This window comes from Castanea sativa, chromosome 9 (genome assembly GCF_040712315.1).
Source record: "Castanea sativa cultivar Marrone di Chiusa Pesio chromosome 9, ASM4071231v1".
Classification (NCBI taxonomy): domain Eukaryota; kingdom Viridiplantae; phylum Streptophyta; class Magnoliopsida; order Fagales; family Fagaceae; genus Castanea; species Castanea sativa.
In genome coordinates, this window is record NC_134021.1 from 22,006,654 (window position 1) to 22,078,742 (window position 72,089).

At 34.3% G+C, this 72,089-nt stretch overlaps 5 protein-coding genes across 5 annotated transcripts; 3 read left to right on the forward strand and 2 right to left on the reverse strand.

Annotated features, from left to right (window-relative positions):
- Nucleotides 1-1,951: 1,951 nt before the first annotated feature.
- On the reverse strand, nt 1,952-4,010 carry LOC142608617 (uncharacterized). Its single transcript, XM_075780311.1, has 3 exons — nt 3,570-4,010; nt 2,569-2,673; nt 1,952-2,465 (listed from the first exon to the last, which is right to left on the reverse strand). Exons 1-3 carry the CDS (start codon nt 3,882-3,884, stop codon nt 2,154-2,156), a joined length of 732 nt encoding a protein of 243 aa, XP_075636426.1. The 5' UTR covers nt 3,885-4,010; the 3' UTR covers nt 1,952-2,153.
- Nucleotides 4,011-14,153: 10,143 nt separating this feature from the next.
- LOC142611147 (RING-H2 finger protein ATL70-like) lies at nt 14,154-15,090 on the forward strand. The gene has a single exon (XM_075783188.1). The coding sequence runs from the start codon at nt 14,353-14,355 to the stop codon at nt 14,851-14,853; it is 501 nt and encodes a 166-aa protein (XP_075639303.1). The 5' UTR covers nt 14,154-14,352; the 3' UTR covers nt 14,854-15,090.
- A 4,645-nt stretch (nt 15,091-19,735) lies between these two features.
- LOC142610432 (uncharacterized) lies at nt 19,736-22,653 on the forward strand. The gene is made up of 4 exons (XM_075782245.1): nt 19,736-20,082; nt 20,628-20,729; nt 21,546-21,706; nt 22,306-22,653. Exons 1-4 carry the CDS (start codon nt 19,983-19,985, stop codon nt 22,411-22,413), a joined length of 471 nt encoding a protein of 156 aa, XP_075638360.1. The 5' UTR covers nt 19,736-19,982; the 3' UTR covers nt 22,414-22,653.
- Nucleotides 22,654-24,002: 1,349 nt separating this feature from the next.
- Nucleotides 24,003-25,269, forward strand: LOC142610430 (uncharacterized protein At5g39865-like). Its single transcript, XM_075782244.1, has one exon. The coding sequence runs from the start codon at nt 24,159-24,161 to the stop codon at nt 25,035-25,037; it is 879 nt and encodes a 292-aa protein (XP_075638359.1). The 5' UTR covers nt 24,003-24,158; the 3' UTR covers nt 25,038-25,269.
- Nucleotides 25,270-46,916: 21,647 nt separating this feature from the next.
- LOC142610747 (uncharacterized) lies at nt 46,917-51,459 on the reverse strand. Its single transcript, XM_075782671.1, has 4 exons — nt 50,735-51,459; nt 49,568-49,732; nt 48,751-49,437; nt 46,917-48,356 (listed from the first exon to the last, which is right to left on the reverse strand). Exons 1-4 carry the CDS (start codon nt 51,107-51,109, stop codon nt 47,244-47,246), a joined length of 2,340 nt encoding a protein of 779 aa, XP_075638786.1. The 5' UTR covers nt 51,110-51,459; the 3' UTR covers nt 46,917-47,243.
- Nucleotides 51,460-72,089: the final 20,630 nt, after the last annotated feature.

Here is a 72,089-nt window from a genome sequence, read left to right on the forward strand (position 1 = left end):
AACGGTGCGTTTGCACCTTTTTTTTTTTTCGGCCAAGTTAAACGGTGCACCTGTTGTTGTTGTTTTTTTTTTTTGTTGAATTTTGGCTGTATCGGCCGATTTCGCCGGTATCGGTGTTGCGCCCGATTTGGGCCGAATTGGCGCGAATCAGCCCGATTTCGCGTGCGTCGGCCTAAATCGACGCGTATCGCGCCGAAAAAATTATATTTTTAATGTCTGACGCGGCACGGACACGGGTGCGGCAGCCCAAACGCCGCACCCGTGCTTCCCAGGCTGTAGTGTTAAAACTTAATTTGTAAGTGCTTCATGATTTGGATATTTATTTTTATTAAAATTATTTTTTTTTGATAAATTCCACTCGCATTCTCTCATTCTTGAACTCACTTCACCCTTTATTTAGAACTTATACAAGAGGAAAAGGTGTTAGTTGTGTTAGGGCTCGTTGATGTCTTCTTTTTTTCTTTTTTCTTTTTTTTTTTTCTTTTTTCAATTGGTAAGATACACACTCAAACCCACGGCTCACCCTTCATCCTTTTATCTATAGCAGGAGTACTAATTGAGTTATAGCTCATTAACTTCTTCTTTTTTTCTTTTTTTTTTTTCTTTTTTTTTTGAGAAACAGCTCATTAACTAATTAATAATAAAATATAATTATAAAAAACAAGAAGAAAAAAATCAGCTTACCTGACCTGACCCAAGGAGAATTTGGGTGGGCGAGGCCGGATAGGATCAAGGAACCGATAATCACCTCGGTGGGAGGCAAAAAATAACCCACCCGTGAGTGGGTGGAGCCAGGCTCAGGGGTTAGGGACGGAGTCCCTGCAAAAAAAACACCCACTTTTTTTTACCTTCCCTACCATTTTGACTTGTTCTGAATCATAATAAATTCATTAGCAATTGTTCATTGCGCTTTTCATTCTCACATTTACCATATACTGTAAAGATTAAATTGCAAACTACATCTCTAAAGTCTGAAGGTTTTGAATTTTACATCTTGAAATTTCAGAATTTAAATTTTACCCTCTGAAGTCCTATTCCGTTTTTTTCAGTAATCCCCCCATCCATATTTATTGTCAAGTGCCGCATAAGCTTGCCACGTGTGTTTAATTCATTCAATAAAATGATGCCACGCCATTTTTATTATGCCATGTCAATTTTAATGTTTTAATTTTTTAGGCTACAAAAACAATGTGACATCATTTTATTGGACAAAGTAAACATGCGTGGTAAGTTTATGTGGCATTTAAAGGAAAATATGAATAAAGGAGCTGTTGATGCAAACAGAATAAAATTTTTGGAGATAAAGTCTAAATTCTAAAACTTCAAGGTATAAAATCTAAACACCCTCAAACTTTTTAGGGACGTAGTTTGCAATTTAGCCTACTATAAAATAATAAACACATACATGGATTAAATATGAAAATTTTATTGGAATACCATAACATAAATTCTACTAATTATGGGTTTTAATCCAATGCTGTAAGCAAATGATATGAAATAAAAATTCTATTACTGGATATACTAATTAGTAATTACCAGTAACAGAAATTCATATTGTTGTTGCAATTTGATTCAGAGTAATGTTCAAGCTAAGTATTTTATGTAGTGTCACTTTGCAATGTTAATCCTCCTCCCCAGAGTCCAGAGTAACGACCAAATATAGGATACCCTACAGGCCTAGTACTTACTCTTTTTTATTATAGGCTACCTACACCTATTTTCAAAAATAAAGAGTCCTACAGCTAGCTAAGCATTTAAATAGAAACTTGCTGCAAATGATTTGCAACTGATCATCAGTTCACCACATTAACTTAGCAATGTGGGGATAAAGTTTGGGAAATGAATCATATTCAGGATGCCATGTCAGTGAAATCCCCCGGACAAGTAGAATTAATTCGTAAGTCACCTAGTAGATCGAGATATAAACTTGGGCACCATGAACAAGGAAGAGTTTATGTGTAATTCTCTTCTCCTTCTATAATCACAAATAATTGTCAAGTACACAAGTCTATACACCATTAACCCTAAAGATTCTTATCAGTTGAGGCAGCAAATCCACACGGTAAAAAAGGGTAAAAATTCGTCTACAATTTAACAGTACAATGAATTACAACATAGCAGCAGGAAAATTCTACAAACCAGCTAAAACGCAGTTAGAAGAAGCTGTTATACTGGCTAGTGAGAGAATCCTTGAGATTTGAGTAAACTCCATAAAGTGAGTACTGACGAAGATTTGCCACTTCATACCAAGAGTTGAGAGCTTGAAGGTGCTTATCTGTGCCAGAGAATGCCAATTGTATACCAAGACTGCAATCTACAGTGCCTCCATTGTTCTTGCAGCTGGATGTTTTGATTGCACAATCCTGATTGTTGAGACAGACAAAGTTTGAGCTTCCAGAACATTTAGTGCAACCATCCCTTTTCCAATAAAAGTTTTGCAGCCTGCCCTTCTGAAACTCGAGTGCCTGCATCACAAAATTTAATTGGTTTTTATTTATTTATACTCAAAGATGATTATGAAGGAAAAAATGAGATCACAAACAGTGAATGAAAGATGGATGTCCTTACAAGGGTAAAGCTGGTTACAATGTATGTACTATTCGCAACAAAAGCAGGAGTGGACCTTGCAGCATATTTCCGACCAGCAAATGCAACCATATACCCATAATTTTCCTGGTTAAGGCCGAAGAATATAGAACGTTACAAGTGACATAAAAACTATTGCATTTATACATCTCAACTCTTCAGGAAAAAGGAGAAGTTTGATTAATCAAATTATACGCAAATACTCAGATTAACCAATCAAGCGGAAGTGTGAGAATATCATTTCCTCCATTTGGGCGTTCAGGCACAAAAAAATCGATCAACAAATTCACTACCTATTTTCAAGTTTTAAGTAGTGCAAACACTTCTTAGTACCACTACAGTGCTCCATTTTGCTATATAGACTGCTTTAACTAGCAAGCAACATAATAAGAATATGAAACCAATGGCAGATATTGAATGCAAGCAATAAAATTACTATCCATTTCAACCCAAAAAACTGATTCCAAAAATATCATATACTGTGGGAGTCACTCTTGAAAACAGCCACATAATGTCTCAAACACCACCCAAGATGCAACTCAGTCTAATCTAACGCAGTAACTAAAGTCGAAAACTTATTATGAGCATCAAGACAAAAGCAATTCTCTCCGCAAGCCCGTTTAAGCTAGAGCTCATTAGTGCAATTTTCTCCACAAGTTAAGCCCGGTTAATGTTCACTCCTCCTGACGGGCTAAGCAGTTTATGTTCATGCCCAGATGAAAAAAAACTAAAGCAATTCTCAGCATTCTATTGAAACAGATTTTCTTCAGCTTGATACAGAAAAATTGCAAACTATGTGCATGCGCAAAATCAATGAGACACCAAACCCTAATTCAACTAAAACCAAATCCACACTCTAATATGGCAGTGTTTGTTCCACAAAATCAAAAGTAAGGAATAATACAAATTGTAATCTTCCATTCCAAGAAAATGCACAATTTAAACCCTAAACTGAAGGCAAACCGTAGAGAGAGAGAGCTAACCGGAGAGGTGGTAGAGTTAACGGTGAGGAGTGAGATCTCGTCGACCTTGGGTCTGAAGAGAGCGAACAGAGAGTTGGAAGAGGAGAGGCGGAGTCTGCTATCGCAGGGAGAGAGCTGTTGTGTTGTGTTGAAGACGAAAGAGGCTTCACCAGCGAAAGCGAACCCCAAGGAGAACCCGTCGGAGCGAGCCACCGTCGTGTCGGAGCACGGCGAGTAGTCGACGTTGTTGTCGCTTGCAGCGTCGACGGAGGCCAGAAACATCAGCATCAGAGTGATGGTCGCAAACGACGTCGTTTGCGTTCGGCGAACCGCCATGGCCGATCGCGAATCGAGTGCTTTTGACTTTTTTTGGAATTTGGAGTTTGGAACTTTGGAAGCAACTACACGTTACAGGTAGGTGTAGGTGTGAGACTCTGATCTAATAATACTAAGAATAAATTCTAATAAAATAAAAACTAGATTTGTTTTTAAAGAATAATACCATAATATTCAAATTTGAAGTGATTTTTAGTTTTATTAATCAAATTGTGTTAAAATTTATTAGAAATTTAAATCAACTTTTTTGTGAGAATATGTACAAGAGAATGTCAATTTTAAAAATATTTTTCTATAGAAATATGGATGTGAAAATACATAAATTTTTTAAAAAAATTGTGAGAATTTACTTGAAGAATAAATTTTTTTTTTTTTTAAATTGAAAGAACAAGTTTTTTAAAAATGAATTTTTATGGGACTAAATTTTGTATGATTTTGAACAAACACCTTGGAAAATAATCAAAACCTAATTATGTTTGCTTCTACTGCCAAATTCTATGATATGCTAAACCAATTTGTATTTTGTCTTGTCAAGAGCGAGTATTATAGCTTAATTGATTGACGTCTTTTAATATTTTTATAACATTTAGCATTCAAATACTCTTTCTCCATTGCAACGATCAAATTATTGAAATATATATATTGGGTTAACTCAAGCTCTAACAATATGTTGGAAGTTTGGAGAAGAGTAGATCCCTAGAGGATAAGGGAAGAGAAAAAGAAGAGAGAGGATGGAGATTGTTACTCATTCTCTTTGTTTAGATGTTTCAAAAAATTAAGTAGGGAAAAATGAAATAGATATTCATCCTCTTTATTTGGACGTATAAAAATTAAGGCGGAAGAGTAAAAGAGAGTGAAGTGATTATATAAATAGAAAAATATGACCCTTTATTTGCTATGTTTAAGGATGTTGATATAAATCGGTATCACAAGGTAAAATAATATATATATATATATATATATATATATATATATATATATATATATATATATATATTATGTTTCTAAGATAAAGAGAACTCTGCCTCTTTACTCTTTTTTTTTTTTTATAGTAATTGCAAAATTTGAATTCCAAATATTTTATTTAAAGATGTGAAAGTTTAGCAGTCGAGCTAACTAAAACCCACTTTACTTCCCCTTCGAATTCCTCCAATTTGGGGAATTTAATAAATAAGGGTTATGAGGAGTAAAATACCTCTCCAAACCTCTCCTCTTTCCCACTTAAAAACATCCAGACAAGGTTCATTAAACGCTACCCTTTCTTTTTCTCCCCTCCATCCAAACAAAGTTGTAAAACCATTTTTTTTTTAATTAAACAAAACCGTAATGTATTTAGAATTAAAATTTAAGAGGTTCAAGATGATAGGATCCCCTCCACTTTTTGATTGATTGAAGGATCTCTCCAATTGAATCCTTCAATTCCCTCCCATTTTTAGTTCGATATACAACACATGGCATTTACTTGATTTTTAAATGCCAGGTCTTACATCTAGATAAAAATTGGAGGGAATTGGACGATTTAATGGGAGGACATCTTATCCCGGTTTAACAATTTCAAGTTTGATTCAATCGCGTGTTTAGATTTGTTATTTATTGATAGTGGATTTGCTTATTTACTGAAAGTTAACAAATATATAGCTGTGTTTAGAAAAAAAAAATATTTAAAAAAAATGTAGATAAGCAAATAAACTAAGAAGTTAAAAGAAAAAATTGATCCAAATTCAATTTTGAGTTTGATTGGAGATCAATCCCTGTGACATTATAATTAAGTTAATAATTAATTAAAATATAATTAGCAATGCAGTCCAAAAAATCATTTTATAAATTGACCAAAATAGACTATTGGATCAAATCTTTAAGCCCATAAGCGATTTTAGTCCTTAAAATTTAAAGTGATAGCTTTTAATCATTTATAAAATCAAAGTAATGTCTTTTGGTACCTAACTTATAAATTTTTAGTCTAGCTACATCATCTTCTTTTAAAGAGATTTATCAGGTGTTGACAGAATGACTAAATGCAATCACTTTAAGTCCGTTGGGTTGAGAAATTTTTAACCCAATCCATTGCATGTGTAGAAAATAACCCAATCCATTGAGTCAAGTTGGGTTGACGTGTTTTGCTTAAATGTTTCATGCTTGTAAATAATTGAACTTTTATTAATTATTTAATTATTTTAAAATAAATAATTACAATTAACATAATATTCCTAAATCATTTTGAAAATTTTCAAATTCATCAAAATCCAATTTTGGAAAATACCAAAATAAATCAAATTAAAATATTAATATAAGAGTAATAAAATAAACTTATATATATTATGGTAGTTCGGTTTGGGTTAAACGAGTTGAAGCTATAAACTTAAACCCAACCTAACTTGGGACTCAAAATAAAATTTCAACCTACAAATACCATCCAAGGTGTCAAGTTAGGTTGTGTCAGTTTCATTAAGTTGGTAGGTTGGAAGCACACCTCAACTTTAAAATATGATTTTTCAAACCCACCTATTTGGTGGTAAATTTGTATTAGTAAATAAAGATGTGATGTTAATATTGGACTAAAATGAGAACCACTCAAAACTTTGCAAACTCAATTATATTATAAAATTCTTTCAAAAAAAATTTATATTATAAAAATTACTTTATGTTGTAGTAAAATTTATAGTAGCTCTAACATTTTTTAACAGTTCTCTTTAAACTTTCCTGTCATGCTTGGCACTTCAGTGTCACAAAATTAAAAATGGAGTCTTCGATGTTCAATCACGATTTTAAAAAAAGCACTACATTCCCAAATAAGAGCAGCTCATCAAATATATATATCAAATTTGATAAATTGTAAGCATCGACCAATGAGGGCCTAGTGGGATGGAATAATGCTGTATGTATCCAATGGATTGAAGCATTTTGGTAATATTAAATTTGGACATACGTTACCATGATCGGATTGAAGCATGTTAATGGCTTTCACCCTCCAACTTATTCCAGCACCATATCTGAATGAAGATAATAAAAGAAAAAGATAATACATACTGCTAATTGAATTATTATGTATTCCAATAAAATGGATGAGTTGTATCTTTTTCACTAACCACCCCCAAGGCCAACTATTTAAAAAAAAAAAAAAAAAAATTTCAACTATGAGTTGTATCTTTGATGACAACTGTATAATGTCATAAGAAGTGGGCCGCCTACATCAGCTCAAGAAATCATTTTTATAAATAAAATAAATAAATAAATAAACTAAAAAAGAACAGATTAGGCAAACCTCTACGTTATGATTTCTTTAGAATATATAGAAGTATTAGCAATAATTTTGAATATTGTACATATTGTGGCAGTTAGGTAGATGGAAACTACTATCTCTATCACAACTTCATATGTCATGGTGTTGGCTCCCAACATAGAATAATTCGACCGCATATAAGAAGATATACGAAGTCATTATATTTAGGTGTCTTCAAGGAAATCATAAGAGAGTAAAGAAGGGACGCAATGTCATTATATTTAGGTGTATTAAAGGAAATCAAGTTCCTTGGGAACAGTAAGTTCTAAGACTCTTGTCGTTTAATAAGTTTAATGTTCTAATCCCATTTATACCAAGAATCAATTGGTATCTTGTTTTATTGTTGAAAAAGTTAAGTCTTTTGTTTGATGATAAAAAACAATCATCACCAATTGGTAAAGAGTCTTATCATTAAATAAGAAATTCATGATTCAAAGCCCACCTACACTAAAAAAAAAAATGGTGTTTTGGTAAGAGCAATTGTTGTCAATTGGTAAAGTATTTTGTCGTCAATCGATGTCTTGGTCAAGGGATTTATGGTTCAAATTCTACCTACATTATAATTGGTGTTTAGGTCAAGGAAATTAATACAGTATTGATAGGGCTGTAAATGAACCAAATCGTTCATAAACAGCTCGGGTGTTTATGAATGGTTTGGTTCATTTGTAGCTCAGGCTTGGCTTGATAAAAAGCTCGTTCTTGATTGTTTGTTTATAAACAAGCCAAAATTAAGCTTTAGTTTTAGACTTGTTTAATAAACAAGCCGAGCCCGAGTAAAAAATATTGTTCATAAACAAGCTTGTGAACACTAAAACTTGATATAAAAGTAACAAAATAAGTTGAATCTAGGCTTATTTATGAGCTTGGTAATAAAATTGATATGAGCTTGACAAGTTAACTCATATCCTTCTATGAATTTAATTCATTATCAGTTGAGACCACTCATCCAAATCAAATAGGCTAGATAATAAACTTGATATGGGCTTGATAATATACTTATGTAGGATCTCAAACTCAAAAGCATGATATTGAGCTTGAGTTTGGGCTTGATATTAAGCTCGAGCTTCGTTTGACTAATGAATCAAGCCAAGCCAAGCCAAGCAGATCAAACTTTTATACTTTATAATGAGCTCAAGCTTGAATTTTATTTGTAACCTCGTATCAAGCTGAAGCCAAGCTTGAACATTCTACTTTTGTTGTCGAGCCGAGCTTAAACATTCACTGCTTGACAAAGCTCGACTCATTTACAGCCCTAAGTATTGATACCAACCACATCGAGGATATATATCATACCGGTCATTAAACCAATACTAGTACTCAAGAAAATATATTGTACTAGGCATTAATCGATACTGGTACTCCTTTAAAACATACATGATAAAATACCGGATTGTACCTGGAGTTTTTATGATGTTTTAGCAATATCGATGTTTTAGACGATATAGTCAAAAATAATAAAAATCAGTGGTAACTCCATGTTTAACTTAGGGTGGTCACAAGACAACCTTGACTTGCAAAAAGAGAATATATATATATATCTGCAAAAAAAAATTATTGGGAAATTTATACTCCGGTTGATAGAATTAACAAGTTTTAAACCCAAGTTGTTAATTAGATTTATTATAAATAAACCTTGTTAAAACAAACAAACATCAATATCATGCACAACGGAATAGTAAATAAGACAAAATATGATGATCCAGGAAAACCAATTAAACAAACTAGTTTCACAATAAAAAACCTGAGGAGAAACTTTCCTGAAAAGCAATGCACTATAATAAAGAAAAGTTTCAGATCTAATACAAAACCTTTGTTCCTGGACTTTACAATCTCCTTAGATGAACTTACAGTAGAAACCTTCTACCGCTTCAGAACCTCTAAATTCTTCAATATATGAACATCACCCTTTTACACGGATCTTAGTACGTGACTAACCAATGATGCATGGCTCCTAGTATATGACTAACTCCAACAAATTGAATATGTGGTTGGCTACAAAGTTCTTCACTTCATCAATAATGAAGATCAAGAAGCACTTGGTTATAAAATCCTAAAGCGCAAAGACGCAGTAGTTTCTTTTAGAGAGAATAAGGCACTCAGTCACTTTTTCATATGTTCTCTATGTGCATACCTACTGTGACGATCTTTAAAATAAGTCTTATATATATTTAGGGTTGTGAGAAAATAAACTCTACACAAATATTTTAGCATGGGCCGAAAATCAAATCTGGAAACTTTGATTTCGTAGATCTCGACAGATTCAGCTTCTGTCGAGCTTTCTTCATTAAGTCTCGATAGATACTGTTTCTGTCAAGGTATCTGTCGAGCTTCAATGAATAACTTTTCTTTACTTGTTTTTTGGTCCAATCTTCATGGCTTTAATACTTGGCTTGAACAACATGTTTCTTGAAATACTAAACTCATCCTAGATCTACCCAATTACAAGTAAAGTGCATTTTGTCAAAGGATTAGTCAATTATAAAAAATATGTCCTTAACAAAATTATATAGTAAACTAACCTATTTTGACCACTCTAGCTAGTAAAAATTTTGAATACCTAGACTTGAAAATCACAAGAATTTGAGTTTAACAAAAATAAGATAATGCATCCACAATATTTGCACAATAATTTCACGATAAATCCTATAAGGTAAGCTGTTACTGATTCTAATTTAGGCTCAATACTAATATCACTTTTTTACTCACTAATAACAGTTTGTCGCATAAAATTTATTGTGAACAATGTTGTGTTGGAAAAACACATGAAATAACAGATTTATATCTCATACAAATACACACAGCGGAATATGAACGGATCTACTTCATTCATGTGAGATAGCATGTAATATCTGAATTTTGAAAACAAAGAATGAAAGAGCGTACTTTGGTGTAGTGAAATTCATAACCAAAGATTAGAAGTACTTAGGAACACTTTTTAATCTTCACTTCAATTCCACTTTACGCCCAAGAAGTGTGGTCTCTTAATTAGTTTCCAATGAAGAATAAGAGAGTGACTTACACTCACATACACACCATTTCATCTCTTAAACAAACTCTGTATGTTTCTCTTCTTACATCCAACTGATCATCTAATTGGGTTTTAGTATGTGGCTTCGAGTGAGAACAAAAGGGAACAAATAAGACTCTAGCTCCAATGGGCCTGAGTTTTTCTGTCAACTCTTGACAAGTCCAAAGTTACCATTAATTATATTTAATACCACTATATAAATATAATTGCACTCTAGGCCTTATTAATAAATTATATTTCAAGACTTTATTATACATACAACCCCTTCATAAAATATTCATAGTAATACAAAGTCATGAATGTAGATTGCCACTTTGAATATTGCTACATTTTAATTCTTGAGTACCCAGTTTAATTCTTTAAGTTATTCATTATATATTTGTGACATCCAATTTCATAAATATATACTTTAGTAACTCCTTACTAAAGTGGTTAGGCCTAACATTTTGAATAACCAAATCCATTAAACTTATCTCAAGGGAATATTTTATATTTTTGTTAAAAGATTATGAATTCTATCTTAAGAATATATGTTCCATCAACATTAAATGTAGGGATGGCAATTTAGATTCGATCCGCGGATATTCAGTCTGGCCCGACCCTAATGGGTCGGATTTTACCCGGTCCAATAAAGAATAGGGTCGGGTATGGGCTTTTTAAAAAAAAAACCCGAAGTGGGTCCGGGCCGGGTTCAAATTTTATAAAAAAAATCTGAAACCCGGCCCGGATAATACCCGGTGAAATTACTAAAACCCCCCCTTATATATATATATATCATTGTAATTTGTAAACCCTAACCTAATTCATTTCTTTTTTCCTCTTCACTCAGCCTCCCCCTCTCTCTCTCTCTGTCTCTCAAGTTCTCAAATCTCTATCTCAGCAACTCTCTTTCTCTCTCTCTCTCTCTCAAGCTCTCACGGCTCTCACAACCTTGCTCAACCTCACGACCCCATGACCTCATTCAACATCACGGCATTAGCTCTGTTCATTCAGCCTCACGCCTTTGGTTTTTTTTTTATTTTTTATTTTTTGGTTTGTTTCATCTTTCATTGTTTTTTTCTTTGTTTGTGTTGTGATTTCTGTATTTGTTTTTGTGTTTGTGTTTGTGTTTTTTATTTTGAAAAGGAAAATCATAAATCTGAAATTTGTGTTTGTGTTTGTGTTAGGGTTTCTGTGTTTGTATTTGTGATTTTGAAAGGGAAAATCTAAAATTTTTGTGTTTGTGTTTGTGTTTTGATTTGTGTTTGTGTTTGTGATTGTGATTTTGGAAGGGGAAATCTGAAAATTTTGTGTTTGTGAAATTTGTGTTTGTGAAATTTGTGTTTATGTTTGTAAAATATGTGTTTATGTTTGTGTTAGGATCTGTATTTGTGTTTGTGATTTTGAAAAGGAAAATATGAAATTTTTGTGTTTATGAAACCTGTGTTTGTATTTGTGTTAGGATTTGTGTTTGTGTTTGTGATTTTGAAAGGAAAATTCATAGATCTAAAACTTGTATTTTTGATATCTGTGTGTTTGTGTTTGTGTTGTGATTTGGGGTTGGGCATGACTAGACAGGGCTCGTGGAGCCCGCGTGGCCTGGCGGGGCAGGTTTGGGGTTGAAAAAAAAACCCGTTTATCAAATGGGGCGGGTTCGGGTAACGGGTTTAGGCCCGCGGGTCGGGTTCGGGCTTAAAGAAACCCAGCCCGAACCCAACTCGTTGCCATTCCTAATTAAATGCGGCTGCCCAACATACTGAGATTTTGATCGTGACTTTAGATCTCACTCCTGATATATCAAAGTAACTTACACCTCATGATCAGGTCCATTATTCTCTCAGGATTAAAAGTTCATGCAAATAGATGTTGTGGGATTTATTATTCATTGGACAGTTGTTAAGAGAATAATAAATCTCACAGCGGTCCAGTTCAATATGTCTTAACTCTTAAAATATATCAATATATCAACTAGAAGTCTCCACTTCTATGATCAAGACAAATCATCTTAATTGATATGTTATAGTCTTTGCAAATGAAATGCCCAATTTCATCACCGACTATGAACTAAAATACTGAGTTTACAAAGAACTTATGATCCATATCTTCTGTGACTAAATCACATAAATCACATATTATACATCTCATGGACCGTATGATAATGTCCAAATATTCATGTTACCATTATTTTAGATAATAATAAAACAGTGGGTTCCAACTAGCTCAACTAGTAAAGTCTCTGATGGTTGAATAAGAGATTTACACTAAAAACTGATTTGTGTCTTGGTCTGATGATAAAGAGCTATCATCAAGAGCGGACGCCATAGGTTGAAACTCTCTCTCTAAAAAAAAAAGATAATAATAAAACAACTTTAGTAATCACAATATTAAATCATACATAATGTTATACATAGTATAATACAATAGGATTTAAAGGCACTAATCCGAACATGTTGTGGACGTAGCATTACTTTAAAAATAATTCTGGCTCTCCAAACATAATTCTTAACCCCAAAAACCAAAAAAAAGACTTAAATAACAACAATAAAAGTTAGCCCAAATAACAACAAAAATAACCCCAAAAAAAAAAGAAAAAGACTAGACCAAACAACAAGAGATGAAAAATAACTCAACAAAAAGCCTATTCAAAAGATGGAAAAAATCTCTAATCATTTAAATTTGTAATTCGTTCAACTCATTACATAAAATTAATTTCTAATTTCATTTTTCCTTAAAAAATACCAAGAAAAAAACTATGGTCGTGAGTTCTTCTTGGCAGTGCCAGTAGTTATGTTATCTTTGGTTTTGCAATCGCAACAATTTTGCTCTCCTTAGCAATTCGGCTCACAATTATAGCAAATATCATCACTCTCTCTCTCTCTCTCTCTCTTCTATTATATTTAATTTAGACTTTCTCTCACTTTATTATTCTTATCTCAACATTTTTAATTTCCATTTTACCTCTTATTAGTCTTTTTTTGCCCTTTTCTCTTTGTTAGTACAAAGAAATTATAATACTTCGTGTATTTGCGATATATTAAAGTAACTATTTATTAAAATTTTGTATAATTTAAATTTCTTAATGACCACTCTAAAAAAATTTCTAAAGCACCACTAATAAAAATATTTTATTTAAGCTAATATATTGGACTAATGTACTTAGACTAATGCTTGGGCATATAAATATGTGGATTTTAAATTAAATGATTATAAACATATAAATAAATATTTACATTATTTATATATATATATATATATATATAGAGAGAGAGAGAGAGAGAGAGAGAGAGAGGTAACAACTAATCAAACTGAAATGACTTCCAATATAAAATTGACTTCTAAGTCTTCGTCTGTGATAAAGATCCGTTATCATAATGCGGATGTCATAGATTTAATTCTATTATATCTATGAGAGAGAGAGGTAACAACTAAATGGTACACCGGTATAAAATAGACTTCCAATATAAAATGACTTCTAAGTCTTAGTCTGATGATAAAGATCCGTTATCATATTGCGAATGTTGTAGATTTAATTCTATTATATCTATATATTAAAAAAGTTCCTTGGAACATGACAGAAGCTTAACTCATTCTAATATATATATATATATATATTTATAATTTCAAAGTCGAAATTTAAATCTTAAATTCTTCATTAAAATATTTAGGAGTTTTGGATTACATAACTCTTAACTCATTCTATTTTAAGTTTAGGACTACATAACTCTTTAACTCAATCTAATAAAATATAATTAAGCCTCTCTAATAAAATAGAATGTGCACTGTAACTTGGAGATGGAGAGAGGATATATAAATACTTTATTCGAAATAAAGACGTTATTCTTATCAAATAACAGGCGTAAACAAAAAAGGTAATGAGAACCGTTGACCTCCAAGAGCTTGCAGACAAATGCTGAAATACCCATAATCTTACTTGCAACCAAATAAGCATAATGAGTCACATGTAATGCCCCATTGGCCTCTCTTTACTTGCAACCAAATAAAACTTCCTTTAATTAAAATTCAACCAATAATCTCTCTCTCTTCCTCTCTCTCTCTCTCATGCATTCGTTGACTTTTTAAACAACCCAAATAACAATTTTTCTAGCTATTGACATGGCTGACCAAATCAATACTCATATACTCCTTTTCCAATCCCTGCAGCTTGTTTCTTCCTCAAGGAGATGAATAGCACAGCAGATTCTGGTGGACTTCTTAACAACATTGGAGGATTTGGCTACGGAATTGGAGTTTCAATTGGAATCCTCTTGCTGATCACAACTATCACCCTGGCTTCCTATTTCTGCACCCGGACTGACCTGCGGACAATGGCCCCAGCAACTCAAAGGACTCTTCCTCAACACCCAATTGAAACTCATGATTATGTTGTCGATGTAGGCCTCGATGAGGCCACCATCCTGAGTTATCCAAAGCTGCTTTACTCGGAGGCCAAGCTCAAGAAGACAGACTCCACCGCGACATGCTGCTCCATTTGTTTAGCAGATTACAAGAGTACTGATATGCTTCGCCTGCTGCCTGATTGTGGGCACCTCTTCCATCTCAAGTGTGTTGATCCATGGTTGCGGTTGAACCCCACTTGTCCAGTCTGTAGAACATCTCCATTGCCAACGCCACTCTCGACACCTCTGGCCGAGGTAGTTCCATTGGCAAGCAGAAGGGATTGAATTGGTGGCTACAATGAGAGGAGATTGTAGAATTGCAATTTTGGTCTATTTACAAATTGCAACATGACAACTCTTTTGGTATATTATGAAAATTCATATATACTTTTTTTGTTTTTGTTTTTGTTTTTTTGTTTTGTTTTGTTTTGTTTTTTTTGTTTGTAGCCTTGGATCTAATTCTATATCATATAGTAATTGAAATTTGTGTAACTAAGTCCAGGAGTTTATGTATATGGTCTGGAAATGAATTTTTTTTTTGTGTTTTACTTGGAGCAGGAATGGCAGTAGTATAAAACTGGCATTCTAAACAGATTTGCAACGCATAGATATATAAACAGGATGCATAGGCCAGCAGTTTGGGCAAGAGCCAAAAATGTAAAATCAAGGGGAAATTGCATTCAGATGCATACATCTAATTATTATTAAAACGTAACCACAATATTATAGAAAGAAGAATGTAAAACGAATTCATAGCTTCAAGTCTAAGATTTTATGATGCTTTGAGACCCCACAACATGTCCCAAAGAATATCTTTCTAGCAAAATTTTGGAATAATTCCTAAACGGCCAAACTATGTTCTTTTGAGGCCTGCCCTTCATATAAAGAATTTCATCAATAATTTCCACCTCCCCCCATTTCAGTAATTTCTGCACATTTTCTTTGATTTGATGACAAGGCCTGGAATATCTTCCCTAATCTATTTACATCATTCACGAAGAGACAATCCATTGTCTTGTTAAGAAGATGGCTACTTCAGATTTTAATAACAGATTCCTCTTCAACTTGAAGAACAGAAGAAGTCTATATAGCTTTGCTAGAGTTCAAAAAATGTTCTTGGACATAATTGATTTGAAGTAATATTGATTTCTTTCAAGCTTTCTCTAAACATGAGTTGAACACATTGAAATAATCCCCTACAAAACAAACGCTAGCTCTTTCAATTTACTTGGTCTAGAAATGAAAATAGCTCCCCCCCACCTAACAAGCCTCCATAGTCAAGCATGATCAACACAAGATCTGAAATAATTCATATGAGAGTAACTTTTTTCTAGCTTGCAGTCATAGGAGAGAGTCAGTCAATTAAGGCTAACAATTCAACAGAAGCATGCCACATTATATTACTCTTACTTCTTTTATAAGAAAATTTTCAATACGTCAAATCTTTAGGCCATTCCCTTAACAAGGGTCAAACATGAAATTCAGTTGGAACCTAAGAAAGAAACACGGATATTTCAAATCAGCAGATGTATCATATCTGACCTAAGTGATACTTCTATGACCTTTTTAATTTTCCTCTCCCTCTCTCTCTCACTCAATTTCCCTTTATTAAAAGTACTCTAATAAAATACTAGAGAAGCATCTGCAAAACGTTTTCAATTATACTTCCACTGCCTACCACTCGCTTTCTCTTTATGAAAAAACTAATAGCTTATTAATTAGTTTTTTTTAAAAAAAAAATTATAATTTGATAATTGGGAAAAGGGAATTGAATCATGATGTCTCCTTAGAAACATTACGAGGTGTCAATTGAGTTACAAAACATATTTTATGTTCTTATAAAAAAAAAAATTATGCTTCTTAACATATGTTGTTTATCTTCTTAACTAAAATTTAGAATAGCAAAAATGTAAAAGCAGCACCATCTTTTCTCTACATCAATTACATAGATTCTTCATCAATTCTTGCCCACAAACAAAAACTTGTTGTTGGAGCATTTTAATATTAAATAATTAAAATGAATAAATGTTATGACATAAATGTAAAGATGTGGGAGTGAATATGGAAGATGAGGAGTTAGTGAAAATATTTAATCCCACATTGAAAAAGAGAGAGACTATATTGTTCTTTTTAATTGTAATAATTAATGGGCTAACATGAATTGTCTCAAATATTAGGCTAGATACGTGCGCAAGGGGATGTTGTAACACCCGCTTTATTAGAATAATGGACCTAATTAATCAGATTAATTTACTTAGTAAGTAATTACCATATCTGTTGGTGAGTAAATGACCCGAATTAATATTCCATTTTTATTATGGAAAATGAAGAGCCATTAACCCACTTAATGGACTATCCGTTTGGGCCTTTTCATTATTCAGAAACTCCTTATCTCATCATTAATTGTGTAACTCCAGCCCATCAGAATAATATCCAAATTACCATATCCGTTGGTGAGTAAATGACCCGAATTAATATTCTATTTTTATTATGAAAAATGAAGAGCCATTAACCCACTTAATGGACTATCCGTTTGGGTTTTTTCATTATTCAGAAACTCCTTATCTCACCATTAATTGTGTAACTCCAGCCCATCAGAATAATATCCAAAAATTAATCTTGTAACACCCACTTTATTAGAATAATGGACCTAATTAATCAGATTAATTTGGGTAGTAATTTCGTGAGGCCCATTGAGCCTATAAATAGACCCATTCAGACACAATTTTTATTATGAAAAATGAAGAGTCATTAACCCACTTAATGGACTATCCGTTTGGGCCTTTCCATTATTCAGAAACTCCTTACCTCCCTATTAATTGTGTAACTCCAGCCCATTAGAATAATATCCAAAAATTAATCTTGTAACACCCACTTTATCAGAATAATGGACCTAATTAATCAGATTAATTTGGGTAGTAATTTTGTGAGGCCCATTGAGCCTATAAATAGACCCATTTAGACACATTCAAGTTACTGCAATATACACTTAAAAAATAGAGAGATTCTTAGCAAGGAAATGTGTTCTTTTTGGTGGAGTTTTGGGCTTGAACACTTTGTGCAGAGGTTGTTCTAGCCATACAACACTTGTTGGGCTGTTGTATCCTGGGGGAGACAAGTTAGAGACGGTCTGCACCGGTTACAAAGTGTAGCCAACTAAGGGTTTGAATCTTCTTAAAGAGAGCAAGTGTCGCACCTCAGTCCAAATAGTGTTGTGTAATTTCTCCCTTTTAATTAATAAAATTTAGAAGTATTATTTAGTTTCTCATTGTGTTATTTCCATCATCATTGTATTTGCACCAACACTTGTTTTACCAAATTTTCTTTGTTAAATCTTCATGAATTTCTTGACTAAATACATTGGAAACTATTATCTCCTTCTACTTTGTTCACCAATTAAGAAAACCATAGTTTTCTTCTTGATTCATCACTTGTAAATTGTAATGCCCCTCCTTCCATTTTAAACAAAAAATCATGTTCAGGCCGTTGGGGTTAGTGGGTTAGGGAAGAATGCAATCTTCATTAGAAAGGCTTAGAGGCATGATAAATTTCTTCCCTTAATATGATATTTGCCCCCACTTGATTGAGTTTGCCAATGGGATACAAGCAATTCATCTCCAGGATACAATCAGACCTATTAGGTTCTACATATAGTGACTTTGGAAAGCCCACAAGATTTCTAATGTTTCTTAAAGAAATCAATCTTACAACAATAATAAGAGTTTAAACAATATATACCAGCCATTAAAGTCCCAAATAAAACTGTTACAAATATTAGAAACTAGTTAGAAACAATCTTTCAACTACGGGTGTGCATCACTCTAGCTCGATATGCCTTGCATATCTTTGATTTTGTTATTTGAATAGAGGATGTTCCACCATAAGTTTTTCCTGTGTTTCCTGGCTGATTTAGCTAACATTCAATAATATAATGCTACTTAGTCTTGTTTCTCATTAAATTAAAAAAAAAAAAAAAAACTAGGGGTGTATATGGGTCGGGTTGAGGAGATTTTTTGACCCAAGATACCATGATGGATTAAAAAAAATCCAACCCAACCCAATCCATCACAGGGGTCCAACTCAACCCACATGGATTGGGTTGGGTTAGGTTGAACCCATGGGGTGGATAGTTTTTTTATTTATTTATTTATTAAATTAAGTAGAAAAAGAATATATCACACCTGCCACCTGGGTTGATAAACAAAATATACATGAACTTGTATTCCAACTCAGTTATAAACAAAATATATCCAATTGAGTTGATAAACAAAATATACATGAACTAATATCCTAACTTTTTTTTTAGAAACCTAGTATCCCAACTCAATTATAAACAAATAAGAGTGGAGTGGGATAATGTGAGGTGGCAGAGAGAGAAATAATATTGTTAGGGTTTGCGAAGTAATTTTTATATAGGAAGAGCTGAATAGGGGGAAAATTAAATAAAAAAATTATTAATTATATAATATATTTTTAAATATATAATTGAAATTTTAAATATATAAGTGAGTCGAGTTGGGTTAGGCGGATTTGTGATTGTTATGATTCGAATTCAACTCGACCCACCAATTTAAATATATGATCATTATGATGGGCAATTAATTTACTAATAGAAATGGACGGTACTGTCAACATGAAAACAAAATTAAACATGAAATATTACAATAAAAACTTTGAAATGTAAATGATAAAAATAAAACAATATCAATCCTTAATGATCAAAAGCATACTTTAGTATTTTAAGTAAATTTCGACCATTAAAAATTAATTAATTTTAAAAAATATATATTTGAAATTAGCTCAATATACATTGAGAATTTCTATAATGTTTAAAAAAAAAAAAAACTTGAGTCAAATTTTTTTTTTGAGAGAGTTTTAACTTATGGTATCTACTTTTGATAGTACTCTTTATTATCAAACCAATATATCAATTAATTTTTGGTGTAGACAGAGATTGAATATCAAATATTTTATTTAACGATTAGAAACTTTACTAATTGAGCTAACCAAACATAACCCTCGGTCAAATTTAGACAAGAAGAGATAAATAAATATATTTATTTAGTTGATAAAATGGGATCAGATAATTGATTACTGAAACAGACGGGGCGACAGTGACACAGAAAATAGGACAAGATATTTCAAACAGATAGGTCCAAACAAACGCACCTAACGTTCACCAAAACCCAACGACCAGTCGTTTATTTCAGGTCTTCTTCTTCTACTTCTTCTTCTTCTCCTCCTATCTACCATATAAACTTCCCAATCTCTCTCTCTCTCACTTTTCCAGTTTTCCCCCAAATTCCCAAAAAAATCTTCTTGACTTAGAATCCCTTAAAATTTGATACTTTAATCTCTCTGTGATATATATATATTTTTTTATCTTTTTGTTTATTTGACGAATTGCAGAATCTATGGAGGCCGTTCAGTGCAAGCTCTTCGCTCTCTTCCTTCTCTCGCTTTCGATGCTCGTATCTTTCTCCCTAGCAACAACCACTGACGTCAAGTACTGCGGTCAGTCTCTCTCTCTCTCTCTCTCTCTCTCTCTCTCTTACATTCTTTTTCCTTTCTCTTTGAGTCTCTGCTGGAAATCTAATTTAAATGAGCACTCTTTATTGTCTGAAACAGAAACGCGGTACTTTGCTTCTGTATTAGGGTTTCGATTATATTCTCAAATAGGTTCTTGATTATTGTTTACTTTTATTGATAAACGGTGTACAATTATTTCCATAAACGAAAAAACATATATATATTATTAACTATGTTGTTTATAGTTTTCGATTGAAAATTGTTAATAACCGATTGTGTTCGTTTATGTAGGTGTACAATTACTGAATATGAGTTAATATTTAATTTGATTTTTATAATTTTCAATTGAATTGTTAATAACCGATTATGCTCGTTTATGTATGTGTACAATTATTGAGAAATTTTAAAATGAGCGTTTGTAAAAATGAGTTATGGGTTTTAAAAACGCTTTTTTAATCTCTCAAAATGCCTAACCTAATGGACCCTGAATATGATTTAATATTTAATTAAATTAAATTTTGATGTTGTAGATAAGAAAGCTGATTATGATGTGAAGGTCAGCGGGGTTGAGATAGTCCCGTATCCCATCGCGAGAGGCAAGACCGCAACCTTTAGCATCTCTGCTTCTACAGGTAATATCGATATATCAATCTCATTGAACTTTGACCTGTCTTCTAGACTCTTTCAATTCTGTGTACTTGTTTGATTAATTATAACTCGCGCGTAGTTTTTACCATATACTTGATGACTTTCTTTATTCATTTGGGACTGAAAATTAGTGTTTTTGGTATACTGGAAGTTATATGGAAGATGTTAAAGTTGCTACTAATTTTACTACAAAAGAGGCTTGCAAACTGATCTTCCTATGAATGCAATGGACCTTAACAACATTATAAAAATGACTTTTTAATTATTTTTTCATCTTGTGTTTTAAAGTTTACACATCAATTTGGACCTGCATATAATATATATGATAACTGATATGGCTGTTTGGTCCGTACAATTATTGCATGAGGGCTAATATGTACTACTTTGCAAGTTGACAGCCATGTGAAAGAAAGAAAGTAAGGGAAAGAAGTTATAAATAAGGGTTTAATATATATATATTTTTATTTCTAGAGGTTTAAAGATCAATTATCTTTTGATGGATATGCAATTGGCAATATCTGGGCTTCTTGGGTGACCCCCCCTCCCCAAACCCCAATTCATGATTGTCTGTTGTGCTTGCATGTGTTTATTTTTTTTAAGTTTCTGTTTATGAGAGAAAGCTAACAGCGCTTTTCCTTGTCATCCTCATCCACCCATTTTATTTGTTTTTTAATTGAAAAATCGCAATCCACAGGGCTAATGACGGTATCACAAAACTAGCCCAACTTGTACAAACCCATGCCCTATGAATAGTTATTGAGATTTTACTTTTGACATGGAGACTCTTATATGTAATACAGGGAAAAATATCTCTGGAGGAAAAATGGTGATTGATGTTTCATACTTTGGATGGCACATTCACAGTGAGACCCATGACCTTTGTGGGGAAACATCTTGCCCTGTTTCGACTGGTGATTTTATTGTTGCTCACTCACAAGAGCTACCTGGATTCACTCCACCAGTAAGTCTTTATTCTATTTAGTTATTTAACCCTTAAATTTTATGTATTTTATACTACCTCTGACTTACAATCTTGGAACAAGACACCAAGTTTAGTTCTTGGTTTCCATCTGGACCAATTCGAAGACCTAGGTCTCTGCCTCATTTGGTGTGTTCAATTATGTCATATTCTGATAGTTGCTTAGTTTATTACCTCAGGAGGGATTCACCCTTGTAAATTCATCTAATAAAACATAGCTAGTGCTAGTGTTACTTGATAATTTAATATCTCCAATTGCCCCGTGGTATCTGTGAAACAACTTGCCCTTAAACGATAGAGATGAAACCCTTTAATGAATTTTCCAGTTCATTAAGTATACGTAATCTTTGAAAACCAATACATAAATGCCTAACGCCTAATCTTTTGTGTCACACTTGATTCACTTTGCAATTACTTAGTTGCAGCCTTATTTCACTTTCTGGCAATAGAATGCTAAGTTAGGAAATAGTAGATTTGGTTGTGATGGAATGCTTGTGTGATGCTCATCTTAAATCATTTGTGATGCTCATCTTAAATCATTTGTGATGCTTTGTATCTCTAACAATGTTTGACCTATGCAGGGCTCATACTCTCTTACAATGAAGATGTATGATGCAGACCAAAATCAATTGACATGCATTGGCTTCGATTTTGACATTGGCTTTGCATCATCTGTGGCTGATAGTTAAAGTGCTTCCAAGAATGATTCTTCATTCAAGTCTCCATAATCAGAGCTTATGAATAGGATGTAAAAATGACTCTTCACTATTGGTTGCTTCCATGTTTGTTTAAACTGTCAGCACTATCTGTTGTATAATTGTGACCATTCCTACTACATGGGAAACTATGGGAAGTTAATCCTACAGCTACTACAAAATGGAATGTATGATTAAGTACATAATAAAAGTTACCTAAAAAAAATTATGCTACTCTGTTGTCACATGAAGATATGCACCGTTTCTGTTTGGTCATTTACTCATTTTGATTCTTGGTATGAGAGTAGCCGTCATTGAATTATCAAGGCCCATTAGGGAACATTGATGAGACAAAATCTGATGGCTGAGCTAATTTGAATGCGATCTATATGAGTTCAACTGTGAAATTTTTCAATGCATCCCACGTATTACACATCTCTCTCAAATAAATGTCGGTCTCATACATGATACCCATATTGTTTAGTCCACATCTATATTAGTGAGAGAGGTAATGCACCAGGTCTACTGAATAATTTCTTGAGGTCTTGTGCTGGAGTAATTATTCAGTATTTTAGGAGCAATGCTTATTTCTTGCGCATAATAATGAGTTTCATTTATTAAATCCATAGTGAGACTTATTATTCATGTAAATGGAGAGAGTATTGAATAGTTTTCCCTTGTTTTTGGATTTTTATTTTATTTTCTTTTTGGGATTGAACACATTTATTGTGTAGGATGATTCTTGACACACCATATGATGGGGTTGATTTGGGCGGGACTCATTCTAAATTGGGTGAGACCCAGCAAGTAGGAGATAAGGTCAAATAGGATAGAATCGACCCTAGAGGCATCCATGTTTAAGAATGTCTAGAAAGGGCTTTGTTTAGAATGTATGTATGGATCCATGTGTCTGCAATGCCATAGCAATCAAATGTTCCAGACATTCATCATATGGGAGCAAGTTAACTGGCCTCCTTCAGGCATGATAGTGTTTGAAGTATGTTGAGCTAAATGCGGTGAGACTTTGGAATCGTTCTTGCTTTTTTGGCGTGATAATTGGATGTAATTGCGGGTAAAAGCCTTAAAGGGTGAAACTTTAGGGTCAGCCCTTGTAAAAAGGTTCCTTTTTGTTTGATTATTTATTTGCCTCAGGTACAAAGAATTCAGTCACTACTATATAGGTTGCCAATTGATAAGAGGAAAGGGAAAGATGCTATATTGCACTCTTTACTATTGAGTCATGACCATTGACACACCTTGTCTCCAGGGATTAGTTGTGGTCCTGGGGTACCCTTTGTTAAAAGCATAAGTAGACCAATGAAACTGTGCCATGTTTTAGGACTAGAGGGCATGGTCACTATTATGGTAATCATGCATGTGCGTTTTAGATATACGTTTATGGATGAGTTGACAAACATACCCCTTCATACAATGATGAAGCCACCAAATGGTTTGATAATGGGGCCATGGATGCTAATGGAGAATGAAGATGGAACCATGGACTGGCCTAACCCCACTCCATGCATTGATCATTCAAAACTTTATAAAGCAAACCCCATCACAGCTTTTCAGTTTCCACTTTCCTTTCACTGGAAACCAAAAGAGACATCTCATCTTCCTACTCTCTTCTAATCTCCTCACTAGTCATTCTCGTACGTCAAAACTTGCCCATACCTTTCTTCAAACTGGGAACCTTCACTGGCATTGTTCTCTGGGAACTATAGTTTAGAATATTAGGCATGAAAGGAATGAGAGGAAAACTCTTTAGGAAATTGAAATCCATCCCAACATTTAGTACCTTGAAACAAGGTCTAGTTCATCAGTTAAGCCCCTCGGAAAAGTTTTCAAATCAACACTGCCAAACTCCACTTCCACTTGTTTACAAAGAGCAAGATCAAAAAAGCAACAACCTCTCAGAGCTAGTGTTTGGCAGTACTGGCGTATGTGAAGGTGACAAACATCCTAAAGATGAAGAAATGGAATATGACTTCAGTGTTGGCAACAAAGATACTATTACATCCCCCATAAAGTCCAAAGATACGGTTCCTGCAATGGAAAATCCAGAGGTTCCAATCTTGTCAGACATCATCATGGAACATGAAGCAACAGAGGACAATGAAGAATACCCATCTCTGTCAGATTTTGAAGAGAATTGTCCACCAGGGGGAAGCGAGTTGGTCATTTTCTACACAACAAGCATGAGAGGTATCAGAAAAACATTTGAAGACTGCAACAGCATACGGTACTTGTTGGAAAGTTTTAAAGTAACGTTCTATGAGAGGGATGTTTCAATGCACTTGGAATATAGGGAAGAATTGTGGAGCATCTTGGGTGGAAGAGTGATCCCTCCGAGGCTTTTCATAAAGGGAAGGTACATTGGGGGAGCTGATGAAGTAGTTGGGTTGCACGAGCAAGGCAAGCTTAGGAGGCTTTTGAAAGGTATACCAGTAGAACTGGCCAATTCCTCATGCAGCGGGTGCGCCAATGTGAGATTCTTGGTGTGCCTCAATTGCAATGGCAGCAGGAAGATTGTTGCAGATGGGGAGAACGATGAATTTTACATTAGATGCCCTGAATGTAATGAAAATGGCTTGGTTAAGTGCCCCATTTGCTGCTGAGAATCTAACTATTGTTGATATATTACTACCTTTCTAGCTCTTCGTGATCTGGTAAATACGATATTTATGTTTTCATGCTAGAGAATTCTTAAGTTGTACAATTGTTACATCTGATTGTTATTGCACTAGATTGCCTAGGTGGAAAAGGGTGCACTGTGATGTTAATTTGAACACTATAAAAAGCAATTTTTTCTTCCTGGAATTAAATTTTACATGAAAGTTATTGCTGGCTGAGAGTAGAAAGTTCAACAATGGCATGTTATTACTATTGTGAAAAACATTCATAAATGTTAGATTAGGTGGAATGGTTATGCAGGCTGTGAGGCAGACTATGTTAATGCGTTATGCACCTTGCTGCAGGAAGTAAAGGAACCACAAATAGTAAAGGAAAGAGCAATTTCAATTTATAGTTGATTAATGAGGAGCTTGATAAGTTCGAACTTCTTTTGTATCAATATAAATTTGGAATAATGATTAGGGAAGAGCACGCACATGGCTATTAATTAAATTATAGACAAAGTCACTGGTAGTGGTTAGTTTCAAGAGGTTATGTACTGATAAAGATGAGCTTATGATAAAGCATTCACACCACGGGGGCTTTGTCCTATTCCTTATTATGTTATTGTCGACATTGCATATATATTCTCTTTTTCTTTCTTTCTTTCTTTCTTTCTTCTTCTTCTTCTTTTTTATTTATTTATTTTTTTTCCCCTCTCTTAACTGTTTTTAAAAATTCTATTCTTTGATGGGCAAGATAATTTTTTTTTGAGAAATAATTACAACATGCTGCAAACCCCTTAGCTCGAACCATTTTCCTCCTAAACCCCCAAGCACTTTGTACATGGGAAGATATCAATTCAGCTACAAGGTCTTTGGCATGAGCAAGATAATAGTAACAGTATAAAAGTGTAGTAACAGTATAAAGGTCGTACTAATACACAAAACTCTCACTTTTAGCGATATTTGGGAGTAGTTAATTGTAACCTTACCCCCAATGTTTATGGAAATTTTTACTCAAATATGTTATAAGAGTACTCTTAACATGAAATGGATACAAATATTTAATTATTTCCACTAATTTAAGATAAGAGTGCGCTTAAATTAGTACAAAGGTACACCATAAACTCTATTTAAAAGTCATGGTAACTTTTAAAGGAGGATTTAACAAGTTATATTACACATAATACACTCTTTCAAGTAATATGGGACAACTATGCATTTTTTTTTTGGAACCAAACACACACACACACACGAGGGAGAGAGAATGAAGATTTTAACACAAAGGCATACCCATGAACTGTTAACATTTGAATGGGGTTCTCAAAAACATAAATATCATATTTACTAGATCACAAGTTATTAACATATGAATGGGGTTTTAAAAGAAATATGGGTAATTGTCACAAATTACTCAAATGAGAAGTGTTACATCTATAACATTTTCACAACACATCGTAGGCGGTAAGTTTTTATTAATTTTAATTCAAATTCATTACTGAAATAACTTTTTTTCCCAACAATAACAGCCAATTACAACCTGCCATTTAGAATTTATTGTGAAAATGTTGTGGACATAGCATTAGTGTACCAGATCTAGATAATTAATATATGAAAATAAATTCATAGAAAGATGCTACGCCCATAACATTTTTACAACATTTTCACAACAAATCATAAGTGATTAGTTGTTATTGGTTCAAATTTGAACCTAACACTAAAATTGTTTTTTTGTCCTAACAATAACAACCAGTAACAATCTACCAGTTAAGATTTGTTATAAAAATGTTGTGAAAATGTTGTGGACATATCACTTCTCAAATTCATATGCCTCATTGACACATAGTAGGTTGTTAATACATTGACATAAATGCAGAGTTTTAATGAGTTGGAAGGGTAAATGAAGAAAGTTCTCTATCATTTTCAAAGAATGCATCACTTGGTAGAACTTCAAATCACTATTGTAAGCGCACACTGTACCTGATCCCAAGAACAGTTATGAGCTCAGGCCCAATGAGCCTTAAACAATATGAATTTGTAGAGTGTGGGCTTGAAACTCAGGTTAGAAGCGTATGAGGATTAAATGACAAACTAAAGATTGCAAATGCTTGGAAACAACAAGGAGTATAGTCAATCAGCCTCCTCGGACATAAGCCACGAGTTGTTCTTATATTATCTCTCTCTTTGTTTCTTTTCTTTTTAGGTTACAAAAAGTCCGTCCCCCTTTCGTCTTAAATTGCTCTATATATATTATTCTTTTGAATGCTTTGTACACGTGTTGCCTCACCTCCCCTTAGACTAGATATTTCTTTTCTCGTGCCTTTGAACAAGAACCAAGTTTCTCTTCCACTCGTTCAGTGTCACTTCCCCATAAATGCGGCCAGTGGTAGGTGCAGGGTTTTTTATGTGGAGGTAGCAGCCTTTATCTTTGACATTTCTTCAACACCGGTGCTTCTGGGGCGTTCTAGGGTTCACCCCTTTTAACCATTGGCCTTAACTGTGTCATCCCCTAACCTTTACTATGAAATCCCGAGTTCTTCGGTGCTCATCCGAGCGTAAGTTCACCCTCGGCTGGATCCTCGGATCCTCGGCGTATGGGCCGACCCATAGTACTAACAACTTCTAAACCCAGGGTCAGGTCGGCCTTCCTTAACACGGCCCAAAAGGCCCACGTTCCCATCAGGATCTTTTTACTCCCCACAACTATCATGCTTTATATATATATATATATATATATATATATATATTTTTTTTTTTTTTTTTTGATTGATGTTCCGTGTAATGCACATGAATTTTGAAATATTTTGTGAAAAAATATTTTATGTAACATGTATAATGTTTGTTATGTGTAATAATATTGGAAGAATGAAGTTAAATTGTATTACATATCATTAGAAGGAGAAAAAAAAAATTCAAATTATTAGGATTGCCATATTCCAAATTTATTGTTTCTTATATAACTCTAAGAAAAATAATTTTATAAATTTATTTTACATAAATAAAGAGCTTTGAATTTAAGCATACAAGAACTTTTTTTTTTTTTTATTGCAAGTGTTATTGAATTCATTTTCTTTTCCTTTTAATGGTTTACATTTCAGCTCTTGCCAAAACAACTTTTTTTGATAATAAACTAAACATGAGGAATAATGTCATATTCCAAATGTTTTTTTTTTTTTCTCTCTGTTTGATAATAAGTATTCCTAAAAAATTGTTTCTTAAATAAATTTTATAAAAATTAAACATATGAATTCTTTTTATATAAATAATTAGTGCACAACTTATAATTAATTAATACATGGAAATAAATGCATATAACCCATTAACTCATGACAATTAATCAATAATTTTACATAAATATACAATTTTGATGAGGTGGAAGGTTGAAATGAAGTGAATTCTTTTTCCTTCTTAAGGAATGCACAACATAATTAAAGACAAAACAATGGTGCTTTGTGTCTTTTGTCTTCGTTGGTAGATGATTGCATCTAAATGTATTAAGAGATAATGATTTTGTGTATTTGTCTTGGTTGATAGTTTGTTAATATCATATAAATGCTTATTTTGAGTTTTTTAAATTTTTTTTTTTTTTTGCTTGAAATTCTAAGTCCACCCGTGGATTTAATAATGTCTCCAGAAATATAAAAATATGTATATATTTAAATTAGTGAAAATAATTAAAATATTTTTTTATTATCTCAAGTAGGTATTTATAATTGGGCTGATAATCTTGGAGGGGAGGGGGACCTGTCTATAAAAATGAGAAGATTATACCTACTAGTAAAAGATTTTTTTTTTTTTTTCTTTAGGTCAGGGGGCCCGGCCCCCTTTGGCCCCCCAAGGCCTGTCCCTAATTAAATTTACTATTATACTTTGCCAAACTTTGTTTTTCTTTTTCTTTTTCTTTTTTATGGGCCCAACTTTGTTTCAATTGTTACTAGAAGCAATTTAAATATTTAATTGAGCAAAAATATCATATTGCGAGAAATTGTTTTTCTTATATAAATCTTAGGAATATAATCATAAAAATTAATTATATAAATACTTAGCGCATCGCCTATTTTATACATGAAAGTAAATGCATTTAACCTTAATACTCTGTTTAATCACATAGCACAAATTTCAGCTATTGCATTGTTTGTGTGTGTGTGTTGTGTGTGTAATAAGAATATATTACTTTAGTGAATTAACGCATATTTAATTATTTCAAATAATTTAAGCATAAAATTATTTTTTATAATTATTAAATTTTCCTTTTCCTTTTATTGGTTTCCATTCAATTGTTGTCAAAACAACTAAATATGAGGAAGCAAATCATATTTAAAATGATTTGCTTTCTCATTTTGATAATAATTATTCCAATAAATTGTTTCATAAATAAATTTTATAACAATATGTGTGTGTGTGCGCGCGCATATATATATATATATTCCTTTTATATACATAATTAGTGCACAACTTATAGGTAATAAATAGATGGAAATAAATGTACTTCCTCATTAACACATAAAAATTAGTCAATAGATTGACATAAATATCAAGTTTGATGACTTTTTTATTTTTTGAGAAGAATCAAGTTTGATGACTTGGAAGATTAAATGAAGATAATTCACTCTCCTTCTCTAGGAATGCACTGCATAATAAAAAATATGAACTAGTTACTTAAGCAAATTGACACATATTTAATTATTTTCACTCATTTAAGTGTAAACTTATTTTTTATGTTATTGATTGTGCGTTTTTAAATTTATTTTTATTTTTTGCCGGACTTTTTTTCAATAGTTACCAAAGGAAACTCTTTTGAAAATACTAAATATTTTTAACACACACATACGGAGAGAGGAGAGAAGATTTTAAAGAAATTTACAGTGATGTATATCCAAAATGACTTAACTTTTGAATATACAGCATATACTTTAAACTTTTTTAACTCACACTCATTTTTCAATGTGGGATTAACCCACTATTTTTTCTTTTGAGAATACTAAATATTTTTAACACACACACGGGAAGAGGGGAGAAGGTTTTAAAGAAACTTACAGTGGTGTATATCAAAAAATGTCTAATTTGAGCAAAATTGTCATATTCCAAAGCAATCGTTTCTTATATAAATATTAGAAGAAAATCATAAAAAGTTAGTTTACATAAATAATTAGTGTGCCACCTATGAATAGTTAATATATGAAATAAATGTATTTAGTCTTATACTCTATAATTTTATATGTGTGTGTAATAAGGGCCCTATATAAATTACAATTAAAAAAAATTTTAAAATGTTTTTTTCTAATTTTTTTTTAATCAAGTGTATATGTGTGTGAAACTCCCTTTTGGAGATTTGAATCCCGACCCTTACCCGGCACACTTCACAAGCACTTATACTTGTGTAGTGACCATCGCGTTAAGGGTGCAGAGTGGTAAAATATATTTAAAATGTTGAGTATTCATGTGTGAGTGGAGTCCCTTTATGGGTCAAACAGTGTCCCTCTATGTGTTATATTAAGTTTTCAATTGGAGTCTACCCATATTATTATCTATTCAACATAAAATATAGATAAGAATTTCTATATTTTTTCAAGTTTTGTCATTCAATTGTCCTTAATTCGAAGACTTGAATGATATGAGTACCTTTCTTCACTTGTTGTTCCCTTTAAAATTTTAGAGAAATGCTAGATCCACTACATTTTCACAACAAAATAAACAAATCATATGTAATAGATTATTACTTACTGTCATTATGGGCAAAAAAGTAATTTCAGTGGTAGATTCAAATTAAAAACCTACAATAACTTACTAACTAAGATTTGTTGTGAAAATATTGTAAATGTAGCATTTCTAAAAAATTTGATGTTGCCTCCAAAATTTTTATAATATCATCAATTTGGTCACTGTTTGTCTTCCTACAAATTACAAAGTACAAGTAAATATTTAAGTTTCTTCTTCTCGTGCAACTTTTGCACAAAAAAGAAGAAGAATATATATATATATATATATATATATATATATATATATATATATATAAATCCATTTTTTTTCTAATTAATCATAGTATAGTTTAATAAATTGCTTCTAAGTTGAATTCTTTAAAAATAAAAATTCCCAAATGAGTAGTGAAAATAATCGTTATTATTATCAAGTTTCAAGGTTTCATTCCCGCAATCCAGTTATATGAGAAAATTGTTTCTCAAAAAAAAAAAAAAAAAGTTATATGAGTAAAATTAATAATTTTCTGCATTATGTAAAACAATGAGCAAAATTCAATCTAGTTATATGAGCAAAATCATCTGTTTTAACGCTTCTTTAAGTTAAAACTCCGTTGAATTGAGGGTGAGGAATTTAGTTTACATGAAAAGAAATTTACAAGCTTTAGTTATTGTGCTCTTCCTTGCCTAATTACTTTTGTACTATTATTTTGAATTATTTCATTGTATTTAACCAATGAAATTTTCTATGTGACAATGTAATCGATGTCAAATTTTGATTCCCACATAAATGATAATTATAAGTTTACAATATAGTATTAGGAAGGAAAGGGCTCTTTTGCTTTGGTAAGAATTCAGAAATAGTCCTCAACGGTGGGCAGCGATGCTCTTCATACTTTTTTAGTATTATTATCCTTTTTAACTTTTTATCTATCGCCATGGTAGTCATTATATTTTGTCAATATATTATGTGTGAGTTCATGGTTCTTTCTCACATTCAAAACTTTATTATTATTATTATTTTTTTTTTTTTTTGAGACGAGAGAACATGAAAATTCATTAAAAAGCTTAATCGGTTAGAAGTACATGATAAAGGTGTGGAGAAACATCCTCTATCTACATAGAAAAATTACTAACATGTCTTGCATGTTTAGTTAGGTTATGAGTTATAGAATTCCCTGACATGCGGGTATGAGAAAAGGTAATACTTTAAAAGGCATCTAGAGATTGCTTTGTCGAAGAAATCAAATGACCAAAAGAGAAAATTAAGGGAATCCTCTTCGCTTCGTAAAGCTGTAATAACCACTCTGAATTTCTCTCGACAATAATAGAGGGTAGATTAAGATCAATAGCAAAACTTGAGTGAACTTGAGTGGGATATTATCCCAAAATAATAATAATAATTGAGTGTGATGCCTTCTTAATCCCACCGTGTGCATGTGTTTGTGTTGGTTAAGTGGCATTTTAAACTGTTGTCAAGCCAGCGATTACGCACCAATAAAGTTTCACTTTCACCTTATAATTTTGCAACACCTCACTTAAAATCAAAATTTATTTTCACAAAAACAATCAAATAACAAATAAAACATCAATAACTATTCGCCAAGAAGTAAATCAAGATCTCAAACCTCCTAACAAGATCCATTAGAACTAAAACGAAATCCACAAATAACAAAACTTCAAAGAGCAGCGTAATAAGAAAAGATTAAAATGTAAATTAATTGCATCCACTATTTTTGGTTAAAATTTATTTCAGTTTTCTTACTTCACATTTGTTCAATTGAATTCTTTAAACTTTAAATTTTAAATTTATTTAAATCAAGCCTTCTGCTCAATTTCATTAAATTTCTATTAAAAAAAAATATTTTTCTCACATGAAAAAAATCTATAAAATTAATAAAAATATTTCATAGATTTTTATGTGAGAATATTTTTTTCAATTTTTTTATTAGTTAATTGCATACTTAACGGCACTTTAATAACGAAATTCTTGAATTGCATAAATTTGAAACTTAGATTCAATTGAACAAAATTAAAGTTAGAGAACTGAAATGAATTTTTGTTAAATTTAAAGGGTGTAATTTGCATTTTAGCCTAATAATAATAAATTATTGACCACTAGTCATATTGCACATTCTCATAGGAAAGGCAACCGCTGTACACATTATTTTGTTGCAGATTATATTAAGGCCAATGCTAGGGATATAATAAACACTCGATTGTTTTGTACTTGATATTTAAATAACTTGATGCACTATTATATATATATATGTATATATATAAGAAAAAGGAAAAGAGAGAGAGACAGAGAGAGAGAACTACTACAAATTATAGCTGTTCTATTTACAATTTTGGATAAAATAACGAGATTGTTTGCTCAATTTTAATTTTAAAGCTTAAAGAGGCTTTAAAAGAAAAGCATATAGAAATAATTAATTGGGTTGGGTCACTTGGCTGACATAACAAATGGTCGATACGTATTGCTTATGAAGGCTGCATAAGATATACGTAGTGTAAATTAGTAAATTTGGGGTACTGAACACTATGTGAAGGTTGTGTGATTTGGCCCAAAAGCATAGATGTAGGCTTGTTTTGCTCAACAGTTTGTGTTCCTTTTTGCATTTGTTAAAAAAGCCCAAGCTAGTCCATCTTGGGCTTTTGAAATTTACTTTGTCTAAAGAAAACATTGGAGGCGAGTCCTTTAAAAAAGTTTAATAACATTTGTTAAACACACACACAAATGGAAAGCGAATGGGCCTAAATCAGTCCACGTCTGTATAGTTTACATATATGATATATCTGAGGAAGTTAACAATTTATTGGGTGCATGCAATGAAAGAGAAACACTTGGTTTTCAGGTGTAAAACTCTGACAAATAAATCTATGAACATCCTCCAGAAATTTGTGAAATGCTTGAATTGAATAAATTCAAAACTTAGAGGACTTAATTGAACAAAAGTAAGAGAATTGAAATAAATTTCATTGGAATTTAGAGAGTTCAACTTGAATTTTAGCCAAGAGAAAACATTAATATCTGGGGAAAGTTTTTCTTTTTTAAGGTGTAAATTTTCTTTAAAAAAAAAACTCATTGTTTATCCTTAAGACACATTAAACCATAGACTAAACAAGAAACTTTCCAATCTTTCATAATTGTAAGTTTGTAACCAAAATAATAAAAAACCCAAAGTCTCTGTTTGTGTCGGTAATGCTAATAGAGTTCCAGTTTTATTTTTGTTCCACTATTAAGACTTAAAAGAGAACTACGGTACGTTTGGTAGACTGTAACGATAATTACATAGGAATATGAATAGTTATTACAAAAGACATTATAATGTAATGCTTATTACTATTCATTTGTTTGGTGACAACACAACCTAAAGACAAAGGAATGAAAGTATTTTAAATCAAACTTAAGATATATTTCAGGAAATATCTTACTCATTAAATTATATTTCCTAAAAAATAATATTTTTTAAATTTGAGAAAGAGATTAGTTATTTTTTATGATATTTCATTTTCATAATTGTTATGTGCATATGGAAAGTTTGTTTGTTTAGAAATATATTAATTTTAAAAATTAATACATCTACGAAGGAATAACTATTCCATCCCTTTTACAAATGAATAGTTATTCCTCATTTGAAGAGTAGCTATTCATAAGGAATGACAATTCTTTGTAATAAAAACACAACAAAACTATTGAATAGCTAAACTATAAAAATAACTATTATATTACAATGCTTATTATAGTCTACCAAACATGCCCTAGAAGTGTGATGGTGAGAATGAGGATTAGTCTGCGCTTTTTTTGTACGTTTAAAGTTTAGGGTTTAAATGTGTTCCAAGGATAAATATAAGAGGTTTTTTTTTTTTTTTCTTGGCCGCCTTTCACCCATTTATTATGATAATCCTAAACCATTCTTAGAGCATCCACAACTGAAAATCTCATCCCATCCTATTTTACCATCCTGAAAAGCTACTTTATCACTTATACCATACCATTTTTTAGTACACCCAACGTTCCAAAACTCTATTTTTTCCCCATTTTATTTAAATATTCTTTTTTAATCATTTTTTACTATTTCTCTTTTTCTCTTCCTTTTCCTCTCTTTCTCCCTCAACCTCTAGCACCGGTCTCAACCTCTAGCAAACCCATACCCAGCAAAATCACAACAAGCAAATCACAACAAAAAATCACCCAAATCAAACAAGCACCAGAAATCCACCTGCCACCCCAGCAAAATCACAATTTAAAATCACAACAAATCTAAAAATCCATACCAAAATCACAACAAAAAATCACCACCAGCCACCCCAACAAATCACAACAACAATCCCAAAACAAAAATTTGAAGAAAAACTCACCATCAACAATCCATACCGATCTTTAAAGTGATGGGACTTGCCACTGCCACCGAACCCTAACAAACCACCAATCACCACCACCACGCCACACGCCCACCGGAAAAATCCACTCTATCAAAACCCCATCGGAACGAAACCCACGCAATCAAAACCCAATCTCCATATACGCTGATCAAAACTCCGATCTCCACAGAACCCACACCGATCAAAACTCCATCAGAACCCACCCGATCTCCTTTCGCCAATCAAAACTCCATCTGAACCCACCCAAAATCAAAACCCATCTCGCCACACCGATCTCCACGCATGACTAGCCAAAACCCACACGGCCCACGATGAACTCCATGCAAAATGGCCCAAGCAGCTCTGGTGGCAAGTCTTGAACGAGAGAGGGAGTGAGTAGAGTCACATGGAGAGAGAACTAAAGTGACAGTGCTGAAAGAGAGTGAAGAAAGAGTGCTGAATAAAAAACAATATTTATTTTTAGAATTGAGCTACAATACCATCTTAAATGTAAGATGGTACTGTAGCACAATTGTAAATTTTTTTACAATTTGACAAGTTCGGCTGGAGCTCATTTTTAATACCTTAATGCTAAAACATGCTTAAATATGGCATTTAGAAGTCCAGCTGCAGATGCTCTTAGTTTCTTACACACCAAAGAGAGTCCCTAATGCTAGCTAATCCTCAAAAATTCAAAATTTGAAATAAAGAAAAGAAAATAACTAGGTGACAGCTCATTAAATAACCAGTAATCTCATATAGCTAGATTAAGCATATTTAAAAGAACAAATATATTAATTTCTATATAAATTTTATAAAAATAACCATATTAATTCCTTTTATATTAATGATTAATGCACCATTAATAGATAATTAATACATGAATATAAATGTATTTACTACATTAATGCATGATAATTAATTAATAAATTGACATAAAAACAAAGTTTTGGTGAGGTTGGAGACTAAATGAAGAGAATTCTCTTTTATTATCAAGGAATGCTGGAAAATTATTGAATAATCTGAGAATACCATAAATGTGTACTCCTCCCTCTCACATGAATTGTAAGTCTCACCATAAATTTAATTAGTGGAACCTACAGTTATGTGAAAGGGAGGAGTACATATTTATAGTACTCCGAGAGTACTTAATAATTATCAAGAAATGCATTACATGTCAAAACCATAGATTACCATAGCTAAGGTTTCTTTTATATACATACTAGCCAATGTCTCGCACGATGCACAGTGCATTTTCAAACAATTTGTGAGAATTATCTTATAGCCCGCCTATAGTACTTATTATGTGTTACAATATTTGAGGAATTAATTTCAATTATATTATATGTGATTAGAAAGAGAGGAAATGCATTTTTTTTTTCTTTTAATATAGTTTGGTAATTTGATGAAGGGGAATTTGAATCCTAAATGTCTTCATTTAAAATATTAGAAAGTGCTAGTTGAGTTACGACCTACAAGGCTCTTCGCAAAGGATATGCAAACTATTAGAATTAATATAATCAATGAAAATAAATTGTTTCTTGCATAAATTATATATAAAAAATAAATATACAATTTGATTTTATATAAATAATTAGTGCACAATTTATAGATAATTAATACTTGGAAATAAATTTATTACCCATTCACACATGGCAAGTAACATATTACATTGACATAAATGCAAAGTTTCAAAGGGGTGAACACTTGAAAAGAGAGAGAGAGAGAGAGAGAGAGAGAATTTTCTTTCCTTATCAAAGAATGCATTATTTGGTAGAACTGATAACTACTATGCCTGATATTTCTATCTTTATATATACTAGTAGTATGTCCATGCAATGTACGAATGAAATAAAAATTTTATGTAAAAGAAAAAAAATTATAATTATTATTGAAACTATCATACTCCTAATAATTACTGAGCAACTTGAAATTCTAAATTAACTATCGTTGTACATACATATATTGAGTCACTTATAGTATTTAATATGCAAGTTCTATAATCTTAAAATAATAAAAACTATGATAGATGATTGAAATAAATAAAATAAATATTAGTTTTTATTTTAAATTTTTTGAAATTTTAGTTAAGAGTAGAATTTTAAATTTCCTAAAACTTGACATTTTTTTTTTAAATTTATGTTATAGAGTATTAACCTAAATTAAATTATTACCACCCATAAGATAAATAGAATTTTAGTTGGGTACAATTATTAATTTTTTTGAAACTTATGCAATAGAATTTTAGCTAAATTAAATTATATTAACAATTAATAAGATAAACTAATTTAATAATTAATGAAAGTAAAGTGACTCGTATTAGAGAGAAGATAGCCACTTGGCTCAACTACAATAATTAATTAAACTATCTGTTAGGACTGTGAAGTTGTATGTGTGCAAGGGGTGCTAATGAAAAGTGTTTGTGGTGCTAATGAGGCAAACCTACGTAGCTGATGAGGTGTGCTTGTGCCAGTGTTGCCAGAGTGTACAATGTGACTGTGCTATAGATAATGTTGTATTTGCTTAGCTAGCATTGTATACTTGTATTTTAGCATAGATATACTTGTATTACTTGTATTGGTGATATATCTACATCAGCCTTGTGTAGCATTAGAGTTACTTAAAATAGTTATTTAGTTAGTTAGAGTGTGTTGGATGGTTTAGCTGGCAAGGTGGATACACAGCTAGTTAGGAGCAGTTAGGAAGTTGGTTATTGAGAGTATTAGACTAGGGAGATGAGTGTGGAAAGGCAATGAACTTGATCGATGTTTCTTGCCAGAATTTCTCTCTTAATCTCTCTACTCTCTCTGCTCTTACTCTTTTCCTGTTCTTGGAGGTTTGTTGTCCTTGAAATCAACTATCAAATTTCCCAATTCCTAGCATTTGGTATTAGAGCAAGGCTTTCCTCGGTCATGGTTGAGACACGTTCAACCACTGTTGCAACTCAAGAAGCTCTTGATTCACTCAGGATTGCATATGATCATCATGCTAAAGAAATTCAAGAAATGTGAACTATTCAAGAAGTGCATACACGTACTTTGAACGAGATGAATCAATAATTAGCTATTCTTGTATAGAGGCGTAGTGATTCTGATCAAGGGGGATTGCCTCAATCTCTAACAAATGGGGAATCCAGATATGCCAATTCTTCAACATTGACTTTGTCTCATCTTGTGAGGTTGGAATTTCCAAAGTTCTCTGGTGAAGATCCTACAAGTTGGGTTTACAAAGCCAACCAATATTTCAAGTATTATAATATACCGGTTGTGGAGAAGTTGATGCTACCCTCGTTTCACATGAAGGATGAGGCTCTGATATGGTTCCTGGATAGTGAGGAAGCAGGACATTTTGTTGATTGGGAGTCATTGATTCAAGCCTTGCACATTAGATTTTGTGCCACGGCCTATGATGATCCTATGGAAACACTCACTAGGCTGAGGGAAACTACTTCAGTGTCTTTGTACAAAGCCCAGTTTGAGGTTTTGTCTAATAAGATCAAAGGGTTGTCTGTTGCTCACAAGTTAAGTTGCTTCCTTAGTGGATTGAGAGATGAGATAAGGCTGCCAGTGAGGATGCTCAACCCCAAGTCATTGCTGATCATACACGTGGAAATGGAGTTGAATTTGCACATGACCCTTTGTCACTTCCTAGTGGCCCAATTACAAGACTTAGGGCTAAACGTTTCAAGGAAGCACTAAATGGGCTAGTCCAAGAGAATTGGGCTGATTCTGAAAAGACCAAGGTGTGCTCAGATAATAATCAAGGCTTAGTCCATGTCATCAAGGCACTTGAAGAGGCAAATTAATCTAGTCATTTAGCTTGTTTGACTGCCTTTAAAAGTCCAAGAATCCAAAAAAACGTGGGAGCTTGTTTTACTTAATTTTTGTGCTGTTTTCAAAGCTGTAATTATGACTTGCCTATTCTTAGAGGGTTGTTCTAGGTATATAGATGGGTAGTACGAATTTTAAAAATCAATTTTGGTTTTCAGAAAAACTATTCTCCTTGTGAGGTCTTGTGTTCCTCTTGGTTCTTAAAAGAACTCTTGAACTTATCAAGTTAATCTTGTGGCGTTCAAACAACCAAACTTATCACCTTGATTCTTGAGAGTTTCTTAGGAATTTTTGGTGTGGCGTTTTCAATCCAACGTAGTCTTGGTGTTTCATCTGATTAGATGACCGGTCAAGGCTCAACAAATCTTGTCTAACGATCTTGGGGTTCCAAACCATCATTGTTATCGGGTTTCATCACAATTGTTGGTGAAGTTCATATCAGTTAGTATGGTTAAGGACTTGAAATAGTTTGTAAATGAATATGATGTTGTTTGCCAAAAGCTTAAGAGCGATACTTGTTTTCTTGCCGGTTTGTTACAATTTCTTACCGTTGCCAAATAGACCTTAGCTTGATATTAGTATGGATTTTGTGGAAGGTTTGCCTAAGTCTCAACAGATGTCAGTGGTGTTTGTTGTGGTGGACAAGCTCACCAAATATGTTCACTTCATTCCCTTGGCTCACCCTTACACTGCTGTTAAGGTGACCCAATTATTCATTCAGTTTGTCTTTAAATTACATGGTATGCCTTCTACCATTGTAAGTGACAAGGACCCAATGTTCACCTCTAAATTTTGGTCTAAATTGTTGAAGTTGCCAGGGACTAATTTGGCTATGTCATCCTCTTATCACCTTCAGATTGATGGCCAGACTGAAGTGGTGAACAAGAGTTTAGGACACTATTTGAGGGCTTTTATTGCTGACAAACCACACGCTTGGGTGGGTTGGCTTCCTTTAGCTGAGTTGGTTCAATACTAACTTTCATTCTGCTCTTAAGCTCACCCCATTTAAGGCTCTTTATGGATATCCTCCTCCAAAGATTGTGGATTATGTCCCAGGTACTACAAGAGTGGTAGCTGAGGATTCATTTTTGAAGGATAGGCAACAACTTTTATCCTTGCTCAAGTACAATTTAATTACTACTTAGGAAAGAATGAAGTGGTTTGCTGATAAGAAGAGAGTGGACAGGTCCTTTGTTGTGGGTGATTGGGTTTATCTCAGACTTCAGCCTTACAAACAGACTTATGTTCAGTCCAGGAAGTTTGGGAAGCTAGCTCCTCATTTCTATAGGCCTTTTCAGGTTTTGCAGAAGGTTAGAGAGGTCTCTTATAAGCTTGACTTGCCTGTAGGGTCCTAAATCCATCCTGTGTTTCATGTTTCCTGCTTCCTGCCTTAAGGCTAAATTGGGTGCTCATGTGGTTCCTAGACCTTCCTTGCCTGCTATGACTATGGATCAGATTCTTGCTCCTGCACCTGTGGCTATTTTGGACACTAGGTCTCATTAATTGAGAAGCAGGCTTATCACTTAGGTGCTAGTTCAATGGCAAGGTGAGAGCAAGGATGATGCCACTTGGGAGAGTTTGTTTGAATTGCAGCAGAAGTTCCCACACCTTGTGGGCAAGGTGCTTTGAAGGGGAGGGAATTGTTAGGAGTGTGAAGTTGTACGTGTGCGTGAGGTGCTAATGAGGAGTGTGGGTGGTGTTGATGAGGCATGCGTGTGATGATGCATGGTGAGGTGCTAAAGGGTGAATGTGGGTTGCTAATAAGGCATGCCTGCGTAGCTGATGAGGTGTGGTTCTGCCAGTGTTGCTAGAGTGTACAATGTGACTATGCTATAGATAATGTTGTATTTGCTTCGTTGGCATTGTATACTTGTATTTTAGCATAGATATACTTGCATTACTTCTATTGGTGATATATTTACATCAACCTTATGTGGCATTAGAGTTAGTTAGAGTGTGTTGGATGGCTTAGCTGGCAAGGTGGATACGCTGGTTAGGAGCAGTTAGGAAGTTGGTTATTGAGGGTATTAGAATAGGGAGATGAGTGTGGAAAGGGAATGAACTTGATTGATGTTTCTTGCTAGAATTTCTCTCTTAATCTCTCTACTCTCTTTGCTCTTACTCTTTCCCTGTTCTTGGAGGTCTGTTGTCCTCGAAATCAATTATCAAATTTCCTAATTCCTAGCACTATCATAGCAATTAATAAGATAAATATAATTTTATTTGGAGTAGAATTTTAATTTCTTGAAAATTAAGCAATAGAGAATTAACTAAATTAAACCATCTTAACAATTGTTGATGGCCTTTGTTGTGAATATCCTACTAGCCCACACAAAGCAAAGCTAGAATTCTTTATGTGCTCCTTATCTTTACTAATAGCATTTTTATTTTCATACATGGCTCAAGGCCATATATTTTTAATTGGGGAATTGAAGTGTAGTTTGGATACTAAAGAGTGCGCCTATTTAGGCTTATTCATGAACCTAAACTTGTGTTTTACAAAGTGAGTTTGGAACACTTGTAAAAGCTGAAAGTCCATGAGCAAGCTCATGTGCTAGCAAAAATAATAATAATAATAATAATAATAATTTGACCTACTATATTTGCCACAAAATTTGATGTAGTTAACCAAATCTAAAGCAAATAGGTTGGTAGATTCCAGCTAACTCAACTGGTAAAGTCTCTGATGGTTGAATAAGAGATCTAGGGTTCAATCACCGCCTACGCCAAAAACTGATTGGTGTTTTGGTCATCAAAAAAGCTATCATCAGGAGCGGACACTATAGGTTGAGACTCTCTCTCAAAAAACAAAAAAAAAAACAAATAGGTTGATTGCATTTTATATGTTCACACCTCATCCCACAAAATTAGCAAGTTCCTTGGGGGATTTTCAAAGAATTATTCGAATTTATCTAATTTGGACTGCTTTATTTGCCACAAAATTTGAAGTAGTTAACCTAAGCTAAAACAAATAGGTTGACTGCATTTAATTTGTTCTCACCACATCCCACAAATTTAGCAAATTCCTTGGGGGATTTTCCCTTCAGCAAGATCTAAAAATGAGAGATTGGTCAAAGAATTATTCAAATTTATCATTAAAGTAGCTAATTTTATTGTCCAACTAATAGCAAAACTCAAGATTGCCATCTTTCTAAAACCCAAAAAATCAAAAGCCTTAGTTCTAATGAGGAGAAGGATAATAAGTACCTTTCTAACCCATTATAAATCCCAAAGCCTAAAATTAAAAAGATTTTACTTCCCATCATCAACTTTACCTAATTCTCTACCATATTCACTACTCTGACTTATAGTAAATACAATAGCCTGGAAATACAATACTAGTGTTTGTGTGAGTGGAAGCATGAGTAATGTCTACTCCATGGTTTTATAAACTGAAACGGTCAAAGAACTGGGAAATTGTTTGGTTCCTGATTTTTCCTAGTTCTTGACTAGTTTTGACCATCTTTTACTGGTTTTGACCAAACTGGTTCTAGGTCTGACTCTCAATTCGATTTTTAAAACAATGGTCTACTCTCTCTCCTTCATTACCTCCCTCATTCTCCTCACTTTGTTATGTATAATTAAAGACTATTATTTGTATTATTTGTTCAATACTTGATAGATATTCCATTTGTCTTCAATATGAGCTTAAGCCCTTGCATGATCTTTATTTGCTATGCACTGCTAGCTTCTATTTAATACTAGAAGAGTGAGTTATGGACTTAATTTCCTCTTATTTTGAACCTAGCTTGATAGGCCTAATTTATTAGCATTTCCAAAAGTCAACCTTAAAAAACAATTAACTAGAGCATAAATTCTTGTGCTTCTCTTTTCCAAAAAAAAAAAAAAAAGGTTGTACTTCATTTGGTGTGGCATAATAGCATTGCGAATAAGGAGAGTTTTTTCCTCCAATTCTTGCTTAGACTCTCCAGAAACTTGGCTATGCCATTTTTTCCTAGGCCCATGGCAGATATGTAGCACATAGCCTTCTTATAAAACTAGCATATGAGAGTATAAGTGTATAGGACTAGGATTGTAACACATGTTTGTATCCCAATGTGTCCAGTGCACTAATGCACTGGACACAAGCGGTATCCTAAGTTTATAACACATAATGCTTAACTTGGCATTATAAAGAAGATTAAGCTTGTTTGGGGGAGGGTGGAATCTAATTATGCAATTAGCTATGAACATTTACCAGAAATGAATAAAATATAAATTTGCATGCTTATGTTGTAAAAGATGTAAATGTATAGTCATAGAACAAAGTTAAATTGCTAAAAGGAAAATTGCTGGACCAATTTAGCCCAGGATCGAACTTGCTCCATCTGTTTCAATGAGAAGAAGGCTGTTTACCATTTAATTTACATGTCACCAAGCATGAGACGGGGGTTTAGGTTTAGATCCTGATTAGGTTCATACTTCATAGCCATATCTATAGCCAAGGGACCACAAACATGATGCAAGTCTCCCAGAAAATCAAGATACACTGCATTTTTTTTATGCATTAATATATATATATATATATATATATATATATAGGTATTGCCATGTTGGAAGTCTTGATAAGATACCATATGTCTTGATTCTTGTTGAGCGTCACTGATATGAGTCTACCCTAAACGCTATATTTACTAGAAAAGTGAAGAGAGATAAATTATTAGATTTTCTAGGTGAAGTCCTCTCCTTTCGGTAGGCCCTACTCACAGGTCTCACAAAGGAGGGTTATTATGTCACTCATGCAAAGTCCACCTTCCCTCTCACATGAGAGTTGAGTTATAAGTATGAGAGATTCACAAGCAGGATTTTAAGACACCCTCACATGAAATAATTTAAACTTTATCTAGTAAACCTAATAATTTTTATTTCAAATGAAACTCACAACTTTCTTGTGTGTGTGTGTGCGCGCGCATGCGCGAGCCCCGGCTCAAATGACTCTAGATCCTTTGAAGTTGGGCTCCCAATCTATTTGTTTTGAGTGTGCAATGATTTTCCTATTATCATTAGATCCAGCCCAACAGCCCAGATGTAAGAGCTTTTGACCCCACTTGGATCTTATCCCCTTTAGTGTGTTTCCCGTGGAGTCTCGGGTTAAGTGTGGAGCTCCTGTCTTTCCAACTATTTCTTTCTCTTCCCTCTCGTGTATCTTTCTCTCTCCCTTTCCCTGATTTTCCAACCCCCTTTTCATAGTCCCTTCCACCTTTTATAGCCTTACCTTAATGAGTTTGCCATCATGAGTGGTGGTTTTTCCCAAAATGGGGGCCCCCATTCTGACATAGATTCCTGATCAAATGGGACCCACTACACATTTCTAAATTAATCATGTTGGAACTTGTGTTAACCTCCAAATCTATGCTCAACAAGCGGATATCCCCAAGGCACTATATGGCATTCTCGGTGAAGCCTCGGATCAGTTTGAACTATACCATTCTCAAACCCCCCCATCACTTGGTTGGTATGATCTGAGAGAGTTTGACTTATGTGGGCCTTAGCCTTGGGCCTGTACTTGACTTATGTGGGCCTTGGCCTTGGGCTTGCACCTGATTTATGGCTTGTACAATATATATAAACACACACAAATCTGTTTAGATGAGTATATTCTATTTATTTATTTTATTTTAAAATTAAGTTTTCTAAAGGTACATTAGCAATGAGTTTATAGTTAAAATAAATTAAGATTTTTAATTAAAACAAACAAACAAACACAAACAAGATAGACAGGACCTTGGACTTGGGATCTTCTCAACCCTTCCTTCAATCTTGCGCTTAGGCACAAACTAGCCCAAGAACATACCTAATGGCTGAGCTGAGCATCAACCTCTTGGGAGATCAACAAGTTTGTAACAAGTTGAAGCTAATATTAGTGTGCGTTTGAATTAGTTTTTGCACAAATGTTTTTGGTTTATTTGCGATTTATTTGCTGAAATTTGACAAAAAATACAATTGTATTTAACTATTTTTATTTTTTATGAACTGAAAATTTTATTCAACAAAAAGAAAATTACAAGGAAACAAAAGAGGCAGCCTCCCTTTCTACATAACTATACACGCTCGGGGGTCAACAACCTAGACCAAAATAACCAAACCATATCAACCTTGATTCCTAGACCACTTAAGCTAATTCATGAGAACATTGAAAAGCAATATTAGCCTTACGATAAATCCAACTAAAAGAAACTGAACCCAAGGAAAAACATGCCACATTGAATGCCTCTACAAAATGATTTTAGTCTCCAAGGAATACTGGCCCTAGTGGCTGAGATGGGATCTATACATGTCTTAAAATCACTTCCTATAACCATAGGTAAAGCGTCATAAAACAAGTTGTACGATTGACTCCCATAAAATTTCCTCCCCCTTGGATTGAACATGGCTGATGGTATTCACTTTCTTCGAATGAGCAAATACCAACTTCTCTCTCTCCAATCTTTAGTTGCCACTACAATAAGTTTTGTATTTTTATTATTTATATTTAACAAAATAATATTTTAATAAATTGCCCATAAACAAATAGGGAAATTTTTTTTTCTAATGCAAATCTACTCTCTCTTTCTTTTTTTTTTTTTTTCCTTTTTTTCTGGACAATCAACAGTATAACTTCACCCCTCCCTACCTTGGAACCACTCAAACTTGGGTTCATGAACCCCTCAGGCCTTCAAGGCTTGGGACAGTACCAACTCACCTAACATGGGCGGTGGTAATGCAAACCTACTCTTAAGGCTTCTTAATACTTTATTTGATCATTATCATTATTGCTGAAACAATAGTTTAGACTTCAAAGTTGGCCTGCCAAAACTCAAAAGCCTATCCCATAATTGAAGGGCTGTGGGCTTTTTTTCTTCGATTTTGGGTTTTCTGACAGGTCATAGGAGGAATCAAGTTATGACTACTCAAGGATTTTATGCCAACAACATTGTACTGTGTTTCCAAAAAGAAACATTCATGGTTAAAATTCTCTATTTTTGTTTTTGTCTAGTTATCAAGATTGAGATCCTACACGGTTACTCATAACCATGGCTTTTGTGACTATCGAAAAATAAAATAAAACAAAGAAAAAGTAATCATCCTGTCAATGTCTATAAAGGGGTACATTGACAAGGCATAAGCTTCGGATTCGCTCACATGCGTTACTAAAAAACCCAAGATAATCTGGCTGGAAGTTACGATCTCTCCTTTTATTTGGGTCCCATGGGATATAGTCTTCTGCAGATTAAACGGTTTATCTGAACAATGAACAGAAATAGTCAAAAACCTCAACCTACCTTTAAATCTGTCATCATCACCAACCACCATGTCTGTTATTATACTGATTCGATTAAGATTTCAACCAAACTTTGGTTATTTACTAATTAGGTGTATTACACACACACACACACACACAAAAGTCTGTACATTTGATTCTCAAAAAAAAAAAAAAAAGTCCGTACATTTTACTATGTCCATTCTAGACAAACGATATAAAATTTGAACTATGATATTAACTTGTACCTACGAGTTGCTCGTGGGAATAATTCACAAGGACAATTATTATTGATAAATATAGAGAGAATAGAATATTCTAAACGTGCATTGTTGGGGTCAGGGTCTTTATAGAGAAATCTCTCACCCTAGGCATTGAATTTTTTTATAGTGTGGCTTTATGGGAATCGAATGCATACTTTAGGCTTAAAATTTACCACCCAAAAGAGTGGCCAAACTACAGAATCTTTCCACGTCTTTACATACGCCAAGCTTGGAAAGTTCTTCTTTACAGCATAGAGGATACAGCAAAGTTTGGAATGGAATATTTGGTTCAATATAAATGATTGTCAGAAATTTAGAATCCTAAGTATTAGCCACATAGAATCTCACTGTCAAATCCCAGTAAGGTAATGGCCAACTGTAAGATTATATATGGGAAATTGGAATTGGAAAAGAGAAACAGTTGGATTATGCCTATTAGTTAATGTAACAGTCTGCAAAAGCTAAACATCTTTCAAAAAGGAGAATTTTTAGAAATTTGCATGAAAAGGTTAGATTCACATGCAAAGTCCAGTTTGACTCAGTTGGAAAAGAAATTACAGTCGTGTACAGAAAACCCTTTTTCGAAGAAGGAGAACAAGGGACTCACATGCCACAACAAAAAACAGACTGCCATTTCCAGTGCAACTTCAAAGAGACAAGTCACAAACCCCATCTCTCATATCATATACCACTCAAAAAGATCGAACGGGCTCCCTATTTGTTAAACTAATACACATCAAAAGACACCCCATTATCGAAAAAGAAAAAAACTAGTTAGAGTAATCACACTTCCTACAATTTACAGTAAGTCTCTATGTAGCAGCCTCTGCTAATGTAACATCGACATTTTGTGTTGTAGCTGCAGTCATTTCAGCTATTGGAATTTCGGGTAGTGGTTGTAAGAACTGTGTGTACTGGAATTCAATCTGTAAGCGTTGATGAAGAGGGGTTGACGCCATCAGACCTTTCTTTATATCCACCTGCAATTCCCTTATTGGAATTGCAGCCAAGAAGCTCTTTATGTACTCTTTGCAAGACTCCTTCCCCCGACATACAACCTCCTCTTCCTCGCTCCTTAAGGATTCCTCATGCTTGGTTACTACTGTCCCTGCTACAGAACCCTCTACCTTCAGGTTGGCCAGCTGAGCCTGCCGGTTCTTGGGTTCTGCTGCTGTAACAATCTGCTGATCACTGGCTGTTTCATCTGATGATTGTCCAGCATTTGGCATTTTATAAATTGCGGTATCTCTGTCAAATTTCAAGATATAAGCCTGATTGCATCCCTCATAGAGCCGCTCCCCTAACGTGTCAATGATGTAATAAGCTTCAGGCTCAACCTTGAGGATGAAAAAATGGTCATTCCAACTGACAATATACACTTGAGGTTCACCATTGCTTGGACATTCTGAACCAGTGCGGCTAATCTCATCCCAAATGTTGTCAAAAGACATGGCACCATGCAGAAAGTCAAATCTTCCCTCATCCATCCCCTCTGGATGGAAAAACCCAATAATGGATTTCCCAGGCACCACTGAAAGAGGGCGTATCTTGGCTTGAAGGACTGTTTCAAGATCAAAGTGCTTGTCAGGGAATCGCTCCTTATATGTTTCATTCTCACAAAGGCTCCTCCACTCTAAAGACCCTTCTCTGATTAGACTATCAAATTGGGACTTTATGGGCATGAGATCACGATTGTTCTGAAACCAATCGGCAATGACAGCAACAAGAGCTGTACATGCACTCTCGCCTGCTGCCCGCTCACTCCGCTGATCAATGGAAGCAAAGAAAACTTGGGTCTCAAGCTTCATATGTCCATCACGACTGGTTACTTCTTTCTGCTCCCAACTGCCTATGGCAAAATTGTCATCCCCAAAATCAGAAACTGAGGATCGATTTGCAGAGGAATCCTCCTCTGTCTTGTGCCACTGCCAAGATGATTGCCATTATTGAAATTAGATTTCAGAATGGTTGTAGAAGAAAACAAATGTATAGAATATTAAATATGAACCTTACAGCATAAGTTTCATGTCTTCAAACAGAGTAACAATTTTGATTTGAGATCAATGAGATATTAAACTGCTTTTTGGTCAAGTTTCAGATCAGCTTTTATCAGCAATAATTTAGAATAAGAGGTTGACATAGTAATTTTCATAAGCAAACGGATGTGGTATCATTGTTAATATACTCTATCTTTCAAAATAATCATTGAGGCTTTCCCTTATTTTCTCTTTATACTAGACTGGAAATCAAAGAATGCACAGACATCATGAGCTTCTTTCCTAAACCAGGAAAAATATGCAATTAAGAGTATATTCTTACCCCAAGAGAGAGAGATTCATCGGAACTAAGCTGCCTACGATCAAAATCAATGTCGTCACCACCTTCTTCTCCATATGCCTTCTTCAATAATGGCTCTCCTTTGGCTTTGGGAGACCTGAAGTTCAGCTTCCTCTTCTTCCAAGGTAGTATGCTGCGCCTTGAACTTTGCGATAGAGATGGCTCAGGCACAGATGCAGTTGAATCCTCAATGTTTGAGCACCCAACATCTGATTTGCGATTGCTGTAGTAAACCCAATCCTCATCTCCACTGTTGATCCTCATATTGGAATAAAATGATCCTCCAGCATAATTAGCAGATGCCAGTGTGCCATAACTGAAAGACTTCCGGACGGTAGATTCCACCTTGACCTCATCTGATTCTCCATCCTCAAAATCATCAAGTGAGTCTGAGTCAAATGGGTAATTATACTCGCCATCCTCACTCCTGGCAGAGCATCTACCCTCACTGCCCTCTTCTTCACGGCAGGCCTTTTTCACTCTCCTTGCTGACACATACTCAGTAAAAATTTTAACCTTTCTAAGACCAGCTTTAATTGCAGAAAGCTCATCCCTTTCTGTTGAGACAGTTTCTCCCAACTGGGTTGGTGATTGAACAGGCACGATTGATCTCTGCTCTGGCTCCATGGCTTCTTGAGCAGTTCTCAGTTCCAATAAGCTTATTGATATCTGTATGAACAACAAAAGGTTACCTTCAGAAGATATGAAAACACTGGACAGCAAAATGATAAAAAGGAGAAAGTTTCTATAAACAGATAACAAATTAGAAACTATTGAAAAGTGATGGGAAGGCACATACACAGAGTGAAGGAGTAGGCTCAGCACCAGCACCGCCAGAAAGTGTGAGAGGGATTTCTAACTCACACTCTTTTTGATCAGCTGCAGAAGCATATTCAGCAAGATTCAATGAAGCCGTTCCAACAACAGGAGCCTTGTTCTTTGGTCCTTGACCTTGATTCAAGCCCTGGATCACAAAAATGCACTAAAGTCATGAAAAGTTCATTCACAACTCTCTGAAGTAAATAAAAAAGAAAAAAAAAAAGAGAGAAAGATAACACAATTAGATTGAGAAACTGCTACAGCCTTCTATCCACAAGACTTAATATCATTCTAACAAGAAATGATTTCCAGAATTGTAATAATAACATCTTCACTTACAACAACATAATTCTAAGAAAAATCAACCAAATATCATAGGTCTCACACAGTGAAAATACTAAACAATCTGCTCCAAATCACAACAAAGTTACAAAAGGAGCATATCTTTTGGTATCTGAGATAGTCAGCATGAACCAGAAAGTCAGGAACACAACACAACCACCGGTCAAGTACCCTCCAAAATAAATCTGATCCCTCATACCTTTACCAACTCAGTTACAGAATTGATATCACACAAAATCCACTAATCAGTTCCACAGAGAGGAATTGATGAACGTAGAAACATTCATTCTTTCAAGTCAACTCCCAACAGTAATTCAAAAGAGAAGAAGTAATAAAAAAAAATTAAAAAAAAAAAAGCCGCACGTGCCAATATTCATCCATCAAAATTCATATCATGCTTCATTTAATTTTCAAATTTTTATACAAACATGAAAAATTTGAAGATCGATTCAGTAATTCACTTATATTTTCAAAGATAAACACCTTAAAGCATTCAAACACCCAAAAAAAAAACCTCGCAATAACAAAATGAAATCAATCTCCTAAAAAATGCTACAAGATTTTCAAGATTCGTACCCAAAAGCCAAGAAAATCAAACAAACAAAACCCCAACACAAAATTAATCACAAAAAATCAATTCTCCCCAATCTCAATCAAACCCAGAAAAATCCCACAACCCCTTAAATGTCACCACTAATTTACAAAAACCCACCAAAGACCCACAAAAGAAAACGAAAAAAATATTGAGGTTTTTAGAGAGAGAGAGAGAGAGAGAGAGAGAGAGAAGAAAAACTTAAAAACTCACATTGAAAACAGAGAAAGAGATCTCCCAAGGGTGAAACACATTGTCCTTATACGCAGAGAGATTACAAAGGCTTTGAAACTCTTCGTCCCACTCAACGACACCGTTTTCTTGGTGCTGCTCACCTTCCACCTCTACCTCCACCGCTCTTGTATAGTTTCTCTTCACGGCTGTCCTTCTCAGCGAGCTCAGAGCCAATTTGGGACCCTTCCACTTAATCTCGACCGTCAATCTCGCCACCTCACTTCCTCCTCCTCCTTTCTCTGCACCCGCCCGCACCAGATCGCAACCCTCCAATCTCCGCACCACCAGCCTCACCTCGTACTTCTTCGTCACCAGAGGCGGCCATGGCCGCCACCTCATCATCTTCACCACCATTATTTCTCAAAACCAAAAACAACCCACTGGTTTTTTTAAGGAAAAAAACAACGGTAACACAAAATTTGAGAGAATCCCAGGAAGATTTTTTTTTTTTTTTTTTTTTTTTGGGTGTTCAAAAATGTTCCACTTCGGATCTTGGAAAAACAGCTCGAGGGATTCAAAGGGTTTATAAATTGTTATGGGGAAAAAATTTACAAACTTCAACGGATAAATATGAGAGCTATGGAAAGAGAGTGGGAGAATATGGAGGAGAATATGCCGTTAATGTTGCAATGAGAGAGTGAGAGAGAGAGAGTTAGAGAGAGAAAGGAAAGAGAGGGTCTTTATCGATGGTGAAACAAACAACACACTGTGGCTTCGTAGATGGGTTTGGTTTGGTTTTTTAGGTTGGGACTTGGGGACACTTGACTTGGGGTTAACCACACTTGTTAACTATGGTTAAAGTCACTGACCACCTGTGGTTAAAGCTGGAAAAAAATATATAAAAAAATAAAAACAACAAAAAAACAATTTAGGAGTAACGGCGTATCAACGAGGTAGTTGACTTCCGTTGTTCTTTTTTAGGTTTGGTCTTGACTCTCTCTCTCTCAGCCATTTTTAAAAAAAAAATTATTTCTAAAAAAGGAGGATGAGTTGGAGTGATTTTATCTGAGGTACTTTCAACTGACCTTGAAATAAATTCGTAACAAGAAATGATGTGTATGGCATTTATGGTGTGTCCATTTGTGTCAAGGGACATCTATAAACTGTTGAAGATATCATCGAATACTATCTTATGTGGAAATTGCGAATACTATATATAAATATAATTAACTATAAAGGCAATAAGAGAGATTTTAAGATAAAAAAAATGGTTTCACTTTCTCATCTTTTTTAACCACGGATCACCTCTATTGGTAAGTGAATTATTATGAGTGGATAGGATTCAACTTTGTTTCCTTTCAGCATAAAACTAATCCAATTCTGTTATATTAGTTTTGAGATTTTAGGTTTATTTGGTTAGGTATTTTGGAAACTTGAAATAGAACTTTTAAAACTCAAAACTTTTTATAACCACAATTATTCATAACTTTTTTTTTAATTTTATAAATGCTCATTTTAAACTTAAAACACTGTTTTTCAACAATTTATACAAACCGAAAAATATTTTCTAAAAAATGACATTTTTTTGAAAAACATTTCTTAAAAAATATAACTTGTGTGTCTTTCGTATTATGGAATGTGACATTATATTTAGTGAACCACAATATATCGATTGAGATTGTATACTACATACCCGTGCAGAGCAAATGGATGGCATGAGGAGTGAATTTCTGTTATGAGGTGACAAATTTTGGGCATGGCATAAACATCTAAAGAATTAAAGGTGCACATATGACGGTTTAGAATTAAGGAGAAGCTCTTATAGCGATTTACCTACAATAAGAGGAGTGGGCAATCGATTGATTAGTTAGACAGTAATGAAGGTACAATTCACCCACAAATTTGAGTGGCGGGTAAGCATGGATGCAAGGGAAACGAGCCACCTCTAGGATCTTGCAGTGATTGCATTGGGTAAAATCATTTTGTTGGGGTTAAATACATTGATTAATAATGCCATGTTCACTTAATTTTTTTTTTTTTTTTTTTTAAAAGAAGAAGAAGAAGAAGAAGTGTATAGAATCTATAGATATGAACTCAAGGCATTGTCAATTCAAAGCATTTCGATAGATTGTTTAAATTAAAGTTTGGCTCTTGGCATATAAATGTCTCTTAAGTATTGGGTTTGAAATTTTTGCTTCATATAATAAAGCCATGAACATTGAGAAATGAGAGTAATCATCAATAATGGTAAAAAAAAATATTGCGCACCAAATAAAGAAACAACTAGAAAAATAACCCTGAATGACAACATGAATTCATTCAAATAATTCACTACACCAATTATTCTCATTAGAAAAAGGCAATGAGTATGCTTAGCAAGCAGGTAGATAGGATAAAAATAAATCTGAACAATTTATAAATAAATAAATAAATGAATATATATATATATATATATATATATATAGATAGCTTCTTTTTTTTCTTTTTTCTTTTTTTTTTTCTTTTTTTCATTTTTCTCATTTGGGTTTTCAAAAGGGTAGCCTTGTTTTTTATTTTTCTCATCTAGTTTTCGTTGTTTTCATTTACCTGCCGAAACAACCGGATTGTGCCGGTACAGCCGGTTTTCGCCGGTACGACCGGTAATTTTTTCGGTACGAAACAGGGGTGTAACTGTACCGGTTCACCAGCTTATATGGTATATATCGGCTGTACTGGCCGGTACGGTACGGTATCACCCACACTGCAATGCGGTGGTATTTATTATGGGATGAAAAGTAAAGACCATCATGCTATCTTAAAAAAAAAAAAAAAAAAAAAAAAAAAAAAACAACAACAACAACAACAACAACAACAACCTGGTTCTTAGAAAGCTCCCAAAAAAATAGAGCAAAAATCAAAAGGAAAAGAAATGATAATACAATTAAAAGAATGTGTGAGTTTCATAACAGATAGAGCAAAAGTGAATTTTGGAACATACAAGATTTTTCTAAGTTGTATTTTATTTTTATTCGAACGAGTGACAATTCTATTGTTAGGAATAGATGAAAATTGTCTAAGTGATTAATGGATGAGGAATTATGATCAGAAGCACCAGTATCTATAATCTAAAGTAAAAAATTGGAAGTACTTGTGAGATTGGCAATAGATTGAATGAGGTTCGGGCTAAGATCAGAGATAAATTGTTGATATTGTTCCATTATGAGTGTTAAGATCAGAGATAAGTTGATGATATAGTTCCGTTTTGTGTGTTGAGGTGCCTCATCCTTAGGTACAACATCAGCAATGGCATCCCTTGTGGTGGTGTCTACACTCCTTGCTTTGGTGGGTAACCATGGAAGCTTATAGCAATTTAATTTGGTATGTTCTATTTTATGGTAGTTATCGTAGTGAGGCTGAGGCTTTTTCTTGTTGTCAATGATGGGTGAATGGCCCTTAATTTAGGTCTTACACAATCAATTACTATAAGCACTACTAAATCAACCTAACAAGGGCTTGCAACTTTGACTTCCAGGGAGGGAAATAGAAATAGATTCATGGCAAGCATTTGGTTGCGAAGAGCACTATATTGGGAATTGATAAACATGTTGTTGATACTCTTGAAGTGCCTTCAAAGACCCATAAGTATACTCAAGTATGGTGTTGTAAGAATCAAATTCATCCCACAAAACTTTTGACTTGGTAGAATATATTGCGATAGAGACTAATTCTTGGAGTTTATTGCGTATGGAACGCTTGATTTGAAACACACAAGCAACATTGCCATGAGAAAAACAAGAACAAAGTTTCTCTCCAAACTAGTTTGGAGAGAAACCCTTTAAACTTATCATATATCTTTTTTTTAGGTGTGAATTTTGAAAATCTAACCGTTGAATTTCATGTTTCTTATGTTCTTAACATGCATATCAAATTTCGTTTAAATCGGATTTTATTTACTATTTGATCAATGAACTTATTTTTTATACACAATTTTAGATTACAAAAACTTGAAATTTTAACATTTGTTTGATGATATAGTAATTGATTTTTGATTTTCTTGAAATTTTGCAAGCATGAATAATATAATCAGAACATGCAATCCAACGGTTAGATTTTCAAATTTCATACTCAATATAAAAATATTTGATAAGTTTGAAGGGTTTTTCTCCAAACTAGTTTGGAGAGAAACTTTTTCCGAAAAATAATTGTGAAAATCATTCCAAACTTCCTCAGTTGTATAAGTGTAAACCAAATGACATCAAGTTGATGGTGAAAATGGGCATTTGCCCTCTCCAAAACTTTTCAGCAAAATGTCTTATATTTGAAACTATTTAGGAAAATGCCTCTTTTTTGAAACTCGATTTTCTAAAAATTGAGTTTCAATTTAAAACTCGATTTTTGGACAATCGAGTTATAGCGAACTTAAATTTTTTTTTTAAAAAATTTGGAATTCAAGTTTCATGTGAAGTACTCGAGTTTATAGAACTCGAGTTCCTTGAAAAAATTCAAGAGGAACTCAAGTTCCACAAAAAAAAAAAAAAAAAAAATCTAAATCCACGTTCGCTATAACTCAATGTTCAAAAAATCGAATTTTACATTTGAAACTCGATTTTTAGAAAATTGAGTTTCAAAATAGGGGTATTTTCCTAATTAGTTTGAGATATGGAGTATTTTGCTAAAAAATTTGTGAGAAATGGGTAAAAGCACATTTTGGCATCAACTTGATTAATTATCGATAGCAAGATATTGAGATATGGGTGCTTTGATACAATTTAGACATGTGGCAAGTAGTGATTGAATTATTTTTCACTAAATTCAAGTAGTGGACCTATGTGTAAATAATGTAATTTAATCACACTTTAATAAGTTTGCAAGTTGGATTAAAGTGTTCGAGATAACGTTAGAAATATTCTTATTAGTAATTATTGTTGTTGTTGTTATTATTATTATTATTGCTTGAGATAAGAAATACATATTCTGGCATTTGTTTCCATATAAATTGCTCTCCTTTCAAAAATTCCAAAATTTTCAAATGGATATTAAAAATCGTACTAATTGAGGTGTTGCCGTAGGCCAGTAGATTCTCATTATCCTCTTAGCTTCGCACTATCTCAAAGAGGGTATTTATAAGCCTATTAATATCATCCATTACTTTAAAGTTATGGGCTGAAATTAAAGTAGTTCCAAGTTTTCATGATTCTAAAATTTTACGTCTAAGTAATCTGACAACCAACCTAATGAGTAATGAAAGTACTTATTTTTAGAATCGTATTATCTTGTTTCTGATTCGTCTAACTTTAATTTTAGTCCCCACTTTCCACCAAATTCAGACTATAGGCTACGCCCTAACCTACCCTTAAAAGAAGAGTTAGAAAAAGACGTTAATAACTTGATACACAGATATCCCAAGTCACATGACTCACATAATTGCATTTTTTTTTTAAATGTAATAATAAAAATAAATCCTTAATATCAATTTGGAATTATTTGCCACTAGAAATCAATTTCATTGTCCATTGACTCCATTCCCTTGTTCACACTTATTCTTCAAACGCGTCTTACCAATTTCCTTGCTCATTGCACAACTGCATATTTATTGGAATAAATTCTATATTTTTATTAACACTTTACTACAATTATCTTTATTTATTATACAACTATATATATATATATATATATATATATATATATATATATATATATATATATATATATAAAATAGTGACAAACAGTCAATTACAATTTATTATATAAAAAAATCGTGACAAAATATGTAATATTAAAATTATTTTATTAATTACATGCCAATAATAAAACTAGCTTTTCTTATTCCCCCATGCAATAGTGATATGTCATCTTCTGAATTTGTAGTTTAGTAATTATGGATTTTTAGTTTGGGCACGGTGCTATATTAGTCAACACATATAAGTCAACGTTGAGATTATATATCCCAACACCAATTTTGTTTGATTATTTCTTCATTTCAATTTCTTATACAGTAAGTGATTATTTGACAGGGTGTGCGCCACATGGGCATTGCGCATGTGGATATTTTGCTTCGAAGAGTGGGTAGGGATCAATCAATCAAACCCCTTTTTCGGCTTTCTTTTGGTGAACAAGAATGAGAGGCATACCCACGAGTTTTCATTTTTTCTTCGTTCATATGGGACAGTTCGCCTTTACAGCCTGGCTTTTCAACTGTGAGGTTTTTAGAGCCTTTCGAGTTGGGAAATATAATTATCTCATTCTTGTTGCAAGCAACTTGAAAGGAATCCTAACCTCATATTGAAAATTGCTGATTACTTAATATGATGACCCAAACTCATGCATAAATAATTAAATACATTTGTTAAGCAAAAAAAAAAAAAAAATTTAAAATGCATTTGAGTTTTTCTATTACCATAAACAAATTCATAATTTTTATTACAATTTTCTTATATGATAAACTACGACAGACTGTTTATAATTTTCATAATTTGTTTTTTCAACTTTTCAACAATTTTTCACAAAATTTATAATTTGTTTTTTCAACTTTTCAACAATTTTTCTTGTGAAAAATTGTGAAAAAATGTTACAAAAATTGTGTATTTATTTATGACACTAGATTTTTTGAAATAGATTCTAAAAAAAAAAAAAAAAAAAGTCATGCATAATATGTGGATTTAGTATTTTGTTACGTATGTATTAAAGAGTAGAAGCAAATAGTTCTCATTCATTTAAAAATAAAAAATAAGAAAATACTAGAAGCACACCGTATACATACTGAACATGTGAGAGTGGTCACGAGTTTCAGATAGTGACATACAAGAGTTGAATTCTTGATCCACACTACTCCGAATGCTCTTTGTTCATACTTCATACTCAATTATTGTTTATTTGAATGAGTTTGTTTTAATTGATTTATTGAACTTAAAAAAATAAATTGAATAAAAGTACAATTCTACTGACAAAAATATAGATGTATATGAATTAAATAAGAAAAATAAGCTAAAAATGGGAATTATCGACTTTTTTTTATTTGTTTACAAATTGATAGTTAAGAAAGAAAGAATTTAAATCACAAACGTCTCTATTAAAAACACAAAAAAATGTTAACTAAATTACAAGACTTTTAAAAGGAATTGTGGACTTGAATACAAGATTATACCAGATCAAATGGAATGGGTGGAATGGGAATTGCTGACTTGCTTGCGTGATTAACAATTTACACTAAAAGAGTATATATTTGAGTCTCAGATGCGTCTGTTAACCTTCGTTCTGTTTGGGCCACATAATAATCCTACCAAAAATGAAATGCAGAATGAATACTATCGATCCACATGCCTCTGGCCTATAAAACATGGTCTTGTTCTTTTCATTAATTGTGTCATTAGGCACAAGTCTGAATCAATCAGGTACCCAATATGGTTGTTGGGATTTGACGCACTCAATCCCCCATTGTTATATATTTTTGTTAATTTTCTATCACAAAGTGAAAGCTGAAGTTTTAATACTATATGAAATGAAAGTATCAGTAGCCAATAGCCATGCCTCACGCTTTTAATAGAAAAGGACAAAGTTTCATTTTTCCTTTTTTTTTTTTTTTTTTCTTATGTGGTGGAGACAAATTTATTGTGTTCACAGTAGAAATTGATCGATTAATAATATATAAAAATAGATTTCAGGGTTTGAGGTGTAAGAAATTAAAATAATATCACGTAATTATCGAAGAAAAATAAGCCAGATTTAATTATTTTAGAGAGACCATCAGTTTGTGAGAGTCACTGTCCTAGCTGAGAGTACATTGCGTATCATATTGTTTTTGTTGAAAACTTGATTCTCGAAGCAGTCCTCGCCACTTCAAATTATACTTTTTTTTTTATGAACTCCACTTCAAATTATACATATGAACAAATTGCAACAAATTGTATAGTAATCATTGTTATTATTAAATATTAATTTGCCACCTTCAAAACAATTTGTCCATGAATTACGATGGAATATTCCCATCAGTACTGTTTATGAAATATAACTTTTCTTATTTTTTTTCTTTCTTTTCTTGTTCTTTTTCAGAATGTAGAGTAATTAATATAACACAATAACCCTTTTCTTACCTAAACTTTCTCAGTCGACAAAATCTCACAATATAAAAATTTTAAATTTGAGTGTTGGCTAAAAAAACAAGACAAAGTTTATTGATATAGTTGGCACTGACCGAGTAACAAACCAAATGAACTTGTTACAAGACTTTACCATTAAGGAAGTTCACATACACATAGCCCTTGGTTTCGATTAGTATGCATGGACACTTCATTTGTGGTGTCGTACTCATGTTATATCTGTGTCGTACTTGTGTTGTAACGGTATTCTATTTGCCGTATCATGTTATAATTTTTTTTTAAATTGTTCACGTCGCTATTTCGTACTCGTACCCATATTCATGTATGTGTCTAGGCATCCTAGGGTTTCAATAGTATACTTTCTTTGTTTTTTTAAAAAAGTATTGGCATGCACTTGGTGAGGATGTTGTTAAAGTATCCTTTATCTTAAAATTTTGGACGTATGCTTAAGAAAGTTAACAATACCGCATACTGAATTGGTCCCCAATCTGAAGGGGAAAAAAAACAACCTAGAGAGAATTCCTAACAATCGGCACATTAGCCTATGTAAAGTTCTCGACAAAGGTTATTCATAGTCTGAGTTGGCCATTTGAAACAGATCCTCTCTCAAGTTATATTTGATGTCCATAATGCATTTGTGTCAAGCTCCGGCTGATCACTAATTACGTTATTTGAAAAAAGAGACATGCATGAGTGGTACAATTGGGGCTATAACTAAATATGAACAAGGTGTATGATAGGATGGAATGAGTTTTCTTCTATGTAAAATTACGGACAAACTTGGCAGAAATAAGAGATTGGCAAATTTAATCATGGAACATGTTTGAATAGTCTTGTAGGCAGTCATTTTGGATGAGGAGCCACAAGGATGCTTCTTCCCTATTAGGCCTGGGTTCACACAAGATGACTCCCTCAAATTATACCAATTTTAAGGCTTTTATCTTGAGATACATGATAATAAATTAATTTTTTTTTCAAGAAAGATCATCATCAAGTATAACCTTGGTAAGGGCATTCTTATTAAGCATGCTATATGCTAAAAAATGCTTTTTTTTAGCATTTATGAACAAAAAATGTGCTCCATCAAAAATAATATATGCCAAATCTTTTGCAATACTACTACAGTGCGGTCTCATTTTTGAGACCGCACTGTAGCACTATGCTATAATTTTTTATTAATTTCTTTCTCTCTCTCTCTCTTGTGCTTATCTGCTTCCAAGTCTCTTCACTCTCCTCTCACTTCTCTGTCACTCTCTCTCGAGCTCTCTATCCCTCTCTCCTTCTGGTGTCTCTCTCTCAGGCAAGCCATCCATAGCTTGTTGTCATCATCATTGCACATGCTCTCTCCTCGTCATCATCATTGCCGTTATCTCCATCCCCACTGTCCGATCCAATTACCCTCCGATCTCTGCGCTATCTCCATACCCACATGCCGCTGCTGATCTCGTGATCTTCGTCCACTTCTTTCCTTTTCATTGTCTCTCTCATACTCTCCGTCCACTCCTTCTTACTCTTTCTTTCATTTTCTCTCCACCTCTCTGTTTCCCTTTCTCTCTGCATCTTGAGTTCGTGGGTCTTGGGTGTGGCCGGGTGTGATGCTGGGTGTGGTTGGGCTGTGGTGGTTTTTTGTGGATCGTGGGTCTTTACGGTGGTTCATGGTGGGTCTCTGTAGTGATTTGGTGAGTGGGTTTTGCAATTTGATATCGGTGAGTTTTAATTTCAGTGGTTTTGATTGATTTTGGTCAGTTCTTGATTGCGGTGGCTGGGTTTGTGGGTTGATCGAGATGGTTTTGGGTGCTGGGTGTGGGTTGATCAGGGTGGTTTTGGGTCTTTGTTGTGATGTTGTGATTCTTTGATTTGGATTATTCTTTGATTTTGTGGCTTTGGATGTGAAGGTTTTTTTTTTTTTTTTTTTGCTGTTGTTTGTGGTTGCGGCGATAGTGGGTGGATGTGGTGGTTGTGATATGGGTGGGTGGATATGGTGGCTGGCGGCACTGGGTTGTGGAAGAGAGACACAGAGGAGAGAGAGACAGAGAAAGAGAGAGGATGAATAAAAAAGAATAAAAAATGATAAAGAAATAATATTTAAATGAAGTGTTAAAAAAAATTAGAAGTTTTGATGGAAGGAAGGTTGTAAAGTGGTGTGGTATGTGTTATAAATTTGGGTTTTGAGATGGTAAATACTAAATTTTTTAGAATGCTTAATGAGAATGCTCTAAGAGGTAATAATCAGTTACACAGTTTCTAAACTATTGAATTTAAGTAAATCTAACGGTTAAAAAAATGCATTCATTAATGCTGATATTCTAATAAGTATCTCATTTATTATTCTTATTTATAACATTTCATACCCATCTCTAATTCCAAAAATAGGTATATTTTTCTCTCTGCTCTCTCTTTCTCATTAACTACACATTTCTCTCTCTTCCGTTGCTCTTCCACCTCCATTTTCATAAGATTCCACCTCCATATTTAGGCACTGTGGACTCCAATTAATTTGGATTTGGTGTTTGACATGTTTCAGGGCAACTTTTGTTGGGCTTGTGTATGGTTATGCCACAATTATGTCTTATAGCCTTATTGTGCCAATGGCTTCTCACGCAATAAACAATCTGGTTGGAGGGATTTTATGGCAATACGCTTCATTCTCAAAATCATCAAAGAAGTTATAAGACAATAACAATCTGCCTCATTTTTAGTTGTTAGAAGAAAAAAAATTATGTTCTTCAAAATTGGTTAATGGTGCATCCTTGCCTAGCTAGTTTGGTGTAAATATGTGGCATGCATGAATTTGTCACCCACTTGTGCTATAAATGCTTGTATTTAAACCATTGAATTTAAGTAGATCCAACGGTCAAAAAAAGACCCTTATTAATGCTAATATTCTAATTGATCTCATTTATTATCCTTTATTTAATACATTTCATATCTATCTCTAAACCCAAAAAAAAGTCTACGTCTCTCTCTCCTCCATAATCATGTTTTTCTCTGCTCTCTTTTTCTCCTCCATTGCTTTTCTCCAACTCAATTCCATTGCCTTTCTCTTATGGTGTGTTTGTTTAGAGGTGAAATAGGGAGGATGAAAATTTTTGGAGAAAGAATACGAAGAAAAACTTTTTTAGAGTGTGTTTGGTTGGGTGTAGAAGAAGGAAAATAAATGATGTGGGTCCAAACATTTTCTCTCTTAGCCCATCAAAAAGTTTTCTCTCCAAAGTGGAAAGAAAACTGAAAGGGAGAAACTCATAAAATGAGCTTCCAAAAATACCCTTAAAATTCACCTTCAAGTCTCCAATGTATTGGCTTTTCATTTTTTCTTCCCTTGTTACTGACTTGTTGACTTCTTTCTTTTTTCCTTGATTTTTTTTCTTTGTTACTGACATGATGGTTTTCATTTTTTTTTTCCTTCTTTTCTTTTGTCTGAACATAGCTTCTTTTCTTTTCTTCTTTTTATTTTCTTTGACTTTTTCTGGATGTGTAGCTTTCTTTCTTTTCTTTTTTTCTTTTTTTTGCTCATATGTTTATTTTCTCATTAATTTTGGTTGGTTTTTTTTTTTTGTTCTCTTTTTTTTTTGAAAACGTTTTGTTATGCTTTTTTTTTTTTATACTTTAATTAGTGTCTATCTATACATAATTTTTTTTAAAGTGTAATGTGTTACCTTTTGTTTTATTTAATAGGGACATGATGGTCAATTTATACAAACTTTATTTTCAACAAAACAAAAAAGTTTTCCATTCATCCACTTTTCCACTTCCACCCTCCCAACCAAACATAAATGAGGGAAACTAAAATTTTTTCTATCCTCCAACTTTTCTATCCTCTTTGCATTTTTTATCTTCCCACTTTTCCATCCTCCCAACCAAATAGACCCTTAATTTCAATCTCACCACCATGCTCCTTGCCTCATCAATATGAACACTCTAGATCTTGTCTCAAGAAATAAAATCTCAGTAATAATGGCAACATAGTTCTTTCAACAATATTCTAGATATTTTTGTTGGTGTTTTTTTGTGAGCAGTACACATGTTTTTATACTTTAATAGTTAGATTCATTATTTTTCGACTGCAAAAATGATTATTACTAAAGCCAAAAAAAAAAAAAAATTGTGACATTATGAATGTAGAAAGAACTAAAGTAATGATCATTACTAAGATTTTATTTTTCTTTTTAGAAATAAGTATCCAATGTATTAAATAAGAGATAATAAATGAGATCAATTAGTTAGCATTAATGAAAGTTTATTTTTTACCGTTGGATCTACTTAAATCCAATGGTTTAAAAAATGGGTAACTCTTTAGAATTACACTAGGTGTAACTTGAGTCCATCTATATATATCATGTATGTGTGGCGTGCGCACGTGCAATATTTGTCTTGATTCATGTCTATTGTCTAGTATGCTAACTCCACCACCTAAATATGAAATCCTAGTATCACTCGTGATAGTAACAAAAAAATTATTTTTATTATTAATAAGTGGCATGATTGGCTTTAAATTTGTAATTGTGAATCACCTTTTTAATTGAAAAATATCTTATTCATGTTACATTCATAAGAGAATTTCCAAGATAAACCATACAAAAACTATACTAATAGTCTAATATAATATTATAACTTTTATTTATTTATAAAATCTAATATAAAACTTAAGCTACCAACATGGTTACATAGGTAAAGCACCGGACGTCATTTTTTTTTTTTTTTTTTTTTTTTTTATGGTAAAATATATGCAAATCATTCATCAGAAACAGAATTACAACAGAGAGTGGAGCTACAAGAGTAGTTACAAGCCACCGTCCTCAAGAATAAGATGCTCTACAAAGCTTGGGATGACACCTTTCCAAACTTGAGAGACACTTGACATCCTAGCTGCTTTTGCAAGATCATGGGCAACTCTGTTGACATCCCGTTTCAGATGCTGGAATAAACACCAGGAAAAAGAGGAAGAAAATCCCTAATGTTCTGAATGATGTGCCCGAACTCACCACCCACATTACCTTTGTTAACTACTTGTATAATGTAGAGGGCATCGGATTCAAGAATAACGTTGGAGAGTCCCATCTCTGATGCTAGCAGCACACCTTCTTGTAAAGCCAAAGCTTCTGTAGTCTCAGCTGGGAAAGGTGATGAAAGGACCCTGCTAGAGGCTGCAATAGAAGAGCCCTAGCTGTCTCGGATTATCACACCAATGCTAGATGGCCTGCCATCATCCGAGGTTGTGCCATCAACATTAATTTTAATGAAACTCGCAGGGGGGGCTCTCCATTTGGTCAAGGAAGGGACTAGGGGCAAGTTAGAATATGAGCATGCTTCCTTATAATCACCAAGAATTCTATTAGCCATTTCCCAAATTTGTCTTGGATGGGCACTTGAATCTTCATGAAGTGCTTGATTGCGATTTCACCAAATGGACCAAGCGACTGCAAAGAAGTGTTCCAAAGCAAAGGAGGAGTCTTTTTCAGCAATGTCTAGTGCAATATCCACTAGTTCTTGGGTACAAGGGTTAAATCAATTGAACAATTATGCCAATGAGCCCAAGTCAAATTGGCATGATCACAATGGAGAAGCGTGTGGGTTGTGGTTTCCATGGCCTTGTCACATAGAAGGCAGAAACTCGAGCAATAGATACCTCTGTGGTTTAAGTTAAACATGGTAGGAAGGCCGTTGAAACGTCCTGATAACTCCACCACCTAAATATGAAATCCTAGTATCACTCTTGATAGTAACAATAAAATTATTTATATTATTAATAAGTGGCATGATTGGCTTTAAATTTGTAATTGTTAATCGCCTTTTTAATTGAAAAATATCTTATTCATGTTACATTCATAAGAGAATTTCCAAGATAAACCATACAAAAACTATACTAATAGTCTAATCTAATATTATACCTTTTTTTGATAAAATCTAATATAAACCTTAACAGTACCAACATGTTTACAAAGGTAAAGCACCGGACGTCATCTTAAAATAAATGGAAAGATCTTATCAAATAAATGGAAAGAGAGGGACCAAAAAAAAAAAAAGTGGCCACAATTAAAATTAATAAATGAAAGTAAAACAGTGGGGCTAAAAAAACATACAATAGTGATTGATAATCACACATGAAAATGAAACGGCTTGTCTACAATCAACCAATAGAAAGACGAAATCTCTCAAACAATTAAACAATTCTATTGGACAAGACAGCGATTGCCCTGCACAGCACTACATACGAAACCGGCTTTTTTTCGCCACGACGTAACATTTCATCTCTTTATTTCGGTAATTTTTTTAATTAAAAAAATACTATTAATTTCCTTTTGTCCACGAGTGTATTTATTTAAATAATGTCATGTCATATATGAATACTCTCACTAATTAATAAACTAATTTTATATTTTTTTTAAAGATATATTTGTTCAATTAAGGGATAATATTTGATAACTGTTTAATTTAGGTAAAACTTTAGTGTAGTACATCAATTTTGGAATTTTAAATCAACTAAAGTATCATATGTGAAGCAACAAACCTAAACATCTATTGCCAAGGCATGCCCAAAAAATAGATAACTTTGATAATTATTTAATTTAGATAGAAAAAAATTCATCGCTGAGTCAGCTATTACTAATGATAAAAAAAATTTATTTTCTTCTTAATAAAGTTAATTACAAGTTTTTCATGAAAAAGAATTCAACAAATTTAAATTCTATTCAAACTAAAAGTTTATTATAAAAAAGTTTCAAACTTAAATCCTACCCAATAGCCCACATTCTTTTTTCTTTTCTTTTTTTTTTTTTAAAAAAAAAAACTCATGTTTTGACTAAGGAATAAGATTTAATAAGTAAATAATTATATATATTTTTATTAAGATATATTTCCTTAATTAAGGAATAATATTTAACAACTGTTAAATTTAGGCAAAATTTATCATTTATATTTCAATAAATTTAAATTCTATTCAAACTAAAAGTCTATTATACAAAATTTCTAAACTTAAATCTCACACAACAACCCATGTTTTCTTTCTAAAAATAAAGCAACCAATGTTTTGACTAAGGGATAAGATTTAATAAGTAAATTAATTTTATGTTTTTTGTTAGGATATATTTCCTCAATTAAGGGATATACTTAACAACCATTTAATTCAGTTAAAACTTTATCATTTAAACTCAACAAATTTAAATTTTATTCAAATTAAAAGTCTATTATAAAAAATTTGTAAACTTAAATCATGCACAACAACCCATGTTTTCTTTATTAAAAAAAATAAAAAAAAAAACTCATGTTTTGTCTAAGGGGTAAGATTTAATAATAATTTAAATCAAATTTAACTTCTATTTAAACTAAGAAGTCTATTATCAAAAAATTTCAAACTTAAATCTCACACAACCAACGTTTTTGTTTTTGTTTTTTTCCTCAGATTGCATGATTTAACAATAATTTAAAACTGATGATGCCAAGAAAATCAGTAGGTTGGATGCTTCGGACTTGAAGGGACTACTGGTTCTTTCTACGGCCTGAAAAAGAAAGAAAAGCGTATCAAAGGCGACCGGGGCTGCCGGCCAAAAATCCTCCGATGGTAAAGTTAGTTTTTCCTCTAAGTAATCTGAGTTCCAACTTTTTTGGAATAATAAAATGAACATACCTTGGCCTTGTCTGAAGCAGCCTTTATATAGTGCTCTTATAGACGGTTATTGAGATGGGAACCTCCCCTGGATTCGAGGCTGAAACGTAACTGCCATAACCGTCCAGGAGTTACATTTCTATTTCACAACGGATACATGACCGTTATGCGTGGGATAAGGGATTGTCACATTTTATTCGGAGATTCTCCCAAGTATGGTACCCTCGTCTTGAATTTCCTTCGTCGTGTGCACCCGTCGATTCCAAATGTAAAATCCTAGTCCATGGATCTTCATGTGGACGAGTCTTCTCGAGTAGGCCGTGCGCACCCCACCTCGACGAGGGATGTAACTTCGCTCACCCTCCGGACGTCCTTGTTCGTTACCCTCGTCCCGAGGATAACTTCGGACGGCCGCCGAGGTGATATCCGTCCATGGACGGCCGGGGTTGGGTGGTTTGTGTTTTCATCCCGCCACCGCCTGCCCCTCGTCCGGAGTTATGCGATTGTATCAATAGATTTTAAAACGCACCACGTGTCACACATCCATAGGAGGTTAGTCAACCGCGTTTACTCCTCCGAGGCATGCGCCATGTGTCACCTTATGATTAGGTCCGTCGTCGCGGTTACCGAGACTTTTATGCTTATAAATAGTGGTTTCTCCCTCATGCCCCTCTCACTTTTTCAAATTTTCCGCTTTGACACTCCGTCCGTCGCTTCGTCTAAGAGTATCCTCGTCCTTAGTGTCCCTCGTCTAGAACCGGTAATCTTTCTATACTCACTTTAGTTTTCCTTGTTAAGTGTTAGGACGTTTTCAATGGCCTCCTCGCTCGTCTAGCGACAAGGTGGTCGTGGCCATACGAGTATCATGACGGCTCTAGTTATGACACCTCTAGTAACGTCGGTAGTAGTAGTGGTCACACAACCGAATATACATCTGGTGTTCCCCGGAGTCCTCATAGAAACTCTTCAAGAGAGTATTAGGACGAGGACAGCCCCTCCGGGGCCGACACCTCGACGAGCTCCCCACCGTCCTCTCCTTTAGACGAACAAGAAACCGTATATAGTTGTGCTCTGAGGTTCCTTCGAGGACGGACGAGAGAAGGTTAGATTCCCTTAGGACTTGGTTTCAGATTCCCGATGATCTAAACCCTAGGCTAGTCGTCCGAGGTGAGTGGTGTTGCCGGCCTCGTTTTGGAATAGGTGTTTATGAAGCCTATTTGTTGTGGGGCTTAGACTTCCTTTAAATGCCTTTGCTAGGGAATTACTAACTAGGGCCGGGCTTGGGAGTGTGTCAACTTAACCCCAACGCATGGAGACTAGTTATCTCCATGCAAGTCTTATGGATGGAGGTGTTTGACGGGGACCGTCCTATCACCGTGGACGAGTTCCTGTACTGCTATAAACCCTCCGAGATAAATCAATCTCGAGGCTTCCATCGCTCACGCCCGGGGCAATGACCGTAGATCGATTAAGTCTTTGCCCTCGTCGACGTAAACCGGAAGACGGAGTTTTTCTTCGTCTCTCGGTTTTCGGGCGAGCATCCCGTTGAGATGGGTAGAGAGTCTTATTTGCTCCTTATACTGGAGACATAGGGAACCTTCGTCCATAAGGTTTGTCACGTTATTATTTTTTTTTTGTTTCTTTTATATTATACTTTTTGTTTGGACGATGGTCTGACCTTATTTTCTTTCTTCCCTTTCCAGCCGTTGGACGACCCTCTTTGAGCAAGTTCCATCGTGACCGCGTCCCACGGGGCCCGTCTACATCCCGAACGAGACTTCCACTCGTTAGTGACCCTTAAGCGTCTACACAAGTGGGGACTCGCCCCGAACCGTCCGTCGACGCCTTAGCACACGAGCTAACCACCCGTAGACGTGAGTGTTGCACTTTAAGACATGTCTTTTCCATTTTTGTTTTATTATTATTTATATGTCTTTTCTAAATTTTTTTTTTTTTTTTTTTTTTTTTTTTTTTTTTTTTTTGGAATGGCAACCATGAAGGGAAACAAGGGGAAGGAAGTCGTCGACGAGGCAGCTAGATCTGAGCCTCAACCCCAACCTCGTCTTGTTTCTGGCGAGAAAAGGAAGAGCTTGTCCAAGCATGTGGACTTGACTAGCCTGCCAAGTCGTCGGGGGAAGAAAGCTAAGTCTCGGGTCGTCCGGGCTCGAGACCGCGGGCCCCGAGCCTACCTCCCAACCGCCCGTCCTGGTCCTTGATGTTGACTTGTCCACGCCCCTAAGCGCCACTCCGTCCAAGTCCCCTGCTATTAACTCGTCCCAGCCCCCTCAAGGGATTTCTACTAACTTATTGGGGAACGAGGATCTGGCTTGGGAACGTTTTCAAGAAGCTGTGAAAGGCGAGGACGTGGCTACGTGCTACAACATGTCCTTGAAAGATTTCGAGCATTCTGGCGTCCACGATCTCTTCAAGGTGATTATCAAAGCCTCGTCTTGATTTGCCCATGTTTGCCTAACATTGTTTCTATCATCTAAACTTCCTTTTCTTTTATGTAGGCTATGTCCAAGTTCATAGCCTGCGTCCAGCAAAGCCACCGAGTTAGACAGACGAGGATCCTTCTAGAGAAAAGAATAGAAGAGATCAAAAACGACTGTAGGACGTGGGCAGAGGTGGCGAACAAGGCCAAGGACGAGGTTGAGGAGTTCAAGGTTTTGGTGGGGGAGCTGAAGTCTGACACTGCCAAGAAGGACGAGCGTCTTGAACTTCTTCAAAAGGAAAATGATGAGCTGAGCCAACTTCTGAAGAAAGCTAAAGACGAGGCGGTGGAGGAGTTCAAGGCGTCCAAGGAGTTTACTGACCTGATGGACACGAACTATGCAGCGGGGTTTGAGGACTTTAGGATGGACGCTATGGACAGCTTTCCTGAAGTTGACTTTAGCGTCATCAAACTCAACCTTGCCGTCGCTACAAGTTCTCTCGTCCACACAGTTCGAGCCGATGTCAATGTTGAGGACGACGCTTCCACGGACCAGGACGACCCTAATGCTGATGCCCCTTCCCCTTGAAGAAGTTATTGTTGTTTAGTTTTCTTCTTTTCTCTTATATTTTATTAAAATGTATCTGAGAACCTGAAATGTTATTCAAGTACAATGTCCTCGTCTAGAGTATTCTAGACGAGTTTATGAACAATGTCTTTTACTGTTTACTTTATAAGGGTTTTTGGACGGTGGCCGTCTACCCTTTTCAAGTTAAAGAATATCTTTTTTGTTTGTTATAATTTATGTCATTGTCCTTTAAACTATGCTCTAAGTGTTGAGTGACCGTCTACAGTCTTTCTATGGACGACCCACTTAGGACTGATGACGACTGCATTACTTTGGCCCGTCCCTTAGGCAATTTTTATTCGCTTTCTCATAAGCAGTTTATAATGTTATGTCTTCTCGTCTTGACGAGTGTTCGTCTCTGGAATGTTATATCTTAAGTCTTACTTTTCCTTCTTAGACGAGTGGGCATTGGCCTTTCTCTCTTGCTTTATCCTTTTTAAAGGAAAGCATTGGACGAGAAGGCCTTGGCATTTTTTTTCTTTGCCTTATCCTTATTTAAAGGAAAGTTTTGGACGAGAAGGCCTTAGCATTTTTTTTTCTTTGCCTTATCCTTATTTAAAGGAAATCTTTGGACGAGAAGGCCTTAGCATTTTTTTTTTTCTTTGCCTTATCCTTATTTAAAGGAAAGTTTTGGACGAGAAGGCCTTAGCATTTTTTTTTCTTTGCCTTATCCTTATTTAAAGGAAATCTTTGGACGAGAAGGCCTTCGTCCCGAGATTTTATTTGTCTAAGGCTTTTGCCTCGTCCGTGGATATTATCAAGGAAACTGGAATTCAAGTACATAAGAAATCCAAACCATATTATTACATGAACATTGTTCACAAACTTGGCACGCGCTTATAAGCTAGTGCCTTATTAAGATATCAAGTACATAGCATCATCTTTCATAAGCTAGTCTGTAAGTAGTGCGTGTTTAAGAACTAGTGCACTTTTATTCATAACACACCATAATAGTAGTAAAAGCACAAGTAAATAGAAGCAAACAAGCAAATCACAACCTGAAATTTTGCCACCGACTTCCTCGTCCCCGCTCATCACCGATAGTACCTTCGCGGATGTTCCACGTTCCAAGGATGCCCTAACTTCCGCCCGTCCGGGGCTTCCGGGTAGTAGGACCCCGCCTTTGCGGTTAATTACCCCGTAGTCCTTCCCAATTGGGTCCCGTTTTCCATGTCGGATTCCCTGGTCGCCAAGGAGACCTCTTTTGAGGACAAGGTCCCCCATACCGAACCGTCGGGCTTCACCATGGCGTCATGCCGTCCGACCATGAGATTTTTGTACCTTGCCGTCCTTTGTTCCGCATCCATTCTTACCTCATCGATAAGATCGAGGTCGAGGCGAAGTTGTTCCCCGTTGTCTTTCTCCCGGTACTCCATCACTTCGGTGACCTAGCCACGTGGACCTCCGCCGGTATGACAGCCACTCCCATAGGCTAGTTTGAACGGGGTTTCTCCCGTTGGAGTTCGTGCGGTCGTCCTATAGGCCCAAAGAACACCCGGTAGCTCGTCCGGCCATATCCCTTTTGCTCCCTCAAGCCGAGTCTTGATGATTTTCAGCAGGATCGGTTTGCTACTTCTCGCTTGCCCATTTGCACGTGGATGGGAGGGTGAAGAGTAGTGATTCTTGATGCCAAAATGATTGCGTGTCCCCGAAGGGTGCGTTGTCAAATTGACGCCCGTTGTCGATACTAATACCCCGGGTACTCCGAACCCGCATAGGATGTTCTTCCATACGAAATTTTTCACGTTCGTCGAGTGATTGCCGCAAAGAGGCTCGGCTTCTACCCACTTGGTAAAGTAATCTATTCCTACCACCAAAAACTTCATTTGCCGACTCCTATGGGAAAAGGATTCCTAGATATCCAGTCCCAACGTGCGAAGTGGCCATGGGCCGTCATTGGGGTCCGATACTCGGACGAGCCGTCGTCCGGGCACATTGCTATAACGCCGGCATTGATCACATACCTTGACATAGGCTTTAGCGTCCGCCGCATTGTTGGCCAATAGTGGCCGGCACCGGACGACCTTATGGACAAGGGATCTTGCCCCCGAATGATTTCCACACGATCCTTCATGAACTTCCCTCGTAACATAGTTTGACTCGTCGAGCCAAGCATCTTAAGTAGGGTTGAGAAAAGCCTCGCTTGTACAACACCTCATTTATGATGACGTACTTGGCCGACTCCGACCCTTAACTTTCTCGCTTCATCCTTGTCTTCCGGAAGCCTCCCTTTTTGAGATAGATTATTATTGGACTCATCCAATTTTCTTCTTCTCCTATCTCGCCGTATGTCGGGGATGTCTATGCTCGGCATGTACCGGACGTCGTCAAACTCGTTCATGACTCCTGCCGAGGCGGCTTTTGCCAAGGCGTCCGCTTCCGCCGTTCTCCTCCCCGGGAAGTTGAATAAAACTTATAGTTGAAAATTTCCGGGCAAGGCGTTTCACTTTGTTAAGGTACTTCTTCATTCGATCTTCTTTGACATCACACATCCCATTTACTTGGTTAATGACCACTGAGAGTCTCCTCTCGATTGCTAACGACTCCGCCCCTAAGGACTTGGCCAATTCCGGCCCCTTGAGTAGAGCCTCGTACTCGGCCTTCGTCATGTTGGTAGTCGGATACCTACGGACGGACCGCATACTCCGGCTTGT

Coding starts and splice junctions, on each gene's coding strand:
- LOC142610430 (XM_075782244.1), top strand. CDS start 24,159: ATGAAAGGAATGAGAGGAAAACTCTTTAGGAAATTGAAATCCATCCCA.
- LOC142610747 (XM_075782671.1), bottom strand. CDS start 51,109: ATGGTGGTGAAGATGATGAGGTGGCGGCCATGGCCGCCTCTGGTGACG. Junction 49,733..50,734: donor TCTCTTTCTCTGTTTTCAAT/GTGAGTTTTTAA, acceptor TTTGTGATCCAG/GGCTTGAATCAAGGTCAAGG. Junction 49,438..49,567: donor AGCCTACTCCTTCACTCTGT/GTATGTGCCTTC, acceptor TTGTTCATACAG/ATATCAATAAGCTTATTGGA.
- LOC142610432 (XM_075782245.1), top strand. CDS start 19,983: ATGGAGGCCGTTCAGTGCAAGCTCTTCGCTCTCTTCCTTCTCTCGCTT. Junction 20,083..20,627: donor CACTGACGTCAAGTACTGCG/GTCAGTCTCTCT, acceptor TTGATGTTGTAG/ATAAGAAAGCTGATTATGAT. Junction 21,707..22,305: donor TACCTGGATTCACTCCACCA/GTAAGTCTTTAT, acceptor TGACCTATGCAG/GGCTCATACTCTCTTACAAT.
- LOC142611147 (XM_075783188.1), top strand. CDS start 14,353: ATGAATAGCACAGCAGATTCTGGTGGACTTCTTAACAACATTGGAGGA.
- LOC142608617 (XM_075780311.1), bottom strand. CDS start 3,884: ATGGCGGTTCGCCGAACGCAAACGACGTCGTTTGCGACCATCACTCTG. Junction 2,674..3,569: donor TTAACTCTACCACCTCTCCG/GTTAGCTCTCTC, acceptor GGCCTTAACCAG/GAAAATTATGGGTATATGGT. Junction 2,466..2,568: donor TTGTAACCAGCTTTACCCTT/GTAAGGACATCC, acceptor TTTGTGATGCAG/GCACTCGAGTTTCAGAAGGG.